The sequence below is a fragment of the Pongo abelii genome, chromosome 7 (genome assembly GCF_028885655.2).
Source record: "Pongo abelii isolate AG06213 chromosome 7, NHGRI_mPonAbe1-v2.0_pri, whole genome shotgun sequence".
Lineage (NCBI taxonomy): Eukaryota > Metazoa > Chordata > Mammalia > Primates > Hominidae > Pongo > Pongo abelii.
In genome coordinates this window covers 7151330-7212277 of record NC_071992.2, presented here as the reverse complement: position 1 = coordinate 7212277, position 60948 = coordinate 7151330, and the positions used below count along the sequence as shown (strand labels likewise).

Here is a 60948-nt window from a genome sequence, read left to right as displayed (position 1 = left end):
AGTTTTGGTTCTGCCTGGAAGTGGATGCAGCTCAAGGGAGGGTTGCATGTAAAGGGGTGTGTGTGTGTGTGTGTGTCTGTGTGTGTGTGTGGTACTTTCCAAAGATGGGTACAACTTTCTGCAAACGCTCATGCAGTGTAATTGAGCCAATCTTTCCTTTAAGAGGTAGAGTTTTTATTCCTCTACATGAATCTGGGCTGCCTATGACTTGCTTTGGCCAGTGGAATGCTGCCAAAGTGATGGTACCAACTTCTAGCCGTGAAAGGAAAATAAACCTTGGGGCCCCAAGATCACTAAGCTAGGCCAGGCTCGGCGGCTCACGCCTGTAATCCCAGCACTTTGGGAAGCTGAGGCGGGCAGATCACCTGAGGTCAGGAGTTCAAGACCAGCCTGGCCAACATGACGAAACCCCGTCTCTACTAAAAAAATGAAAATTAGCCAGCTGTGGTGGCAGAAGCCTGTAATCCCAGCTACTCGGGAGGCTGAGGCAGGGAAAATTGCTTGAACCCTGGAGTTGGAGGTTGCAGTGAGCCGAGATCGCACCACTGCACTCCAGCCTGGACAACAGAACCAGACTCTGTCCCCCCACCAAAAAAAAAAGTTGCTAAGCTAAAGAGAAAAGTCAAGCTGGGAACCGCTTAGGGCAAACGTGCCTCCCATTCTATTCAAAGTCACCCCTTTGCTCACTGAGATAAATGTGTATCTAACTGCCTCATTTGGAGAGGCTAATCAGGAACTCAAAAGAATGCAACCATTTGTCTCTTAACTACCTATGACCTGGAAGCACCCTCCCCGCTTCCAGTTGTCTCACCTTCACCTGGCGTTTTCCCACGTTTCCAGACTGGACCAGTGTACATCTTGCACATATTGGTTGATGTCTCATGTCTCTCTAAAATGTATCAAACCAAGCTGTGTCCCTACCACCTTAGGCACATGCTGTCACGACCTCCTGAGGCTGTGTCACAGGCGTGCGTCCTCAACCTTGGCAAAATAAACTTTCTGAATTAACTGAGACCTCAGATTTTTGGGATGCATATAATCTTAGGCCTTGAGAGCCCTCTCGTAGTTTCCATATTTTTGCACTCTTGGATGCTGGCACCAAGCAAACCTTGGCTATCCTGCTTAAAGGGCCATTTGGAGAGGGGCTCTGGAGGGCGAGGGTCCACATGGAGGAAAACAAGGTTCCCCGGCTGACAGCCAGCACCAACTGCCAGGCACATGCATGAGGCCGTCCTGGATGTTCCGCCCAGCTGGCCCTCCAGCTGCAGGTTGCCACACAAATGAGCCCAGGTTAAACCAGCCAGGAAGTCCCCATGCAACTCACAGGGTCATGAGAAATAATGACTTGTGGTGGTTTAAAGTTTCTAATTTTAGGTGCAATAGGTAACTGAAACAGCCCACAAGGGTGTGAGCCTGTGGAGGGTGCACTTCCCACCTGCTGAAGCTTCTCAATTCCCAGGATCCAATCCGGATAAGACTCTTGTTCTCAGTGTCCTTGATGGAAATAGCAATGAACTTTTTGCAGATTGGATCATCTCAGGGGAATCCCAAAGATCAGAAACTATTTTCTTTCTCAGAATCTTCCACACAGCATTGAGCCTTAGGAATTTCTAAGAAGGATCTGGAATGAAAAGAAATCTTTTGAAAAGGTATTTGTATAGCTTCACTTCAGCAAGATTCATGGTGGGTATTAGACTAAGTGCTGGTGTTAAGCCAAACCATGTTTCTCAAAGACTCATCTGGCCTCAAGGTTGGCAGGATCAGAGTGGCCTCCCAGGATCTATCACATCCTCAAAAGAGTTGGTTCAAATGGCATGTACCCAGATCTCTTTGAGCTAGTATGATACTCCCTTGAGTCAAAGGCTGCCACATCACATCTCCTTTGAGTCCCCCTAAGTACGACCCCAGAAGTATTGACAAAATAGTGCTATTCCTGAAGATTTCAGGAGGACATAAATGAAGAGATTAAACTGCAAGCTACCAAAACTTCCATCTTTGCTAAAGACCCGCATCCAGGCTGAGCACTCACGCCTATAATCCCAGCACTTTGGGAGGCCAAGGCAGGTGGATCGCCTGAGGTCGGGAGTTCAAGACCAGCCTGACAAACATGGAGAAACCCCATCTCTACAAAAAATACACAATTAGCTGGGCGTGGTGGCACATGCCTGTAATCCCAGCTACTAGGGAGGCTGAGGCAGTAGAATCGCTTGAACCTGGGAGGCGTAGGTTGCAGTGAGCTGAGATGTGCCATTGCACTCCAGCCTGGGCAACAAGAGTAAAACTCCATCTCAAAAACAAACAAACAAAAAGCCCTTATCCAATGGTCATGCCACTCTATCTGGCCATGTAAATTCTCCTCCTGGTTTTCTGTAGCAACAGCCTTCTGAGGAACCTCACTCTGCCTTTCAAAACCTCTTCAACTTGTACTCTTCATCAGCAAAGTACCTCAACATGTATGCCTCTGGGGGAACTCATCCACATGCCATTTAAAGATATTTCCAGCAACATCATCTTCACTAACCCAGGACGGCATTTTACAGTGGATTACGTGCCTGCTGGATGTGTTGTACTTGACTGAGTTAGAGAAAATGCCACACTTTGAGACGAATTAAGATTCTGTTTATTTAGCCAGCGGCTAAGAAACGGCTAACGCTTAAAGTTCTCTCGGCCTCGAAGAAGGGGCTAGATTTTCTTTTATACTTTGGTTTAGAAAGGGGAAGGGGGTCTAGTTAAAACAATTTTACAGAAGTAGGCAGAAAAGTTAAAAGGATAAATTGTTACAGGAAAGTAAACCGTTCTAGGTCTAGGGGCTTTAAGGCTATTACAAGCTGTTAGACCCAGGGCTTTGGGCGTTATCAATTGGACGAATTCCTGGGAACTGCAGATATTGCTCGCCACAGTATCTTATCAGTTAATTGCATTCTTTGATGTGCTGGGAGTCAGCTTGCACAAGTTAAGTCCTTGAGGAAGGGGCTGCCAGTGAAAGAGCCAAGATGGAGTCTGTCTGGCTCTCTTAGCTAAGGGAGAGTCAATACGGGTGGAAACAAGGCTAGGTGATTAAAAGAAAGGGAGAGTCTAAGAACAGGGTTACTAAAAACAATGTTGGGCATTACATTCCTCGCTTGTGTTTTTGGGGAATCAAATCGTTGATTCTTCAATTATAACAAGGGGGTGATATTGAGTCTTAAGATACATAAGTTTGACAGAAGCTATGCGTTGTTTTACAAAATTAAGAAACTAATATACAAGGTCCAAAAATTAGACTTAATAGTAGGATGGGGAGGGGGTCTGGCTACCTTCGTAATTAGAATAGTTAGCTCTGGGTTCTAGTTGAACATGCTTTGATACTAAGGGATGTTATTTTCTTGTTCTTGTTGGCGCTTATCTAGATTTTCTTGCACTTTCTGGAGTGTATCTTTTATTACTAAGAATGGTGGAGGAACAGTTAAATCAACTTTTTCAGGGGGTTTCTGGAACACAGGGTTGCTTAGATCAGTTAAAGGCCTGACTGACTTGGGTGGGATTTATGAGACTAGGGTTTTTTTGGATGGTGAACATAGTCTTAACATTAAATCCTGGGATATAAAGTCTTAATCTTCACGACATGCCATGATACTATTGAGTTGAATTAAGGTCATGGGCAGTTATAGTAAGAGGATTACATTTTTTTCTAGTACATAATTTAGGATGAGAAGCACGACTTATGGAAAGAGTTGAAGATCTAGTTGATCTTTTAGAGTAGGTGGCGAAAGTTACACATGTCTAATTCTTGACAGCTAGCATCAGGGTGATTTCTAGGAGACAGGTAAAAGTCAATATTTTGGAGTCTTTTTTCTGCACTTTTTGAGCTTCTACACTTAGTTTGGCTCTTGGAGTGTCTGAATCTTGCTGCAAGGTCGACACTTCCTGCTCCTGGGACTGGCAGATTGTGTCGCTTTTTGTGGGTATGGGCTGGCTTTGGGAACAGTACAAATAAATCAACTGCAAAGGAGACTTCCTTGGAGGTACTGGCCTTCTAAGTGGTGTTTGCAAATACACGTCCTGTTGTCAAAGAGGTGAAGAGAAAGGAGTAGGAAGGCACAGAGGATGTAACGGGCAAAAAAAATAAGTGAGGTAGATAAAAAGAATGAATCTAATGGCTTCACCTGACTTAGATGCAGTTTTAAGGGGACTGACTTAGGCCTGGGGACTTATGTTTTTAGTTGGGCTCTGTTGGCCTTTTTGATGCGGGAGTGATGAATCTAAGCAGGAATGCCATCTACTTTCAGAGCCATTGGCGTCGTGAGGATGACGGTGTGAGGTCTTTTCTAAGCAGGAGTGAGTCTTTCTTTTTGGAACATTTTAACAAACACTAGGTCTCCTGGCTGGAATGAATGGCAGGACTTTGGTCAGGAATTGGATTGGGATGGACTCCTTGAACAAGTAGCAGGATGATATCTTTTACCTGTTGGAGAGACTATAGGTACAGTAATAAATTCGTTTGTGATATTTCTGCTAATTTGGCATCTCTTAGCTTAGGCAAGATAGGCGGCGCCTTCTTATACATGATTTCCAAAGGTGAGAAATTAGCCTGGTAAGGGGTACACCTTCCTTTAAGTAGGGCTAAAGCAAGGAGACTTACTTAATTTACACTGCTTTTTAAAGATTACTTTTGTAAGAGTGTTTTTTAGGGTGTGGTTCATGCGTTCTACTTTCCTAGAGCTCTGGGGTTGATAGGCACAATGGAGCTTCTATTGAATGTTTAACGCCTTACTGACTGACTGAGCTATAGGTGAGGTGAAGGCTGGTCTATTATCAGACTTTATGGCAGCAGGCAGCCTATATTGAGGGATGATTTCATTGAGTAAAAACTTAACTACTGTGTTGGTGGTTTCGTTTTTGGTAGCAAATACGCTAGTCTATTTGGAGAAGGTGTCTACTAGTACTAGAAGGTATTTGTACTTAGCCTGGTGTGGTTTTACTTCTGTAAAGTCAATTTCTTACTTTTTTCTTGGTGACTTTTTTCAGAGACAGTGGCCTGGGCTGGGCTTAGGACTTTGTTTGGCATTTACCTGAGCGCAGGCTGTGCACTTGAGAGCTGCTTAATCTGTTAGGCTTTGAAGACGCGGGATCTAAAAATGGCTCCGGAGGAGCTGAGGTAGCTTTGCTCTTAAATGGGTGGTAGACTGTAGGTAACTGACTAAAGTTTCTTTAAGAGTTCAGGGTGTGAAGATTCTAGAGTCAGGAAGAATCTACTAACTTTCCTGATTTTTATTGGCTCTGAGATCTAAAGCCAGTTTTTTGTTGTTGTTGTTGTTGAGTATACGCGATTGTCAGGCAGATCTGGCTGTGGAAAGGAGACTGTGGGCAGCAAGTTTAGAGGCGTGACTGAAAGTCTCGCTGCGATCTGAGCTGCTGAATCAGCTTTATGGTTACTATGGGCAACGGCCGTGTTTTCTTTTTGATGTCCTTTGCAGTGGATCACAGCTACCCGCTGAGGTGAGTAGCCTGCTTTCCTGGTAGATGGCTTTATGTACATGCACAGTAGCAAAGGTGTACTTGCTGTCAGTATAAATGTTAATACGTTTATTCTTACATTATGGGAGAGCCTGAGTGAGGGCGATCAATTCAGCCTTTTGTGCTGAGGTGTTCGCTGGTAAAGCTTGAGCTTACAACACATCGGTCTCCGTGGGAACAGCTGCACTGGCTTTTCATACTTCCTGCTTGAGGAAGCTGCTACAGTCTGTGAACACGGTGGCATCTGCCTTTTCTTGGGGCACATCTTGAAGATCAGATCGGCCAGTTTCGATAGTTTCTAACAGTTCTTAACAGTCATGAACAGGAATAGTGGAGTCTGAGCCGGGAAGTAGTGTAGCTGGATTTAAACACTTTGTGGGAGGGAAAGCCAAACGAGGCTGATCTAACAGTAAACTTTGATACTGCAAGATGCGAGAATTTGACATCTATTTGCCCGAAGCATTTTGTGGTAAGGTCTTTACGGCATGAGGAGCTGTAAGGGTTAAATTTTGGCCTAGAGTTAACTTATCATCTTCTTGGGCCACGCTTGCTGTAGCCGCTATGGCTCACAGACAACTTGACCATCTAGAGGCCACAGGATCTAGTCTCTTAGATAAATAGGTCACTGGGCATCTTTAGGGTCTTAGAGTCTGAGTAAGCAAGTCTTTAGCAACTCCTTGGCTTTTATGGAGATATTAGGGAGGGCTAAAGCAGGGGCTTCATTTAATGCTAAATTAACAGACTATTTCATTCTATACTTCTTGGATAGCGGCCACCAAGATTTTTGTTTGTCTTTTGAATGCTTTCTCAGCGGCCTTTTCAGCTGCCTGTGTTGCTTGTTTTTGTTTTTTAAACTTTTGATTGTCAAAAACTTTTTGGGCTATTTCTAAAAGCTGACTGATATTTATTCTAGCAAATCTTTCTAGTTTTTGGAGTTTCTTTTTAATATCCGGGGCTGCCTGAGCCACAAATGCCAAATTAAGAGCACGGCTATTTTCGGGAGCTGCCGGGTCAAAAGGGGTGTAAATCCGATAAGCCTCGTGGAGGAGCTCTAAAAACGTTCTTGGTGACTTATCGGGCCTTTGGACAACTTCGGTCGTCTTACACAAGTTTATGGGTTTCTGAGCGGCTCTTTTAATACTTGCGAGGAGATACCGGTGAAAATCGCCTAAAGCTCCCTTTCTACTTGAGGAATTTGGGTCCCAGTTAGGCCGGGTAGAGGGAAAGTCCTTCTCAAGGAGGTCTCTAGCTTCTTCTTCCGGTCCATTGGCTGATGTGAGGAAGTACTTTTTGGCTTCTTTTCGGATACGTTCTTTCTTTTCAGAGGTGAAAAGGGTTAAAAGGAGCTGTTGGCAATCAGCTTAAGTGGGCGGGTGAGTCCTGAGTACAGACTCTCTCAGAGAGGTCAAAGCCTAGGGCTTTCCAGAGAAGGGAGGATTATGGATTTTCTAATTATATAAGTCAGAAGTAGAAAAAGGGACACAAACTAAGAAGGGTGCTGAGCGCTCGTCACCTGGAGGGACTTGTGCCTCTCTCAGTGGTAGTAGAGAGGCTACTTCTTCCTGCAACGGTCGCGACTGTGCAGGAATGAGTGGAGGAATGAGTTGAGGCAATGGGTGGCGAGCCTACAGGGGACGTCGTCGAGGAGAAATGGGATAACTTTAAGGGAGCAGGGTGGTTGTAAGGGGGTGGGACTGGGTGAGGGAGACTCTCCTCTTCTTCAGAGGGAGGCAGTAAGGGGGAGCTGAACCGGCTGAGGTTCGAGGCGGAAACGCGGCCTGGCTTAGGAGGACCTTGGAGGTGAAATTATGAGTGGCGCATGAACGAAGCCATGGAGGGGGCTCCTGACTAAACTTAGCTATTGATCAATGTAGGGAAACTGATCAGGGTGGCGAGGAGTTTTAGTAACAACCTGCCACACAGCTTGAACAACTGTGAAGTTCAATGACCCTTCAGGGGGCCACTTGACTTTAAACTTTGGCCATTTTATTTCGCAGAGTGTCTGGAGCTTGCCTTTTTTAATGCAGACTTTATAATCCTCTCAGAAACTGAGAGAAAAATTCTGCAGCATACATTGGAGAGGGCTTTAACTTTTACAAGGCTGGGAGGAAGTGTTTCTTTTTTTTGTTGTTGTTGAAGGCAATTTAATAAAATTTGAGCATCGATATTAAACTTAGCATGGACAGAGAAACTTATTTCTTGGGGGATTGGAGTACTGAAAGAACAGAATCAACATGACTAGAAAGGGCAGAAAAACTACAACAGCTACTAATACTTGCTACATTACTATAGCTATAAGATTGAGGGAGGAGGATTAGAGCCAGCCTGAGATCTTCTGTGTCAGTTTGATCTAGACATTCTTCTTCTTCTAGATCTGTACTTTAAATACTTTTGGTTTCTTTATGACTTAAAGGCAAATAGCTTAAATTTAGCTTTTTCTTTTAAGGGTTTAAGGAGTGTGAGTAGAGCCAAGTCCTGGAGACACTGAACTTGCTGTCACACCAGAAAATGAGATGGGTGGGGTAGGGGGCAGGGATAAGGCAGAAAAGGACTACTCGGATCATTTTTCAGATGGGAGAGTAGCCAAAGAGGAACAGAGTAAGAATCTAAATGAAGTAAAGCAGTAGGGGCATACGTTTCTTTACTCGGTGTTCTACTTAAGGGCACAGGAAAAGTTACAGAATGACAAAAGAGGTGAGCAAGGAAATCTGCAGGGTGGCTGTTTTGAACTTACTACTGGTTTAGTTTAGAGGAAGTCTAATCACTTGGACGTGGGGTATGACAATATAAATACTTACAACTTTCATGGTGCTAGAAATCTTAATGAGGCAAATGTTTTTCTCACTTATTCTTGTAACAACACTTGACTTGCTTCTGGCAGAAAAGACAGGACTGTGGTGGCCAGCCTAAATGACTGATGAGAAATTAAACCTCCTGTGACAAAAAATCAGCACTAAGGACTTTGAAGAAGTTTTTGCTTAGACGTCTTGGGCAATATCAACATCTTGACATGCAAAATTTTGACAACTACTAACAAGAACAATAGACACTGAACAGAACAATAAACATAAACAATTGATTTTAGGGCATGTAAACAGTTAGAAGACTTTCTTCCTTTTTTTTTTTTTTTAAGACAGACTAGGGGAGAGGGGGTCCTGTGATGGGATCAGTCAGATGCCTGCCTGGCCGCTCCCCCTGAGGGGACTTGGGTTCCTCTTAGCATTGGCAGGCCGGTATAAACTTCCGGTTCAGATCGAGCTATGCCTGATGCTGCCTTAAGCCTTATGAAGTCACCACGGAACCGAAGGTGAGGGCCCACTTGAACTCTGTAGCTTTCGCCGTGGAGCTACAAACTGGAGGACAAGGGCTTGCGCTTCATTCATTCATTATTTACACAGAGTTTATAACAGTTTTTTTTTTTTCTTTCTTGGAGATTCTTCAAGAAACTTGAACAAGAGAAAGATGAGAGATGAGAGACAGAAAAAGAGAGAGAGAGAGAGACCGGTCTGCCAGAAACCAGGACTCAGTCCTCCAGCATCCTGGGATGTGGACTGAGTCAAAGGAGGGCCCCTGTCAGGGCCACTTCCCTCCTAGACAGAGACACAGAGGTGCCTAACAGAAAACCAGGGCTCTACCTTCTAGCATCCTAGAGAAACGGACAGAGTCAAAACAGGGATGCCCTCGTCAGGGCCGCTTCCCTCTTACTAGAACTGAAGTCAAATCTGACCTACCTGACCTCGGGGTCAGAAGCTGAGGACTCAGAGGTGGAATTTTTGTTGGCACCCACATGTTAGTCGATCCGCTCTCCTCTGGAAGATGGTCAACTTTCGGGGACCTGAAAATTTTTTTCAGGTGGCACCCCCCCAGAAGCTGGCCATCCTTCCGGGGGAGACCGGAGTGAGCCTGGCTCTCACCTGGTGGCGTTTCTCGCTCGGACCTCCAAATGTCGTACTTGAGCGAGTTAGAGAAAATGCCACACTTTGACATGAATTAAGAGTCTGTTTATTTAGCCAGCAGCCAAGATACGGCTAACGCTTAAAGTTCTCTTGGCCCCGAAAAAGGGGCTAGATTTTCTTTTATACTTTAGTTTAGAAAGGGGAAAGGGGGGTCTAGTTAAAACAATTTTACAGAAGTAAAGTAGGCAAAAAGTTAAAAGGATAAATTGTTACAGGAAAGTAAACAGTTCTAGGTCTAAGGGCTTTAAGACTATCACAAAGTGATAGATGTGGGGCTTTAGACATTATCAATCGGACGAATTCCTAGGAACTGCGGATATTGCTAGCCACAGTATCTTATCAGTTAATTGCATTCTTAGATGTGCTAAGAGTCAGCTTGCACGAGTTAAGTCCTTGAGGAAGGGGCTGCCAGTGAAAAAGCCAAGATAAAGTCTGTCTAGCTCTCTTAGCTAAAAGAAAGACAATTCAGGAAGAAACAAGGCTAAGTGATTAAAAGAAAAGGAAAGTCTAAGAACAAAGTTAATAAAAACAAGGTTAGGCATTACAGATGGTGTCATCTTTATATTCAGCACAGTGTTTCTCCTGAAACTTCAATGGAGTGCTCCTACTTTGATAACTTGGGCCATGCCAAATAAATTGAATTTCTCTTTCTTAACAACAGATGTTTGAATACAGCCCCGTGTCCCTCTCTGCTCCTTCCTGCCTTCTTCCTTCCCTTCATTTTAAAGAGCACGGTTTGCAAACATTTTCTTGAAGGCATCAGATAGTAAATATTTTAGAATTCGTGGGCCATACAGTCTTTTGTAGTAGTTACTCAACTCTGCCACCCAGAGCATGAAAGCAGCTGATATAGGTTGAATATGTGTCCCCGCCCAAATCTCATGTTGCAGTGTAATCCCCAGTGTTAGAGGTGGGGCTGGTGGCAAGAGATTGGATCATGGGGGTGGATTTCTCATGAATGATTTAGCATCATCCCTTTGGTCCTGTTCTTGCAATAGTGAGTGAGTTCTTGCAAGATCTGGTTGTTTACGAGTGTGTAGGACCTCCCTCCTCACTCTCTTGCCCCCGCTTCCCCTTCTGCCATGATTGTAATTTTTCTGAGGCCTCCACAGCTCACCAGATGTCAGCATCATGCTCCCTGTACAACCTACAAAACTGTGAGCCAATTAAACCTCTTTCCTTTATACACTACCCAGCCTCAGGTATTTCTTTATAGCATGAGAGAACAGCCTAATCCAGCAGCCAGAGAGAGTATGTAGCAAATGGGCATGGCTGTGTTTCAATAAAACTTTATTGACAAAAACATGTGCAGGCAGGTCAGATTTGGCCCATGGGCCTTAGTGTTCCAACACCTGCTCTGGAATATTCTCTTCAGCCTGGATGGATGTCTCTACATTTTTTTTTTTTTTTTTTGAGACAAAGTCTCACTGTCTCCCAGGCTGGAGTGCAGTGGTGCAATCTTTGCATGCTGCAACCTGCGCCTCCTGGTTTCAAGCAATTCTCCTGCCTCAGCCTCCCAAGTAGCTGGGATTGCAGGAACCTGCCACCACAGCTGGCTAATTTTTGTATTTTTTAATAGAAATAGGGTTTTACCATGTTGGCCAGGCTGGTCTCAAATTCCTGACAAAAGGTGATCCACCCACCTCAGCCTCACAAAACACTGAGATTACAGGTGCCCACCACCACACCTGGCTAATTTTTGTATTTTTAGTAGAGATGTGATTTCACTGTGTTGCCCAGGCTGGTCTCGAACTCCTGATCTCAAGTGATCCACCTGCCTCCCAAAGTGCTGGGATTACAGGTGTGAGCCACTGCAGCTGCCACCTAGATTTTTTTTTTTTTTTTGACCATTGCTTATTTGGTTTGAGTTTCATTATCTCCCCCATTGTGGTAGTCATTTTCTGAATGCCTGTTAGTTTGCCCGTCTCCCTCCTCTGAAGTCCCTAGAGTCAGATGAACTCCTCTGCAGGTGAAATGGTGTAACACTCTCTAGTGCTGAATTTTGAGCAGGAGAAAGAGAGCAAGAGTGACCAGCACTCTTGGAAACTCTGGACTCCTTACAATTTGGTGTCTTCTCTGCAAAGGTTGCAAACCTGTTAACCCACAGGCCAGAGAGAGAGAGAAGCCAGAAGCATGATCTGTTAAGCTTGAGTTTAATATTTGATGCACAGAGATCACTGAGTTTTTTGATAAGAATTAGCGGGGAAGACACAGCCACAGAGAACAATTTCTATCCCCAGGTGAGGATTCAGGAGATAATTCTGCGAACAGAACTTCCTGAGAACTGAGATAGGGGAAATCGCTGGTATTAGAAGGGTGAAAAGGTCACTAATTAAGGCTACGACTATGCTCTGAGAGGCAAAAGAAGAAAATGAGACTGCCAGGCATGAATAATGGGAAATCTTTGATGGAATTAGCCATGCAGAACAGATACTAAATGCATCCTCATTCTTCTCATAGTCAAAAGTTTTTGCTTAAGCTGGATGGGAAAAAGAGAATCCCATTTCACTAAGTATAAAAGAAGGGATTTTAGAGAAGATCTCAGAAGAAAGAGATGTGGGGGTTTGGTGAAACTCACCAGAGGCTGAACCCTCTCCAGCATAACACAGGGATTGGGAGGAGTGGGGTGGCCTTAGGCCAGGTGGATGGCCCAGTGCTGCTCTCTCTGGACTTTCTGCTCTCTCTGGACTTGTTTGCTAGCTGAGCTCATCCATTTGCATAATTTTCAGTGCCATTTCTCAGCTGATGAGTCCTGAACTTTTGTCTTGAGGCTAGACTTCTCCTTCAAACAGCAGTCTTAAACACTCAACTTCTTTCTTCTTTTTTCCATTTGTCAACTTATGAACACCTCAGCCTTGTTACATCCAAAGCCAAACTCATGGCTTGGAGTGGTAGGTGATGGCTGTAATCCCAGTGCTATGGGAGGCTGAGGTGGGAGGATTACTTGAGGCCAGGAGTTTGAAGCCAGCCTGGAAAACACAGTGAGACTCCCTATCTACAAAAAAAAAAAAAAAAAAAAAAAAAAAATTAGCTAGGCATGGTGATGTGCATCTGTAGGATCTGTAATCTTGCTACTTGGGAGACTGAGGTGGGAGGATCACTTGAGCCCAGGAGTTTGAGGCTGTAAAGGGCTATGATTGTACCAGTGCACCCCAGCCTGGGTGACAGAGCCAGAGACCCTGTCTTAAACCCAAAGCCAAACTCTCTTTTTCCTCCTCCTTCTCCATGGGCTCTGTCCATGCCATCTCTGTACTGTAAATGGCACCACCCCCTGCTGAGCTGCTCAAGGTGGTCATAACTCATGTGTTGTGCTAACTCTGCTTTTGACCTCTTCTCCAGTCAGCAAGTTCTGTGATTCTAAACTTTATCCAACTTGTCCACTCTCTCTATCTTCACTGTCATTATCTTTGCCTAGGACAGTGCTATCCCAGCTGGACTACAGCAGCAGCCTCCTAACTGGTCTTAACTGTTCCTCTGCACTTGCTCTCCATGCTCAGCAATCCATTTCCCATCTGGCAGCTTCAGTGATCTTAAGGTGTCCATTGAGTTTCATCCCTGCCTTTCCTGCCCATGGCACATAGAATAAAATCGAGACCCCGAGTCTTCTGCCTGTTCCTGCCACGTCTCCAGCCCTCTCCTATCTCCTCCCTTTGGCCTACTCTATTTCAGCCACTCTGGCCTCCTTTTGTTTTCTTGGACTTTCAAACCTTTTTCCACAACAGGGCATTTGCACTTGCTGCTTCAGCCTGGAATGATTTTCCTCTGCACCTCCCCAAATTAGACAATCCTTTAGGCCTCAGCTAAAATGGTGCTTCCACAGAGAGCTCTTTCCTGACCCCTTTATAAAGTGGACTTCCCTGCTCTTCTCCACTTTAACCTCTTATTACTTCTTGTTGCGGGAAGTCAGGGACCTCAAATGGAGGGACTGGCTGGAGCTGCAGCAGAGGAACATAAATTGTGAAGATTTCATGGACATTTATCAGTTCCCAAATAATACTTTTATAATTTCTTATGCGTTTCTTTAATCTCTTAATCCTGTTATATTCATAAGCTGAGGATGTACATCACCTCAGGACCACTGTGATAATTGTGTTCACTGTACAAATTGATTGTAAAACATGTGTGTTTCAACAATATGAAATCAGTGCACCTTGAAAAAGAAGAGAATAAAAGTGATTTTTAGGGAACAAGGGAAGAAAACCATAAGGTCTGACTGCCTGCAGGGTCGGGCAAACAGAGCCATATGTTTCTTCTTGCAGAGAGCCTATAAATGGACGTGCAAGTAGGAGAGATACCACTAAATTATTTTCCTAGCAAGGAATATTAATATTAATACCCTGGGAAAGGAATGCATTCCTGGGTGGAGGTGTATAAGTGGCTGCTCTGGGAATGTCTGTCTTATGCAGTTGAGATAAGGACTGAGATACGCCCCGGTCTCCTGCAGTACCCAAAGGCTTACTAGGCTGGAGAAAAACTCTGCCCTGGTAAATTTGTTGTCAGACTGGTTCTCTGCTCTCAAACCCCGTTTTTTGTTGTTTAAGATGTTTATCAAGACAATACATGTGCCGATGAACATAGACCCTTATCAGTGGTTCTGTTTTTGCCCTTTGCTTTGTGATCTTTGCTGGACCGTTATCAGTAGTTCTGCTTTTGCCCTTTGTCCTGTTCCCTCAGAAGCATGTGATCTTTGTTAGACCCTTAGTAGTAGTTCTGCTTTTTGCCCTTTGAAGCATGTGATCTTTGTACCTACTCCCTGTTCTTACACCCCCTCCCCTTTTGAAAGCCTTAATAAAGACTTGCTGGTCTGAGACTCAGGGGGCATCACGGTCCTACTGATATGTAATGTCACCCCCAGCGGCCCAGCTGTAAAATTCCTCTCTTTGTAGTGTCTCTTTATTTCTCAGCTGGCTGACCCTTATGGAAAATGGAAAGAACCTATGTTGAAATATTGGGGACAGGTTCCACCAATAATTCTTTCATGGATTTACTTATTTTTTGCCCCCCTCCATATCCTAGAAACTCCTGGAGGGCAGAGCCATGCCTGCCATCTTCATCACTGCATTACCACCACCCAGCACAGTGCCTGGCACAAAAGAGTTGCCCAATACATAAATCAGGATGAATGGATAAATACACGGATAGGCACTTTGAACTACAGATGAGCTTAAATACTTTGTGTTTCTCTTAGTCAAACATGTGCAATTAAGCATGTGATAAATGGTATGACCTCACCTGTGTCTTTCCTGATGTTCTTTGCAATCACTAAATGAAGTCAATTGTGCCTGTTTTGACAGTTCTGTTTTCAACCTAATGATCTGTTTCTTTTAACTTCTGGCTGTTGGCTTTGTTTGGTTTGTTAGCCTGACAAAATGGCAGATATTGTTATTTACTCTTTTGTTTAAATGTCACGAACTTTCAAAATGCCTTTGTTTTTGGTAAGAAACCCTAGTTAGGACAGTCTAGTGGTCAGGATGATTTGGGTTCTGGTGCAGTAACAACAATATCCAAATCTCAGTGGCTCCATGCAGTGAGGTATTTGTTTGTTTGTTTTTGAGACAGGGTCTCACTCTGTCACCCAGACTAGAGTGCAGTGGTGCAATCTCAGCTCACTGCAACCTCTGCCTCCCAGACTGAAGTGATTCTCCTTCTTTCTCAGTAGCTGGGATTACAAGCCTGTGCCACTACTGTCTGGTTAATTTTTGTACTTAGTAGAGACAGGAGATCACCATGTTAGCCAGGCTGGTCTTGAACTCCTGACTTCAAATGATCCACCTGCCTTGGCCTCCCAAAATACTGGGATGACAGGCATGAGCCACCGTGCCTGGCCAAAGTGAGGCTTATTCTTGGTCACGTTGCATGTCTGGGCTGTGTTAGGGCATTGTGGGGTGGTCTATTCATTGTGTTCACTCAGGGACCCAGGCTGACAAAAGCCCCATCTCTCCAAGTGTCCTTGATCACCACTTCAGGGGAAAGGGAATGTGGTGGATCACAGAGTCTCTTAACACTTCCACCTGGAGGTGACTCAAGTTGCTCCTGCTCATGGTTCATTGGACAAAATGGATCACAGAGTCATGGGCAACTTCTCTGTCCCTGGAAGGGGAACCAAAATATGAATAGCTACATTGATTTTCACTAGCTATTATGCAGAAGGCCTCATTTAAACACAGATACTTATTTGTGTTTTGAAGCTAATTGTAGTCCATCAACCTTCACAGAAGATATGTGCACTTCCAAGATATTATTAAGCAAAATTTTTTTTTTTTTGGAGACAGAGTCTCACTGTCTTGCCCAGGCTGGAGTGCAGTGGCATGATCATGGATCACTGCAACATCTGCCCCCTGGGTTCAAGTGATTTTCATGCCTCAGCTGCCCAAAGTGCTGGGATTACAGACAGCCACCACTGTGCCTGGCTAAGTTTTGTATTTTTAGGAGAGACAGGGTTTCACCATGTTGGCCTGGCTGGTCTGGAACTCCTGACCTCAGGTGATCCACCTGCCTCAGCCTCCCAAAGTGCTGAGATGACAGGCGTGAGCCACTGCGCCTGGCCTTGAGTATGATTTTTTATTCGGAAGGTCAGAGTTAGGGTTTTAGTCTAAGGACAATATGATGTGAAGGTGAAAAGCAGAGCTTGGCTGTGAGTTTGCTGGGATTCCTGTGCTGCTTCTACAGCTCTTTGGCTGTGTGACCGTCACCTTTGGCAAGTTCCTTTACCTTTCTATGTGTCGGTTTCCTCATCAATAAAATGGAAAAACTAATCATAATCATAATATCTATTGGTGTTGGGATAGCAAAGTGGTTGACACATAAGGACTCAAAAATAGTTTTTTGTTTTTTTTTGAGACAGAGTCTTGCTCTGTTGCCAGGCTGGAGTGCAGTGGTGCAATCTCAGCTCACTGCAAACTCTGCCTCCTGGGCTCAAGCAATTCTCCTGCCTCAGCCTCCCGAGTAGCTGGGATTACAGACGTCTGCCACCACTCCCAGCTAATTTTTGTATTTTTAGTAGAGACGGGGTTTCACCATGTTGTCCAGGAGGCTCTCGATCTCTTGAACTCATGATCCACCCACCTCAGCCTCCCAAAGTGTTGGGATTACAGGCATGAACCACCGTGCCTGGCTCTAAAATACTATTATTAACTTTGGGTGGTTGTTACTATATTTTGTGAAAATCAGAGTTCAGTACCTTTTAACACTGGGTTGGGATCTATCCCTGAAGGACCAGGTTTCTAAACAGGAAGGCATGGAGAGAGGGGCAAAATTTTAGTGGATGTTGTAATGACTTTTGGTATATGGACCTGGGGCTGAGTTCTAGCTGGGGCCACCAGGTAGCAAGGTGGACTTTGCTAAATTCTATCACTTTCCTGGGCCTCAGACTCACTTGTTACAAATGGGGTTAAAGCATCCCTCTTTCGGGGCTAAGATAAAGATGATTAAGTAAGAGGGAATGAAAGGAACTTCCATCAATGGTCAAAGGTATTCGTTTAAATTTTTTTTTTTTTTTTTTTTTTTGAGATGGAGTCTCTCTCTGTTGCCCAGGTTAGAGTTCAGTGGTATGGTCCCAGGTCACTGCAACCTCCATCTCCTGGGTTGAAGTGATTCTGCTGCCTCAGCCTCCTGAGTAGCTGGGACTACAGGTGCGTGCCACCACGCCTGGCTAACTTTTGTATTTTTAGTAGAGACGTGGTTTCACTATGTTGGCCAGGATGGTCTCGATCTCTTGACCTTGTGATCCACCCACCTTAGCCTCCCAAAGTGTTGTGATTACAGGCATGAGCCACCGCGCCCGGCCTATTTAACTTCTATATTACTTTCCTATTGGTGGATTTACCTGTGCAAACTGAGCAGCTTAAAACACCACGCAGTTATTATCTGTTTTCATGAGCCAAGGGTCTGGGCAGGGTTTAACTGGGTCTTCTATTCAGGGTGACAATACTGCAATCAGACTGTCAGTTGGAGCTGTGGTCTCATCAGATGCTCAGTGTCCTCTTCCAAGCTTATTCAGTTTGTGGACTGAATTCAATTTCTTGCAATTGTTGAACGAAGTCCCTCAACTCCTAGAGCTGCCACCTCCAAAGACAGCTCACAGCATGGCCATTTGTGTCTCCTTGGAGGCTAAGGTTTGACTCTCTGAAACTTCACCTTTAAAAGGCTCACCTGATTAGGTCTGGCCCACCTAAGATCATCCTGCTTTGGATGAACTCAAAGTCAGGTGAGCAAATGTGCTTAACAAAGCAAGTGTGACCATAATCACATTTGCAAAATTCCTTCCCCTTGGCCAAATCACAAGCTCTGCACACACTCAAGAAGAGATGATGATACAAGGAGCAGATATAAAGGAGTGGGGCTGCCCTAGAAATCTGCCCATTACAACTTCCTTTCTCGAGGAACAGCAGGCCTGGGGAGAGATGATCAGGGATGAGTGTAGCCCACAGGTGGTGAGTGCATGGTGCTGGGGTAGGATGCAGAAGGCTGAAAAGCAAGTATGAAAAGCCTTCTCTGGGCCAGGTGAAGTGTCTCATACCTGTAATCCCAGCACTTTGGGAGGCTGAGGTGGGAGGATCACGAGATCAAGAGATCAAGACTATCCTGGCCATCCAACATGGTGAAACCCCGTCTCTACTAAAAATACAAAAATTAGCTGGGCATGATGGCACACGTCTCTAACAACACAGCTTCCCAAGTGAGCAATTCCTGTCACGGTTAAGGGCTCACAACTCTAAGAGGGTCCATGTGAGAGGGTCGTGATTGTGAGAGGGTCATGATCGATTGATCAAGCAGAGGGTACGTGACTTGGGGCTGCATTCAGCAAACCCCATCTCTACTAAAAATACCAAAATTCAGCAAAGTCTCTGGATACAAAATCAATGTGCAAAAATCACAACCATTCTTATACAACAATAACAGACAAACAGAGAGCCAAATCATGAGTGAACTCCCATTCACAATTGCTTCAAGGAATAAAATAGCTAGGAATCCAACTTACAAAGGACGTGAAGGACCTCTTCAAGGAGAACTACAAACCACTGCTCAACGAAATAAAAGAGGATACAAAAAAAGGAAGAACATTCCATGCTTATGGGTAGGAAGAATCAATATCGTGAAAATGACCATACTGCCCAAGGTAATTTGTAGATTCAATGCCATCCCCATCAAGTTACCAATGGCTTTCTTCACAGAATTGGAAAAAAGTACTTTAACATCCATATGGAACCAAAAAAGAGCCCGGATTACCAAGTCAATTCTAAGCCAAAAGAACAAAGCTGGAGGCATGACGCTAGCTGACTTCAAACTCTACTGCAAGGCTACAGTAACCAAAACAGCATGGTACTGGTAGAAAAACAGAGATATAGACCAATGGAACAGAACAGAGCCCTCAGAAATAATGCCACACATCTACAACTATCTGATCTTTGACAAACCTGACAAAAACAAGAAATGGGGAAAGGATTCCCTATTTAATAAATAGTGCTGGGAAAACTGGCTTAGCCTTATGGAGAAAGCTGAAACTGGATCCCTTCCTTACACCTTATACAAAAATTAATTCAAGATGGATTAAAGACTTAAATATAAGACCTAAAACCATAAAAACTAGAAGAAAACCTAGGCAATCCCATTCAGGACATAGGCATGGGCAAGGACTTCATGTCTAAAACACCAAAAGCAATGGCAACAAAAGCCAAAATTGAGAAATGGGATCTAATTAAACTCAAGAGCTTCTGCACAGCAAAAGAAACTACCATCAGAGTGAACAGGCAACCTACAGAATGGGAGAAAATTTTTGCAATCTACTCATCTGACAAAGGGACCTATGACTTTCTTATAATCAAGAGAATATGGCAGAGGTGAGGGGATGTAGTGATTATGTTAGATAGGATGTTAAGTTGTCTTGCTAAGAGGCTGTCTGTCTTGCTGGCTTTGAAGATGCCAGCTGCCATGTCATGAGTGGCCCATGTGGCAAGAAGCTGAGGGCAGCAAGAAACTGGGGCCCTGAGTCCAGCATCCTGCAAGGAACTGAATGCTGCCAACGAAGAGATGAACCGGGAAGGAGATCAATCACCAGTCAAGCCTCCAGATGAGAACCGAGCCCTGGCTGACACTATGACTACAGCCTTGCACTGAACCCAGCTGAGTCACGCCTGGATTCCTGACCCACAGAAACTGTGTAGTGATAACTATGTGCTGTCTCAAGTCACAAAGTTTGCAGTAGTATTGTTGTATAGCAATAGATAACTAATATAAAAACTTTCTTACATCGTGTACATTACTGAGGGAAATATAGAACTTGGATTTAAGCTCTGATTTTAGAGTTGTGGTCTCAGTCTCCCCAGGGAGACCTGTACTGGGAGACAGTTATGCCAAGCTGTGATGCTGTGATGACTGTTCTCTTCCTACCCAGAAGCTTTCAATAGGCATGTCAAGCATGTGACCCCAGCTACATATACCAAATGCATTTCTGACAAATGCCAGGACATCGTGAGCTTTCTTGTTTTACTTAGAGCTCCATAGAGGAAGGACCATCTCTGTCTTTTTTTTTTTTTTTTTTTAAGAGTCTCATTCGGTCACCCAGGCTGGAGTGCAATGGTGCGATCTCAGCTCACTGTAGTCTGCCTCCTGGGCTCAAGGGATTCTCCAGCCTCAGCCTCCTGAGTAGCTGGGATCAAAGGTGTACATAACCACACCTAGCTAATTTCGTATTTTTGGTAAAGATGCGGTTTTGTTATGTTGGCCAGGCAGATCTTGAACTCCTGGTCTCAAGTGATTCACCTACCTTGGCCTCCCAAAGTGCTGGGATTACAGGCAAGAGCCACTGCACTTGGCCTGTCTTTTTTATGCTATGTCCACGTGCAACAGCCCAGTGGTCAGCACACAAAGGGGTCCAAATGTGAAAGGAAAGGGCAAACACAGGGGAAACATAGGGGTGTTCAGAAATAGTTCCCAGGTCACTGCCTGTTTCAATATGTACAGTCCTGGGCCCCACCCACAAGATTCTTACTTGACAGGTCAGAGTTGGAGATGGGGAGCTATCTGGTTAAGAGGGATCCCAGTGCATCTTGAGGCAGCTGGTTGTTACACTGCATTGTAAAAATTACCCCCCAAAGATGTGAAGGGAAACAGAAAGCCATAGGCAGGCTAGAAAAGAACACAAGTAAAACATGAACAAGTTCATTACAGAAGGACATTCTCAATCACAGCTGCATGTCAGAATCAGCTGAGGAGATTTTAAAACCCTAGTATCCAGGCTCTGCAGCCCAGATCAATTATTACAGAATCTCTTAGGGATGAAACAGTATTTTGTGTGTGTGTGTGTGTGTGTTTTGAGACGGAATCTTGCTCTGTCACCTAGGCTGGAGTGCAGTGGTGAGATCTCAGCTCACTGCAACCTCCGCCTCTTGGGTTCAACCCATTTTCCTACCTCAGCCTCCTAAGTAGCTGGGATTACAGGCGTGCACCACCACGCCTGGCTAATTTTTGTATTTTTCATAGAGGTAGGGTTTCACCATGTTGGCCAGGGAGGTCTCGAACTCCCAGCCTCAGGTGATCCTCCCGCCTTGGTCTCCCAAAGCGCTGGGATTACAGGCATGAGCCATTGCTCCCAGCAGTATTTTTTTAATGAGGCAAAATTCACATAACATACAAGTGCCTCTATGAAACCATACACTTCATTATCATTAAATACATTCACAATGTTAAGCAATCATCATCTCTGTCTAGTTCCAAAACATTGTCATTAACACCCCCTGCCCCCCCAAAAAAAACCCTGTATCCATCAAGTACTCTCCATCCCCTCCCCTTTCCCCCAGCTCCTGGCAACCACTTACCTGCTTTCCGCCTCTATAGATTTGCCTATTCTGGACCTTTCACATAAATGGAATCATGTAATATATATAATAACTAAAAGGTAGCAAAAACCAAGATGGCCATTTGGTTGATGAATGAATAAACAAAATGTGCTGTATCCATACAATGGAAGTACTGGTGCCTACTACATGTGGATGGAGCTTGGAAACATCATGCTGAGTGAGAGAGAGCCTTGGTATTGTCTCATCTCCCCAGGAGATTCCAAGTTGCAGCCAAGGTTGAGACCCACTGACAAGCAATGGATATGGTTGGGTGCAGATGAAATAAGGCAGCCAGGGGCAGGAGGGCTGTCTCATTGAAGATGACTATTTGTGGATGCCTAGCAGGGGTGGGGATGAGGTGTGATAACAGCAACCCCAATCTCAACACAGCGTGACCGATTTTATCTTCAGCCAGCTGATACGCCTCATGGTGTTTGAACACAGGACATCTCTGCCTCCCAGGTTCAAGTGATAACTCCTGCCTCAGCCTCCCAAGTAGCTGGGATTACAGGCATGTACCACCATGCCTGGCTAATTTTTGTATTTTTAGAAGAAACGAGGTCTCGTCATGTTGCCCAGGTTGGTCTCGAATCTCTGGCCTCAAATGATCCACCCACCTCAGCCTCCCAAAGTACTGGGATTACAGGCATGAGCCACAGTGCCCAGCCTCCAAATTCTATTTAAAGTTTGACCTTCCACCTCCAGAAAATGCAAACCTTTGCCCAAGTCACAGTGGGACACCCCGGAGTTAATTTGAGAGAAATGTGCTTTTAAAAACAACTCCGGGCCAGGCGCAGTGGCTCACGCCTATAATCCTAGCACTTTGGGAGGCCGAGACGGATGGATCACGAGGTCAGGAGATCAAGACCATCCTGGCTAACACAGTGAAACCCCGTCTGTACTAAAAATACAAAAAATTAACCGGGCGTGGTGGCACATGCCTGTAAGCCCAGCTACTCGGGAGGCTGAGGCAGGAGAATCGCTTGAAACAGGGAGTCAGAGGTTGGAGGGAGCCGAGATCGCGCCACTGCACTCCAGCCTGGTGACACAGAGGGATTCCGTCTCAAAATAAATAAATAAATAAAACCCTCCGATATGAACACCAAACTGGAATCACTCCATTGACTTCCCTCCGCCATTCAGGGGGAGTGATCGTGATGGTGCATGAGTGTCTATTTGCATTGAGTCTTAATGGAAAATAAGGTTGTGTCAGTCAAAGGAAAAACAAATCACAGCCCAGACTGGAGCTGTGGATTAATAAGATGGCTGATTGTTGGTACAGGCTTTCCACAGCAATATTAAAACTGAAAAAATCAGCAGTGAAGCTCCCAGCCACATTTCTGCCAAATGATTTGGGGGAAAACAACAGAGGCACTCCTCATCTTTTCCTTCGCTGCACAAAGTGGGTTTGGCTGGAAATGCCAAATGTGCTTGTTGCTGGGATCTTTCCAATGAAAGCAAGCTGGGAGTCAACCTCCTGCAGCCGCAGGCCAGAAATGGGTTTAGACCAAACTATTAAATTAACGCTGGTGCACATCTAAACATTTAACTCCCTCACAGCAATCCAGATTAATTTAATATGCTTTCTTAATGGCATTCTGCATTTCTCATTAAAGCCAATGAATGTCCATCCCTCTGTGATAAATTAGGGCAAAGAAAATTCATATGTTTAGGGCATAGGGAAGGAGGAGTTTTTGGCTGTTAAAAAAAAAAAATGTACTACAAATTGCCTTTGAAAGTTTAGACATCTTCATCATAAACACAAACATTCCTCTACAAAAAGGGACCTCAAGTAACCTTAAGCTGGAGGGCCCACTTGAGTATGTTTTTCTTCTCATTCTTTCTTACCTTCCCTCCAGCCCACCCAACCCACATTCAGTGACCAAGTCACGTGGGTTTTACCTCCTAAATCTTTCTCAGATCCGTTCACTGCTCAGCCACTCTCCTGACACCACCATAAACCAAGCCACCATCACCTCCAGCTGTTTGCAAATGCCTCCTGACTGGCCTCTGTCTTCCCCTGGCCTTCTGACAATCTGCACTCCTCACAGGGACCAAAGCAATCACTTCAGAAGGTGCATCCAAACTGATCACTCACTTTCAATGGCTCCCACTGCTCTGTGGGTTAACAACGATAAAAGCTCGGCCGGGCGTGGTGGCACACACCTGTAATCCCAGCACTTTGGGAGGCCGAGGCGGGTGGATCACGACGTTAGGAGATCCAGACAATTCTCGCTAACACGGTGAAACCCCGTCTCTACTAAAAATATAAAAAAATTAGCCAGGTGTGGTGGCGGGCGCCTGTAGTCCCAGCTACTCAGGAGGCTGAGGCAGGAGAATGGCGTGAACCCGGGAGGCGGAGGTTGCAGTGAGCCGAGATCGCGCCACTGTACTCCAGCCCGGGAGACAGAGTGAGACTCCATCTGAAAACAACAAGCAAACAAGCAAAAACAATGATAAAATCTCACCTTTACTGAGCACACACTATCTCAGTCCATCCCTACATTAGCCCTTGATTTCACCAGTAGGGAAGCTGGGACACAGAGTAGTTACGTGGGATGCCCAAGGTGGGACCACTCGTGTGAAGTTTCCACACCCTAATGTGAGACCCTCCATGACCTAGCCCCTCTCTTTCTCCAGCCTCATTTCCCGATTCTCTCGCTTGCCCTGCTGGCTTCAGCCACACAAACTTCTAGAAAGTCCCTTAAATCTGGCTGAGCACAGTGGCTCACACCTGTAATCCCAGTACTTTGGGATGCTGAGGCGGGTGGATCACGTGAGATCAGGAGTTCGAGACCAGCCTGGTCAACATGGTGAAACCTTATCTCTACTAAATATCCAAAAATTAGCCAGGTGTGGTGGAGGGCACCTGTAATCCCAGCTACTCCGGAGACTGAGGCAGGAAAATCGCTTGAACTCAGGAGGCAGAGGTTGCAGTGAGCCAAGATCACACCACTCCACTCCAGCCTGGGCGTCAAGAGTGAAAGTCTGCCTCAAAAAAAAAAGTCCCTTAAATCTGCTGTATGCCCATCAACCTCAGGGACTTCACTATGTTGTTCCTCACCCCGAAATGCTGTTCGTCATTTCTCCACCTAGCGAACTCATCCCACCCCCTAGGCCTCTCCTGAAGTGTCATCTCTTCAAGGAAGATTTTACCTTTTTAATGTAACTATTAAAATATAATTCAGGTACCATATGATTTGCCCATTTAAAGTGAACAAATCAATGGTTTCAGTGCATTCACAGAGCTCGGCAACCACCATTATCAATTTTAAACATTTTCATCACCCCAAGAAGAAACCCTGTATCCATTAGCAGGTACCTGCCACTTCCTCTTCCAACTAAGCCGTGACAATCTACTTTTTTGAGATAGAGTCTCTGTCACAGGCTGGAGTGCAGTGGTACAATCTCGGCTCACAGCAACCTCCACCTCACGGGTTCAAGCAATTCTCCTGCCTCCTGAGTAGCTGGGATTACAGGCATGTGCCACCACGCCCATCTAATTTTGTATTTTTAGTAGAGACACGGTTTCTGTCTTCATAGATTTGTGTGTTCTGGACATTTCATATAAATGAAATCTTATGTGACCTTTTTTGACTGGTTTCTTCCACTTAGCATAATATTCTCATGATTCATCCATGTTGTAGCATGTGTTAGTACTTCATTCCTTTTGATGACTGAATAATAATCCATTGCATGGTCAAACCATGTTCTATTTCTCCACTCATCAGTAGACAAGCATTTGTGTTGTTTGCACTTTGGCGCTATTATGAAAATGCTGCTATGAGCATTTGTGTGCAAGTTTCTGCACGGACATATATTTTCATTTCTTTCATAAACTGGAGTGGAAGTGCTGGGTCATAGAACTCTGCATTTAAGCTTTTGAAGAAGTGCCAGACTGGGTAAGAAAGAATGCCTTTCCTCACCAAGTGAGACTGAGCTCCCTCTCTCCATTTATACATTCTCTTTATGCTCTTTGCTTCTCTTTCAGAGCAATTCACGCTGACCTGGGTCACCCTCAACTTAAGGCTCACAAATCCCCTAGACCCTCAGGGTCTACACTAAATGTGATGAAATATGATGCCAGCCACATATTTACTTTTGCATTTTGTAATAACCGCATTTTAAAAGGTAAAACAAAAGAAGTGAAGGTAATTGGAATAATATCACAGATTTAAACAAATCTATCCAAAATACCAGGTCTACATGTACAAAATATTCTAACATTAACAAAATACTTTGCTGTCTTTTTATATTAACACTTCACAATCTAATGTGTATTTGACACTTCTCATACATCTCAGTATGATGGTAGCATGCCATATGGGGGACCTTCCCATGATGCCAATGATAGGCCCTCCTTCTCCTGGGATGATGCCAGTGGGACCTGCTCCTGGAATGAGGCCGCCAATGGGAGGCCACATGCCCATGATGCCTGGGTGCCCAATGAAGAGACTTCCTGCCCGTCTCATGATGGTGCCCAGTCAGCCCAGAATGACTCGATGAGACAGATAAGGATAGAGTGGAGGCCTCATTACATCAGTGTTGTTTTTTGTTGTTGTTATTGTTGTGTTTTTTTGTTTTGTTTTGTTTTTGAGACAGAGTCTTCCTCTGTTGCCCAGGCTGGAGGGCAGTGGCACGATCTCAGCTCACTGAAACCTCCACTTCCTGGGTTCAAGTGATTCCCCTGCCTCAGCCTCCTGAGTAGCTGGGACTACAGGCGTGCGCACCATGCCTGGCTAATTTTTTTTTTAATTTTAGTAGAGACAGGGTTTCACCATGTTAGCCGGGATGGTCTCAATCTCCTAACCTCGTGACCCGCTTGCCTCAGCCTCCCAAAGTGCTGGGATTACAGGCGTGAGTCATGCGCCCGGCCTGTATGAGTTTTATATTTACCTGCTCCCTTCACCAGGAGATCATGCTGCTGTGATGCTGGCTTTTCTTAACAGCATAATGAAGACTTGCCCCCTTGCCCTATCAAAGAGAATAGTTTTGGAGGGGAGAAGTGGGACCAAAAAGATGCAGTTTTCATTTGTATTGGGAAATGTGAAAATAAAATTGTCAACTCTTTTAGTTAAAAACAAAAAAGAAAAGGAAACAAGATGTGGGGCTGCCATATGCAATACCGTGGATTACAAGGATCTTCTACTCTGGAGGAAAATATTGTCTTTGCTGAAGCCAGACCAACCTGACACAAAGACCTTTTGTTTTTTTAATGTGACTGTGTTTTATTTTACAATGTGTAATTCACTTTAGAAGGGCAAAGTACCTGTCTGGGGAAGACTATTTAATTTCCTGCATTTATTTAGAATGTTGGCTGATGTTATTATGAAGGGAAACAGCTGTAACAAGTGAGTGCCCCCCACATAGACACAGCTCATGAATTCACAGGGCAAAGGAATTTAACAGCAGCCTCCTAATAGCTGGCCTTCTTTGTGGTATGGAAATAATTATCAGCATGTAAAAGACTATATATATATATTCAACAATTCTGACCCCTGCAAAATTCAAATCTACAATTGATTTGCTTCCTGGGCTCCTGAAAACAACTTAGTCAAAATTGTTCAGAAATAAAATCAGCCAATCGTTGCCCCTTGGGGACGCAGGACAAAGCAAGTCAGCCATGACCAATGTGGAGTCGGCCATACACAATTACATGCAGACATGCAGGACATCGAGTTCCTGCTATGGTCCCTCCCCAGTCAGGCCCCCATTGCCTGGGCTGCAGCCAGAAGCATTCAGGCACAAGTGCATTCAACAAATACTTATTTAATTGTATTGGAGGTTAGAGGGTTGCGGTTGATGAAGGTATATTAATGGATCCATGTCCTCCCTGTATCCAAGATTCTGCCATTTGTCTCTGCAGTTCCTCCCACTGAAGAATCGGAGTATATTTCTCCAGCCCCTAATGTTGGGTTTAGTCATGTGTCTAGCTTTGGCCACTGGAATTTTAATCTGCATGACCAAAAACTTGGAAAGTGTGCATTCATTTGTGCTCGCTCACTCCTGCTATCACCATGAGAACAAGCCCAGGCCAGACTACTGCTTCCATCAGAAGGTAAGAGACACCAACAGCAAAGTCAAGCTTCCCAGACATGCTCATGTCAGATTAACCAATCCTCAGCTGACCCATAGATCCATGAAAATAAACGATTGTTGTATTAAGCCACTGAGATTTGGAGTGATTTGTTATGCAACATTTTTTGACAACAACTAACTGATAAAATGGTCACCGTCCTTTATCTCTGTAGAATTTAACCAATTTTTAATAGCTAGATGGAGATCTGCTAGTTGCCTTTATTTATAATGAATAAGACTGTAGGGCTAGTTTGGCCTGACACTACCAGTTACCTACCCAGAAATTCAGAAATATTTTCTTCTCCAACGTGCCCCAACCAACTTTTGTTTCTGTTTTTTTTGTTTGTTTGTTTTTGGGGTCTCCCTCTTTGCCTAGGGTAGAATACAAGTGGTACAGTCAGAGCTCACTGTAACCTCAAAATCCTGGGCTCATGTGATCTTCCCCTTCAGCCTCCTATGTAGCTAAGACTACAGACATGTGCCAGCATGCCTGGTTAATTTTTATATTCTTTGCAGGACAGTGTCTCACTATATTGCCCACGTTGGTTTCAAGCTCCTGACCTCAAGCAGTCCTCCTGCCTCATCCTCCCAAAGGGCTAGGATTATAGGCATGAGCCACCACACCCAGCCTCTTCTTCTTTTTAAATAGAAACCCTATTTTATTCTAACAGTGGGTTGCTTTCTTTGTTTTTTTTTTTTTAAGAAAAATTGGCCCAGCCCCAGGGAATAAATTGTGACTCTTCTAAACAGGGTTGGCAAACTATAGACCAAGGGCCAAATTTGGCCCTCTGACTGTTTGTATAAATTAAGTTTTATTGGAATAAAAACAGGTCCATTGATTTATGCATTGTCTACATATGCTTTTAGGCTACAATGGCACCACTGCGTCACTGCAACAGAGGTTATGTAGACCAACAGCCTAAAATATTACCGTTTGCCTCTTTATGGAAAAAGTTTGCCATTCCCTAGTCTAAGGTTTAGATTCTGAGCTCATCATTTTAGCCTACCCCCCCTTACCAGTGACTGACTCAAAACAAGTCTGTGATTCTATTTTGACTGTTCTACTGAGGGAATTCCCCCTTCTTCTCATGCAGAGCTGATGAGGGTAAGTTGTATTAATAGGACATATGCTCAGGTTTTCTGAAAAATACTTTCTTCTAGAAATGCGTAGGAGTATGCTGGTGCCTGAATGTACCATCTGGGGGCCTGCAGATTGACTCATCCTGCCTCCAGGGCTAGTGTTCACACTTACTACTGAGAGGCCTGAGGAAACGCCTGCCTACCCACCACCAGAACCTGCACACATCACCTGGAGAACTAGAGATCAGACTGCCACACACACCACCCAGGAGCCCAGTGGTGCACCTGGCCACCTGGCCCAGTGCTGCCACTGCCAGCAACCAAAGAAGCCACCTGGAGGCCCAGGGATTGGTCCACACAGACAGGCTATCATCAGTGCCCACATACACTGCCCATGGTCCTTAGTATTGACACACCTGGTCCACCACCACAACCACTGATGCTGAAGGACAAGACTTTCTGGCATCCCCATCCTCAGTAAAGCCTCACCACAGCCTCCAATAACAACTGCAGTCTGGCCAGGCGTGGTGGCTCATGCCTGTAATCACAGCACTTTGAGAGGCCGAGGCAGGTAGATCATGAAGTCAGGAGTTCAAGACCAGCCTGACCAACATAGTGAAACCTCATCTCTACTAAAAATACAAAAATTAGCTGGGCATGGTTGCACATGCCTATAGTCCCAGCTACTCAGGAGGCTGAGGCAGGAGAATTGCTTGAACCTGGGAAGCAGAGGTTGAAGTGAGCTGTGATTGTGTCACTACACTCCAGCCTGGTGACAGAGCTAGACTCCATCTCAACAACCACACACACACACAAAAAAAAAAAACAAAAAAAACCCACTGCAGTCTAAGCCACTGAATGACTCACAGATACCACTCATGCCAATTACAGCTGAAGGAATCATATGCAGAATATACCACTGTACCCACCCAGAATCAAAGCCAAAGTGTGATATCCAATGAACATTGTAGATACAGCTATAAGAAAAGGTCTTTCCAATATAAAAGCCAATCCATATAATTGAAAGAAATGACTGTTATGTCAGAGGCACAGATAGTCACATAACGATGCAAGAAATATGAAAAAGGAAACATGACATCTCCAAAGAAACACAATAATTCTCCAGCAACAGATTCCAATGAAAAGAAAATCTGTGAAATGCCTGAAAAACATGCAGAATAATGTTATTAAAGAAACTCAGGGAGATACAAGAGAACACAGATAATGAATACAAAAAAATCAGGAAAACAATTCATGATCTGAATGAGAAATTCAACAGAGAGAGACAGCATAACAAACAACCAAACACAAATCCTGGAAGAGAATAAATCATTGAAAGAAATACAAAAGATAATTGACAGCTTTAACAATAGACTAGATCAAGCAAAACAAAGAATTTCTGAACCTGAAGACTAGTCTTTTAAGATAATCCAGTCAGACAAAAAGAAAGAAAAAAGAATGAAACAAGGCTACATGACATAGCCTTGTTTCATGTAGCCTTGTTTCATTCTTTTTTTATGAAGCTTGTTTCAAGCCTTCATAGCCTTGTTTCACCTATGGGACACATAGGTGACCAAAAACTGAAATTCTGGGAGTTCTGGATTGAGGTGAGATGGATAAAGGCATAGAAAACCTATTTAATGAAATAATAACCGAAAACTTCCTGAAAGCTTCCAAATACAGGAAGCTCAAAGATTACCAAATTAATACAACTCAAAAAGGTCTTCTCCAAGGCACATTATGGTAAAATTGTCAAAAGAGAAGGAGAAAATGCTAAAAATAGCAAGAGAAAAGCATCAAGTCACTTATAAGAGAATCTCCATCAGGCTAACAGGGGATTTCTCAGCAGAAACCTTACAGGCTAGGAGAAAAGGGGATGTATACTACAAGTAAAAAAAAAAAAAAAAAATCCAAAAATACTATACCCAGCAAAGCTATCCTTCACACATGAAGGAGCCTGGTACAGTGGCTCACATCTGCAATTCCAGAGACTCAGAAGGCTGAGGCAGGAGGTTCATTTGAGCCCAGGAGTTCAAGGCTGCAGTGAGCTATGATCATGCCACTGTACTCCAGCCTGGGTGAGAGAGTGAGACTCCATTGCTAAAAAAATAAAATAAAAATAAAAGAGAAAAAAGTATTTCCCAGATAAGCAAAAGACTGTTTGTTTGTGTCTTGTTTGTTGTGGTCCTACAAGAAATGCTTAAGGGAGTCCTACACTGGGAAGCAAAAGAACAATATCTACCATCATGAAAATACATGAAAGTATAAAACTCATGGTAGCGCAGACACACAAAGAAGAAAAGATGCAAACATCACCACTAAAGAAAACCACCAAACTGCAACCATAAATAATGAGAGAAAAAAGGAACAAAGGTGTATTAGTCTGTTTTCACACTGCTGATAAAGACATACTTGACTGAGACTGGGCAATTTACAAAAGAAAGAGGTTTAATGGACTTACACTTCCACATAGCTGAGGAAGCCTCACAATCACGTTGGAAGGCAAGAAGAAGCAAGTCATGTCACACATGGATGGCAGCAGGCAAAGAGAGAACTTCTGCAGAGAAACTACCCTTTTTAAAACCATCAGACCCTGTGAGACGTATTCACTATCATGAGAACAGCATGGGAAAGACCCACCCCCATGACTCAATTACTTCCCACCAGGTCCCTCCCACAACATATGGGAATTCAAGATGAGATTTGGGTGGGGACATAACCAAACCATATCATTCTGCCCCTGTCCCTTCCCAAATCTCATATCCTCACATTTCAAAACCAATCATGCCTTCCCAACAGTCCCCCAAAGTCTTAACTAAGTTCAGCATTAACTCAAAAGTCCACAGTCCAAAGTCTCATGTGAGACAAGGTAAATCCCTTCTGTCTATGAGCATGTAAAATCAAAAACAAGTTAGTTACTTCCTAGATACAATGGGGGTATAGGCATTAGGTAAACACAGTCATTCCAAATGGCAGAAAATTGCCAAAACAAAGGGGCTGCAGGCCCCATGCAAGCCCAAAATCCAGTGGGACAGTCAAATCTCAAAGCTCCAAAATGATCTCCTTTGACTCCATGTCTCACATGAAGGTCATGCTGATATAAGTGGTGGGCTCCCGTGGCCTTGGGAGAAAAAAGGCCACAGCTCCACTCCTGTGGCTTTGTAGGGTATAACCCCCCTCCTGGCTCCTTTCATTGGCTGGCATTGAGTGTCTGCAGGTTTTCCAGGCACACAGTGCAAGCTGTCAGTGAATCCACCATTCTGGGGTCTGGAGGATGGTGGCCCTCTTCTCACAGCTCCACTAGTTGGCGCTGCAGTAGGGACTCTGTATGGGGTTTCCCGACCCCACATTTCCCTTCCACACTGCCCTAGTAGAGGTTCTCCATGAGTGCCCTGCCCCTGCAGCAAACTCCTGCCTGGACATCGAGGCATTTCAATACATCTTCTGAAATCTAGGCAGCAGTTCCCAAACCTCAATTTTTGACTTCTGTGCACCTATAGGCTCAACACTATGTGGAAGCTGCTAAGGCTTGGGGCTTGCAACCTCTGAAGCTACAGCCCACGTTGTACCTTGGTTCCTTTTAGCTGCAGCTGGAGTGACTAGGACTCAGGGACCCTCGGCTGCTCACAGCAGAAGGGCCCTGGGTGCAGCCCACAAAACCATCTTTTCTTCCTAGGCCTCTGGGCCTTTGATGGGAGAGGCTGCCATGAAGACCTGTGACATGCCCTGGAGACATTTTCCCCATTGTCTTGGGGATTCACATTTGACTCCTTGTTACTTAAACTTCTGCAGCCAGATCGAATATTTCTTGAGAAAATGGGATTTTCTTTTCTATTGCATTGTCAGGCTGTGAATTTTCCAAACTTTCATGCTCTGCTTCCTTTATAAAACTGAGGGCCTTTAACAGCACCCAAGTCATCTCTTGAATGCTTTGTTGCTTAGAAATTTCTTCTACCAGATACCCTAAATGATCTCAAGTTCAAAATTCCACAAATCTCTACAGCAGGGGCAAAAAGCCACGAGTCTCTTTACTAAAACATAACAGGAGTCACCATTGTGCCAGTTCCCAACAAGTTCCTCATTTCCATCTGAGACAACCTAAGCCTAGACTTTATTGTCCATATAACCATCAGCATTTTGTGCAAGTCTCTAGGAAATCTCTTCCAAATTTTCCCACATTTTCCTGTCTCCTTCTGAGCCCTCCAAACTGTTCCAACCTCTGCCTGTTTCCCAGTTCCAAAGTCACTTCCACATATTCAGCTATCTTTTAGCAACACCCCACTTCTGGTACCAATTTACTGTATTGGTCTGTTTTCACACAGCTGATAAAGACACATTCAAGACTGGGAAATTTACAAAAGAAAGAGGTCTAATGTTCTTACAGTTCTACATTTCTGGGGAGGCTTCAAAATCATTGCAGAAGTCAAGGAGAGACAAGTCACATCTTACAGGGATGGCAGCAGGCAAAGAGAGAGCTTGAGCAGGGAAACTCCTTCTTCTAAAACCATCAGATCTCACGAGACTTACTCACTATCAAAAGAATAGCATGGGAAATACCTGCCTCCATGATTCAACTATTTCCCACTGGGTCCCTCCCACAACACATGGGAATTCAAGATGAGATCTGAGTGGGGACACAGCCAAACCATATCAAAAGGATATACAAAATAACCAGAAAACAATGAATAAAATGACAGGAATAAGTCCTCACCTATCAATAATAACTTCGAATATGGGTTAAATTACCTGCCTAAAAGATAGAGACAGGCTTAATGGATAAAAAATGACCCAACAACGTCTACAAGAAACTGACTTCACTTTTAAAGACACACACACAGACTGAAAGTGAAGGGATTGAAAAAGATATACCACACAAACAGAAATCAAAAGTAATCAGGAGTAGCTAAACTTACATCAGATAAAACAGACTTTAAGCAAAAAACTGTAAGAAGGTCATTATATGGTAATAAAGGGATCAATTCACAACAAAGTATAACAATTCTAAATATGCATGCAACCAACACAAGCTCATCCAGACACACATAGCAAATATTATTAAATCTACAGGGAGAGATAGAGTCCAATACAATGATAGTTGAGAACTTCAATATCCTACTCTCAGCATTGGACAGTTCATCTAGACATAAAATCAACAAAGAAACATTAGATTTAAGCTGCACTTTAGGCCAAATGGACCTAACAGATATTTTCAGAATATTTCATCCAGCAGCAGCAGAATATGCAATCATCTCATCAACACATGGAACATTCTCCAGGATAGACCATATGTTAGGACACAGAACAAGGCTCAACAAAATTTTAAAAATTAAAATCATATCAAGTATCTTCTCAGACCCCAATGGAATAAAACTTAAAATCAATAAGAAGAAGAAATTTGGAAACTGTACAAATACATGGACATTAAACATGCTATTGAATGATCATTGGGTCAATGAAGAAATTAAGATGGACCTCAAAAATGTTTTTTAAACAGAAAATGGAAACACATCTTGCAAAACCTATGGGATACAGCAAAAGCAGTACTAAGAAGAAAGTTTATAGCAATAAATTCCTACACCAAAAAGTAGAAAGATTTCAAATAAACAACCTAATGATGCACCTCAAGGAACTCAGAAAGCAAGAACAAACCAAACACAAAATTAGTAGAAAGAAAAAATAAATAACATAGCAGAAACAAATGCAACAGGGATAAAAAAGAAATGCAAAGAATCAACAAGATAAAAGTTGGTTTTTTGAAAAGTTAAGCAAAATTGATAAACCACTAGTGAGGCTAACCAAAAAAAAAAAAAAAAAGGAGATCCAAATAAATACAATCAGAAATGAAAAAGGAGACATTACAACTGTTACCAAAGAAATAAAAAGGATCATTAGAGGCTACTATGAACAACCATATGCTAACAAATTGGAAAACCTAGAGGAAAGGGATAAATTCCCAGACATACACAGCCTACAAAGATTGAACTAGGAAGAAACAGAAAACCTGAACTGACCCAAAATGAATAGCAGATTTGAATCAGTAACAAAAAGTCTCCCAAAAGAGAAAGGCCCTAGACTAGAGTTTTATGCTGATTTCTACCAAATTTATAAAGAAAAACGAACACCAATTCTTCTCAAACTATTCCCAAAAATTGAAGAGGGGGGAATTCTTCCTAACTCATTGTATAAGGCCAGCATTACCCTGATATACAATCAAGACAAGGTCACAACAAAAAGAGGAAACTACAGGCCAATATTCCTAATGAACATAGATGGAAAAATTCTCAGCATAATACTACCAAGCTAAATCTAATGATGAATGAAAAAGATAATATACCATGATTAAGAGGGATTTATCCCAGCAATGCAAAGATGGCTCAACATACACAAATCAATACATGTGATACATCACATCAACAAGATGAATGGCAAAAACTATCTGATCATCTCAGCAGATGCAGAAAAATCCCTCAGTAAATCTTACCATTCCTTCATGATGAAAACTCTCAACAAATTATGTATAGAAGGAACACTTCAACATAAGAAAAGGCATATATGACAAATCTACAGCTAACATCCTACTCACTGGGAAAAATTGAAAAGCCTTTCCTCTAAGAACTGGAACAAGACAAGGATGCCCACTTTCACTACTCTTATTCAACACAGTATGGGACATCCAAGCCAGAGTAATCAGACAAGATAAAGAAATAAAAGGCATCCAAAATGGACAAGAGGAAGTCAAATTGTCTCACTTTGCAGATGACATAGTCTTATACTTGTAAACAGAAAAACCTAAAGACTCCACCAAAAAACTCTTAAAATGGATAAATTAGGCTGGGCGTGGTAGCTCATGCCTGTAATCCCACCACTTTTGGAGGCCAAGGTGGGTGGATCACATGAGGTTGGGTGTTTGAGACCAGCCAGGCCAACAAGGTGAAACCCTGTCTCTACTAAAAATACAATTAGCCAGGCATGGTGGTAGGTGCCTGTAATCCCAGCTACTTGGGAGGTTGAAGCAGGAGAATCCCTTGAACCCGAGAGGTGGAGGTTGCAGTGAGCCAAGATTGCACCATTGCACTCCAGCCTGGGCAACAGAGTGAGACTCTATCTCAAAAAATAAAAAATAAAAAATAAAAAATAAAAAATAAATTAAAAAACGGATGTATAATTCAGTAAAGCTTCAGGACACAAAACCAAAAGACAAAAATCAGTAATGTTTCTATATACCAGTAACAAACCAGCTAAAATAGAAATCAAGGAAGAAATTCTATTTAAAATAGCTACAGAAATAAAATACCTAGGAATAAACTTAACCAAGGATGGGGGGAAAAAAACCCAAAAAACCTCTACAATGAAAACCACAAAACACTGATAAAATAAATTGAGAAAGACACAAACAAATGGAAAGGCATCTCATGTTCATGGGTTTGAATAACTAATACTGTTAAAATGACCATACTACCCGAAGCAATCTAGAGATTCAGTATAATCCCTATCAATTATATTCTTCACAGAAACAGGAAAAAAAAAACCCTGAAATTCACATGGAACCACAGAAGACCCCAAATAGCCAAAGCAATACTGAGCAAAAAGAACAAAGCTAGAAGCCTCACACTACCTGATTTAAAAATATAATGCAAAGAGACCGGGCGCGGTGGCTCAAGCCTATAATCGCATCACTTTGGGAGGCCGATGTGGGCAGATCACAAGGTGAGGATTTCGAGACCAGCCTGGCTAACATGGTGAAACCCTGTCTCTAATAAAAAAATACAAAAATTAGCCAGGCCTGGGTGCAGGTGCATATAATCCCAGCTACTCGGGAGGCTGAGGCAGGAGAGTAATTTGAACCTGGGAGGCAGAGGTTGCAGTGAGCCAAGATTGTGCCACTGCACTCCAGCTTGGGTGACAGAGCAAGACTTCATCTCAAAAACAAAAAAAAAATACTATGGGTACTTGGCAAGAACAAAGAGGGAGAGAGGCAGAAATGCTGCCATGAGGACACATTGATTGGTCTTTAGTACACAGGCCTCCTAATGCAAACGGTCTCTAAATGACTTCATCAGTTGCTCAAAAAAAAATCCCCCTCTGCTCCACTCGTAGCAGAAGAAATGTGGATTGGACTTGGAGAGCCACGGCAAGACTGACTGCTAAACTTTATGAATGATGAGGAGAGTTGCACGTATAATCTTGACTGTACTAGATTTTTTTATTTTATCCACTGTCTTTGAAAACCTAAATCTTGACTAAGAACTCACTTTCCTGTACTTGTTGTTGACTCTAAGTAAATTTCCAATTCCACATAGTCCAAAGATGATGTGCTGAAAAATCTCTCAAAAGAAAAATGCTAAGAATACAGGGGCATACTTATATGGCAAATTTTGCAGAATTAACACAAATTGCACTTGTAGGTATGAAGCACAAAACATTTTCATGGGTAAAGAAAAAAGTGTTCTTCATTCTAGTAGAGGCTGCAGGATGAAGCCGATCAAGGTGCTTGCCCAGCCAGACCTTGGGCTCTTACCAACTTTGTGTTAGAGTCAACTCGGATGGAGTCTGTATCTCAGTCATCTTTTTTTTTTTTGACATGGAATCTCGATCTGTCTCCCAGGCTGGAATGCAGCGGTGTGATCTCAGCTCACTGCAACATCTGCCTCCTGGGTTCAAGCGATTCTCCTGCCTCAGCTTCACAAGTAGCTGGGACTACATGTGCGTGCCACCATGCCCGGTTAATTTTTGTATTTTTAGTAGAGATGTTTCATCATGTTGGCCAGGCTGTGCTCAAATTCCTGACCTCAAGTGATCCGCCTGTCTTGGCCTCCCAAAGTGCTGGGATTACAGGAATGAGTCACCTTGTCCGACCTCAGTCATCTTTTCATCCTCCACACCTGGCAATTTCTAGACACACTGTGGTTCCATACAAGTTTGGTGAATAAATAGGAGACAGATAGAAAGTGGGAACTCTGGAAGTAGAGAAGATTCCAGAAATTGTGCATACTTCCCAGAGACTGTGGCCAAATTCCTCAGTCCTGCCAGAGATTCTCTATCTCAACTCAAACCTTATGTGGGGGCCCAGGCGCAGTGGCTCACACCTGTAATCCCAGCACTTTAGGAGGCTGAGGTGGGCAGATCACTTGAGGCCAGGAGTTTGAGACCAGCCTGGCCAACATGGTGAAACCCTGTCTCCACTAAAAATACAAAAATTAGCCAGGCATGGTGGTATGCACCTGTAGTCCCAGCTACTCAGGGGGCTGAGGCACAAGCATTGCTTGAAACCAGGAGGCGGAGGTTGCAGTGAGTCAAGATTATGCCACTGTAATCTAGCCTGGGCAATGAAGCAAGACTGTCTCAAAAGAAAAAAAAAAAAACCCTTATGTGTGGACCTTGTTACAGAATTAATGTTTATATGGACAATATGTACATGGGTGTATGTTAAGAGCATGAGTCATCCACAAGATTTTAGCAAAGTCCATTTAGAAAGCTCAATGCTTTGGGCTTCCACTTGCCTTGCTGCCTCTGTCCTCAGAAAGAGGCTTCATCCTTCCATGTAATCAGCAAATTCTTTATGCAGAGATGTACACAACACACTCCTATCCTTGGCTAAGATGCCTTGAAGGGCTACTCTTGGTGGCCCCTGGTGCTCATTTCAGAGTAGTTCAAATTAAGTTGATCAGCTTTCATGCCAATCACTCTACAAATCACTCCTATTATGACCGATTTTCTAAATGCTCTATTGAATTATTACTTAAAGAAGTGTGCACATAGAAGAGGTCAACACGGTACTTTTCTTACAAACTGAACACACTGGCCAGGCGCAGTGGCTCATGCCTGTCATCCTGGCACTTTGGGAGGCTGAGGTGAGCAGATTGCTTGAGCCCAGGAGGTCGAGACCAGCCTGAGCAACATAGTGAGAAGCCCCTCTCTACACAAAATAAATAAATACAAAAATTAGGCAACAGTGGTGGCACATGCCCATAGTTCCAGCTACTCTGGAGGGCTGAGGTGCGAGGACTGCTTGAGCCCAGGAGGCAGAGGCTGCAGTGAGCCATGATGGTGCCACTGTGCTCCAGCCTGGGTGACAGAGCAAGATCCTGCCTCAAAAACAAACAAACAAAAAAACAAAAACAAAAAAAAACACATCTCCATTTTACCGACATACGATTCAAGAAACAAAATATTACAGCCCCTTCCAGGATATTCCTGGGGTCTCTTCCATCTCTACTAATCCCTGACTACCAAAAGCCTCCATCTATTTCACATGACATTGTACTTTATGAGAGCAGCAGTTCTCAGATGGGGGTTATTTTGCCCCCTAGGGACATTAGGCCATATCTGGAGACACTGGGGGTTGTCTCTACTTGGGGGGAGTTGTGTTACTGCATCCAGTGAGTCCTGGGATTCAGGGATGCCCCTCAACATCCTAAAATGCACAGGGAACCCCCACACATACAACAGAGAAATTGCTGAGCCGAAATGTCAGCAGCGTCACAGCTGAAACCCTGACATACACAGAATCACACAGTATCTGCTCTTTCTTGCTCAGGATCTCTTTCATTCTAAACATTTCATGGGAAACAGAAATGTCATTTGGAGGCAGGTAGAGTCCAAAACAAAGAAAATCCAGGGTTTTTTTTTTAATCAGCCTGGTGCCTTTAGAGCTAGGATTTGGTTTCCATTCTTTCTGTCTCATTTTCAAGTGATTTTTCTTCAAATGGCATCTGCTGGGCTCAAGACCTGGAGATCCCCACAAAGTTGAGATTCACATGGGAATTTTGTGCACACCCACACAGGTATACACTGCCATTTATATGCAGACATCCACCCACAGGTACACACATCTGGAGACCAAGACAGAAAGCAAACTCCATCATAAAAGCACAGTCCCCCAAACAGGAGAAATGCACCATTCACTCCAGGGAGATACCTATTTGTTTAATTCAACCTCTGATAGTCAGGCTGTTGCCAAGCCCAGCTCTGAAAGTCTTCACCTCTAGGAAAGAGAGATGGATTTTTTCTTTACTCAAGAATATAGATCTAAAAAAAAAACAAACAAACACTTCTGCAACTCAAAGCAGACTCTACCTCCTGAGCTACACATATTGATCAGCATTTTACTGTGAATTTTCTTTTATTTGAACTGGAGAAAAATATAACCTAATTATGTTCTTAGTGACAGCTTGGAATAAGTCACACTAAATCCAATTCTCTGGGTTCTCGTGATTAAGGTGTTTAATTTGGAGGAAAGCAAAGCAAAAGCATTGGTCGTGTTTTAAGATAATTAGTAAAGAATATATCTAAGGGGTTCAAGTATCACTGTAGCAAGAAGCTCATTCTGCAGTAAAAGGGGGATTCTGCCACTAGGATTGAGTTAGGGTGGTTCATGGCTGCACTGTTTTATCAATGTCTCTTCAAGAGTCCATGGAATGTTGAATGGGAAAGACTGAAATAGTCCAAGTCTTGGCTAAGCTTCTATGAGAGGGTGTTAGGAGCTGATAAAATAATCTGGTCTTTACAGACATCCCACACTGTAGTTCTCTAAGCTACAGATTCTCAGATTTTTCTATTTTATAAACCAGTAAAAATATATTTTTAATTTGTGAACCAACATAAGGTTGCTATTTTTTTTCTTTTTGGGAAGAAGGAATTTATTAAACTACCAGTTACACACACACACACACACACACACACACACACACACACACACACACACAGAAATTCCACCATGATTGGTCAGAATATGTTAGGTTTTGCTGCAATAACAAACAACTCCTAAATCTTAGTAACTTCAAACATCAGAAGTTGTTTTTCTCACTCATGCTACATCTGCAGAGAGGTGTGGGGTGCTCTGTTTTCCATCAAACTTGCCCTAAGACTAAGGCTAATGGGGGTTGCATTACCTCAAGTATCACCAACCAGGGAACAGAGGCAGAAGAAAGCTAGAGAGCCTTGTACTAAGAATTAAATGCTCCAGGCTAGAAGTCTCACACTGCACCTCTGACCCCAGCCTCTTGGCCAGTACTAGCTACATCCCCTCCCCTACCACAGGGCAATGCATGAAGACAGGAGAACTGGATACATTACAAATTTCTACCCCATGGCATTTCATAAAAGAGAAAAAAATGCAAATAGAAAAATGTTTTAATAGAATAGAATATATACATTTTTAGAATAAAGAATGATCCTCCCAAAAGGACAGCTAGTGGTCTTTCACCAATGGGCACATTTCTATGACATTTTCTCTCTTTTTCCATTTTATCCTCGACCTATGAACATTTTATACAGATGGTCCAAAGAACACCATTTGGGGACTACTGCTCTAATCAGGTGATGAAAACGGCTCCAAGAACAGAGCACAGTCTCCTTAGTAAAGACCCAGCAGGGCCAGGGTGACCATGTTCTCACCGTCAATGTGCAGACATCCCCCTGCAGCATCCTCACATCCCAACATCAAACAGTGGCTCTTTGAGGATTGATTCTAATGCCCTTTGATCTTCATAATCACTGTAAAGCTCTCTGGCCCCAAGATCTAACATCACCACTCTAGCTACATCCTGCAACTGTTCACTCCTCCTGCCTCCTCATCTCTCTAAACTTCTCTTCACAACCTCAGGTTTCCTTCTTGCTTTACCTTCCTGCTCAGCCTGGACCTTACAGTCACCTTCTTCTTGTAATGTGCTCCTAAACTCGTTCTTCCCTGCCTTCAACCACACCCACCTGGAAAGTCTCCATACCCCATTGATCACTTGCCTTGCAACTGCCCAAGGGCTGCTGAATGATACTGGAAAGAATCACAACATGGATCTGGTAGTTCCACTAAATAATCTCACCATCCAACTCTAGGGTAGACTTCACTTCTGTTCAGCAATATTTTTAAGCATCAAAAATAAATTCCAAACCATATTTGCCAGAACAATTGACTTTAAACCTCTTCTGTATCTCAAAGCCCCCCAAACCCATCCCTACGGGTTTCAGAGCCCAGAGTTGAGTTCTCTCAACTCACTTCCATCTCACCCCTAGATCACTGTGTCTTGAACCTCTTCCTCTGCCTTTCCCATCTTATAAGGAGAAGCATCCTTCTCCTTTCCCAAGCTACCTTCTCCACTTGTGCCTCATTTGAGACCTCCCTTTATCACCCGTTCCCTTGGAACTCCCCTGACTCACCACCTTCACTTGTCATTTCACTCATAAATATTTTGCACCATGTATGTGCCAGGCATTTAACATATAATCATGCTTAAGTCTCCATACACTAACAAGAAAAACCTTGATTATCCCTGCTATGCCCTCAAGTCATTACCCTCCCTGCTCCCTTCCTGTGTTCCCAAACTTCGTTGATCTTCATCAATCCCTCTGGTGCAGATGACTCCGAAGTTTGCATCCTATTAGTTTGGTGCAAAAGTAATTACGGATTTTGCTATTAAAAGTAATGGCAAAAAGAGCAATTATTTTTGTACCAGCCTAGTATCTTTTCTCCTTCTACCAAACTTTGTCCCTGAGCCATCTCATCACCTATAACTACCTCCTCCATGCAGTTGATTCCCAGATCTGTATTATTCTACTGAAAGTCCACTCCCCAACTTCCTTGGCTAGAATAGCAGAAGGCCAATTAGAATTCGTGCTACCACTTTACCACCACCACCACCACCACCACCACCACCACCGTCGCCCTGCCATTGTTAGCAAAACCATCTCTTGTGTGGAGCTCAAAGGTTTGTAATCCCCCACTCCCCAGAAAGATAACTTTAGACTCAGCCTACAAGTAAAGATCCTCCGGATATGGCCTCTACTACCCTCCAACCCATGTCCCCAGTGCATCCCTTTGATGCCCCCTTCAGTGGAGTTAAAATGGAGTGAGTGTTTTTCTTTTCACATACTCCTGGTGTTCTTCCACAAATACAATTTTCACCTCTTGAATATTTTCAAGGATTCTCCTTGCCACACACAGTGAAATCCAAACTCCCCATCAGGACGCCAGTCTTCCCAAACCCTCTTTGCACTTTTCTGCCTCCATGCTTTTCCTTGGGTCGTCCTCTTCTCTAATATAACCTTGTACATTACTCTAGCTTCTCCGGAAAAAGAGCAGAGAGATAGAGGTAGAGCTATACACATAGAGAGAGACAGATTGGTTAGTTGTAAGGGATGGCTCACATTGTTATGGAGGCTAAGGAGTCCTGGAGTCTGCAGCCAGCAAGCTGGAGACCCAGGACAGCCATTGATATAGTTCCAACTCGAGTCCACATCTAAAGTCAGGAGAAGATTGATGTCCCAGCTCAAATATAATCAGGTAAAGACAGCAAATTCTCTGTGACTACCTTTTTGTTTTGTTCAGGCCTTCAGTGGATTGGATGAGGCTCACCCACATTGGGGAGGACAATCTGCTTTATTTGGTCTACCAATTAAATGTTATCCTCATCCAGAATACCTCAGAGACACACCCAGAATAATGTGTATTCAAATACCTGGGCACCCCACAACCCAGTCAAATTGATAGATAACATCAACCATCATGTCTTGCTTCTACTCTCTCCCCATTACTGCATATCCAAATCCTTCCCTTATTTTAAGGCTTAGTTCAAATGTTACCTCTTAACTAAGCCTTCCCTGCCAACCCCAAATATTAATAGAATTGCTTTTTCCCTTCTCTGATGTCTCAAACTACGTTGTGTGTTTCTCTTTTACTGTATTTATTACAAACTCCCTTATAAATCAAGACAGTGATTCCCAGACAAATTATCAAAAGAGTATAAAAGCAGTCTTCTTTGAGTGTGAAATATCTCATGGAATATAGCACATGGCCTCTTCATGAAGAAACTACTGGGAGAGAAGAAGAGAAGATGGAAGAGGCCAGGGAAAGGGGGTTAGTAGAAAGCACAATGAGGCTGGGCTCATACGGTGGCTCACACCTCTAATCCCAGCACTTTGGGAGGCTAAAGCCGGTGGATCATGAGGTCAGGAGATCGAGACCATTCTGGCTAACACGGTGAAACCCTGTCTCTACTAAAAGTACAAAAAAGTTAGCCAGGCATGGAGGTGGGTGTCTGTAGTCCCAGCTACTCGGGAGGCTGAGGTAGGAGAATGTTGTGAACCCGGGAGGCAGAACTTGCAGTGAGCCGAGATCGCACCACTGCACTCAAGCCTGGGTGACACAGCAAGACTCCAACTCAAAAAAAAAAAAAAAGATAGCACAATGAAATAAGTCAGTAGATGGGTTCCTATAATTTCTAAGGGAAATAGAGTATAATCCAAGAATTTTATAGCCAGCTAAATTATTGCCCAATCAAAATAGGCAAAAGACACTATCACATGTTCAAGAACTTACAGAATACAGTATTTCTGAGCTCTTTAAAAAAAAAATACTTCATAATAAAATTTAGTCAGCCAAGAAATTAAAAAACAAGCAGCTTGTGAATTGAATGACCATGACAAAAGGCTAGTGATGAGAGGTGAATCCATTTAAAAATAGGACTATGATTGCAGAACAGAATGAAAAGGTGGTCAACCTTAACAACATAAAACAACCTAAAAATAACTAATTTCCAGGGGTAAAGGGAGGGACTGCAGGAAATAGGAGTGGTAATGCCCTTTATTAAGTCAATTAATCAGCTCTAAAATTGAAACGTGGTTTTAAATATATAACTTCTTGTTTATTTTCCTCCCTAACTACCTGAGGATCAACCAGCATGATGAATGACACAGTAACTATCTGGATCAGGAATTTCATGACAAATGGACCGCTCCAGAGGAAACAAATGGTCACCAATGTCCTTCACCCCGGGAAGGCAACAAAATGTACAAGACCACAGTGGATGTCATCTTCATATTAATACTTGGACTCAGAACCCATTTTGGTGGTGGTTAAACAATGGGCTTTGGCATGCTATCGGGTTCTTTGAATTATGCAAAGAAAAATGAACTCAAACATAGACTTGCAAGACACGGCTGGCATGAGAAGACGGCGACCTCAAGAAAACAGCAAAGGGAATGCAAGGGCAGAATGAAGTCAAGAGACTGCAAAGCCCAATGTCAGTTCTGGCAAAAAGCAAAAGGAGTAAAGATTTTGCAATGCCTTTATTTGCAGTGACTGTACAAATTTTTCATGAGATGGTCAATCAACTGTAAAGACTTCTACATATATATAAATCATCTTAATGTTTTTCATCATCTTTGATTTCTTAGATGTTCTAGAAACTGATTTTCGGTAAGAAAAAAACTACGTTTATCTGAGTTGACCAGTTCCTTCAGTTTCACTTCCATTTCTTTTTCTTCTGATAAATTTACACAGCATTCAATTTGCTACTTCTTGTTTTTAAGATCTCATTTTGTGTGATCAGAAGTGTCTGTTCATGTCTCTAGCCATCTTTGTGCATAGCGAGGAATGCTGTTCACTTAATATTAAGTAGGTTTATTTCTTGAGGTCGTGAGATTTGACGTGACTTCTCTCCCTTTTTGTACTTTTCAGTATCCATTAATTTTTTTGAGGCAATGTCACCAATGTCCTTCATATTAATATTTGGACTCAGAACCCATTTTGGTGGTGGTTAAACAATCATCACCCACATTGGAGTGCACTGGTACGATCTCAGCTCACCAAACCTCCGCCTCCCAGGCTTAAGCGATTCTCCTGCCTCAGCCTTCCCCGGAGCTGGGATTACAGGCACGCACCACTACCGCCTGGCTAATTTTTGTATTTTTAGTAGAGATGGGGTTTCACCTTGTTGGCCAGGCTGGTCTTGAACTCCTGACCTCAAATGATTCACCCGCCTTGGCCTCCCAAAGTGCTAGGATTACAGGCGTGGGCCACCGCGCCCAGGCTTTTCTGTATTAAATTTTTTAAAACACAACATTTAAAATAATCAAGTCATTCTTTTTGAATCTACTTTGTATTATAGGTATCCAAATACTCACCTATTCTCTCTTATGTGATGACAAACTTGTTGAAATGTCATTTCATTTTGTGGCTCCAGCCCCAGGGATTCTGACTCTGATTCTAAAGGGTCTGCAAGCAGAGCGAGCAAGCCGCCTCGATGATTTTCTCACAGGTGTGTTAAGGGCAGGAGTTTGAGACACCCTGATGCAAAAGAACGAACCCTCAAGGAAGTTGGCCGTACATGTATTATCCTTCCTAGCACTGGAAATGACAGAAAGATTATCCAATCACTAACACTCATAGCACCTGATTATATGTGTATGAGGAATTCAGAAATGGTTTGATCAAGGCTGAAGACCTACAAAGAGGCTCTTCTCTCGGACGCCAAGTACCCATCTCATGCGTGGTTGAGTTAGTAGAAACTGAGGATGATGCTTCTTCCTCCAGCATTGGTATCCCATGGATTTTGTTCAGTAGATGAAGTACCTCCATCCCCCAACATCCCCAAGCTCAATCCCAGTTCCCTCACATACACTTTTTTTTTTTTTTTTTGAGATGGAGTCTCGCTCTGTCACCCAGGCTGGAGTGCAGTGCAGTGGTGCAACCTCAGCTCACTGCAACCTACACCTCCCAGGTTCAAGTGAATCTCCTGCCTCAGCCTCCCGAGTAACTTGGATTATAGGCATGCACCATCATGCCTGGCTAATTTTTGTATTTTTAGTACAGACAGGGTTTCACCATGTTGGCCAGGCTGGTCTTAAACTCCTGGCCTCAAGTGATCGCACCATCTCAGCCTTCCAAATACTAAGATTACAGGTGTGAGCCACCGTGCCCAGCTTCCTCACTTACACTTTTACAGAAGATCTGATCATACCCACTCCGCAGAAGTAAGAATGACCCCCACGTGGTGTTAAACGGGAGTGAAAACTTGAGTTCAATCAACTGAGGGTGACAAAGAAACATTTCCCCCAAAATGCTTTTGGCAGCTCTGCTGATCCATAACATGGCTCCATTTCAGGGCAACACCTCCACTTAAGCTGCACTGGCTTCCACTAGAGTAAATCACATTAACTCACGGTAAACATAACTGAAGTGCAAAAAGATTCGTTTTAAAATGATTTTTGTCTCTCACTTACCAACACACGCTGACCTCCCTACAGCCTGACTCCATTCAGCACCTGTTACACTAAGCACCCACTGAAAGCTCAGCTCATGAGCTGAGATGACCCAGACATGAAGGAGTTTACAATCCAGGGGAAGAACAGACCTGAATACAAGTGATGACAATACAAGATGGAGTCAAAGAGCCCAACAAGAAGTTTCAGCAGAATAGCACCAAAGACTAGTTCCCAACCCAGCTCCCAAAGCCAGAGCCAGAGTCTGGCTGGCTGCATGAGATCAGCTGGGAGATTTGCAAACATAGGTCCTAGCTGAGCCCCTAATCATCAGACTGGGAGTCACTGGGAGTGAGTTCCAGGAATTGGTTTAATAAGCACCCACACACATGATTCTGATGTTCCTAAGGGTTGTAGAGACATGGAACTATGAAAAACATTTTTAAAAAAGGCACTAAATAAATCTATAAAGATTCACTACCATCCCAGGCATCACGAGGATGCTCCACGTGCACTATTTACAATACTTAGAATAACCTGCAAGGGAAGCATTCATTCATGACGATGGGCTTTATCGGGATCAGAGCCAGCCCTGGGAATGCTTGAACCTGTGCTGAAGGTCACCCCCTCCTCCCCACAGGAGGGGGCTCACATTAAGGAGCAGGGGCCAGATGGAAAATGGAGTGTGGTTTTATTATGAGACCACAGTGAGAGACTTTTTTTTTCCAGAGTCTCATTCTTGCCACCCAGGCTGGTGTGCAGTGGTGCAATCTCAGCTCACTGCAACTTCCACTTCCCGGGTTCAAGCGATTCTCCTGCCTCAGCCTCCCGAGTAGCTGGGACTATAGGTGACCGCCACCACACCTGGCTAATTTTTATATTTTTAATAGAGACACGGTTTCACCATGTTGGTCAGGATGGTCTTGAGCTCTTGACTTCACGATCCACCAACCTTGGCCTCCCAAAGTGCTGGGACTACAGGTGTGAGCCACCACGCCTAGCCTGAGACTTTCAAGTAAAGCCACAATGGACCACAGAGCTTAGACATCAGGGCTAATATGGAATCTCTGTCATTAAATCTTGAGATCTTATTATCTTTGCTCAAAGAAAAAATAATCACAATTGACATTTTGAGGACAAGACATCTGAGTGTAAACTTGATCTTAGAGGATATTAAGGAATTACTGGTAATTTGATTCGGTATGATAATGGTCATATAAAGAATGCCCTCATGTTTTTAGAGAGAAAGTAAATTACGTAGGGGTGAATATCATGATGCAATGACATAACTACTGTAAACTATTTTTTAAATACTTCAGAAAAACAAATGGAGTAAGTATTGGAAACGTTAATAGTTTTTAAACCTATGTGATGGGTATATGATAGCTCATTAAACCAGTCTCTCTATTTTTATGTATATTGAAAATTTTTCATAATAATAATAAAAAAAAAAAACCTTGGCCAGGCACAGCATCTCATGCCTGTAATCCCAGCACTTTGGAAGGCCGAGGTGGATGGAGGACTGCTTGAGCCCAGGAGTTTGAGACCGGCCTAGGCAACATGGTGAAACCTCATCTCCACAAAAAATAGACAAATTAGTCAGGCATGGTGGTGTGCACCTGCAGTCCCAGCTACTCAGGAGGCTGAGGTGGGAAGATCACCTGAGCCCAGAAGGTCAAGGCTGCAGTGAGCCAAGGTCATGCCACTGCACTCCAGCCTGGGTGACAGACCCTGTCTCAAACAAACAAACCAGCAAACAAAAACCCTCTTGATCCCATTTCCCCGAAAAATGATTTTTTTGAGATCTTACCATCTCCTGGCTTGGTGCACAGTACAGGAAATCAAGACAAAGTACAGCACACAAGGAATAAGGAGGGAGGGAAGCGTGGGGGAGGCTGACACTGTGGACTCTCCCAGCTCAGTCGACCCATGCACCTTTCTTCATGGAAGAAAGGAAAGAAGATGAGTCATGCCTTTAACACACAGTGATCTTCCTCACTAGTAAATATGCCTCCAGAAGTGTCCAAGAACTCAGTGCCAGAGCCAGCCTGGCTGCATGAGAATCACCAGGGAACTTTTGCAAACATAGGCCCCTACTGGGTCCAAATGTATTCAACTCTTTAAGAGGAGGAGAGAGGCAGAACAAGGAAAATGATGGGAAGAAACCAGGCTTGTGCACAGGAGGATGCTGGGACTCCTCCTGAACGTTTAGTGCAATGCATCCTATTTTACAAGGTCACAGAAGCTCAGAGAGGTAAACCTGCCCAAGTTCTCATAGTTTGTAACTGGCAAAACCTGCCCAAATCTCTGTCTCTAGAGATATTTCCACTTGCTTCAACTCTGGAGCTGTCTTGGTTGTAAAGATGACAGATTCCACTCACCACTCACTTTTGTTTGCAGATATTGCCTAAGGTCCCTTGTGAATATTTAGATCAGGGCTTTTTTTTGAGTTTTTTGTTTGTTTGTTTCTTGTTTTTTTTACAAAGCAATCTTGTGGAAAGAACCCAAAATGGCTCCCCCATTTAAGACCCTGTAAACAGGGAGACCAGGGTCTGGAGTCCCAGTCTGGTTTCCACACCTTCCTTAGATTTCCCTGTGTGTAAAATCCAACAACAATCTTTGACAAATTGCCTCCCCTAGAGGAGAGATGGAGGAAGTGTTAACTTTGTTTTTTTTTTTTTTTTTCTTTTTTCAGACAGAGCCTCGCTCTGTCACTCAGGCTGGAGTGCAGTGGTGCCATCTTGGCTCACTGCCACCTCTGCCTCCTCAGCTCAAATGATTCTTGTGCCTCGGCCTCCCGAGTAGCTGGGAATACAGGCAGACGCCACCACACCTGGCTAATTTTTGTATTTTTAGTAGAGATGGGGTTTCACATATTGGCCAGGCTGCTATCGAACACCTGACATCAAGTGATCCACCCTCCTCAGCCTCTCAAAGTGCTAGGACTATGGGCATGAGCCACCATGCCCAGCCACTTTGCTATTTTTTTAATAGACAGCTTCGAGGCCCAGTATGATTCACAGATTAGGAAACATCACAGGCAGAAGAACACTTTGCTTTCAAATAGTAGAATGTTTTCATTTTCCAAGAGCTCTCACCTGCCATCTAATCTTGTCTCCCTAGCAGTCCTGGGGGAAAAGCAGATGTGGTTTCCAATCCCACTTTCCAGAAGAGGAGACTGAGGTAGAGGCTTTGCAGATACACAGAGGACATGTGAGGACAGGTGAAGGTCATGATCATTGTCAGTCTCCTCCCCCAACTTGATATTCCCAGATCTGGTGGACTTCCATCCAGAGGAGATAGAAGGACTGGATCACTCAATTCTGCCATGGGTGCCAGGACCAAATTTTTCCCTGGCTAACTCGGTCACATCCTGTCTGAGATCTCCAACTACTACTCATCCCACAAGTCTCAGCTAAAACAGCAATTCAATGGAGAACTCTTTTCTGAGGCTCCAGTATTGGGCCAGGCCCTCTCCATTGCTCTCTGCCCTTCCCCTACTGCAGAATTTAGCACCCATATGTCACTACTTGTTCAAACATGTGTCTTCTGTATGCTCTCCAGGTTATCTGCAGCATCTGCCAAGAATAATAATGAATGGTAAAACCTAATCTCTATTGAGTGTCGATGATGCACTTTTAATGTGACATCTTATTTAATCCTCACTATATCTGCAAGAATAGAAGCTATTAATAGCCAATTTTCAGATAAGAAAATCAAAGTACAGTTTCTATAACTTACCCAAGCAGCTAGCTAGGAGGCAGCTCAGTTTGAGCCCAGGGAATCAGATTCCAGAAACCATGGTTCTCCATTACTAAAGCAGATACCTCCCCAGAATCTAGTAGGTGGTTAATGAGTCTTTGTGGAATAAATGAACAGAAGGACAAGCAGATGGATGGATACACAGGTGGGTGGGTGGATAGATGGGTAGATGGAAAGATGGGTGGGTGGGCAGGTGGATGAATGAATGGATGGTTGAGTCGGTGAAGGGATGGCTGAGTGGGTGGAGAAATGGATGAGTGGGTGAATGGGTGGAGGGATAGATAAATGGATGGACGGGTTGGTGGACAGATGGGTAGATGAGTGAATGGTTGGGTAGATGCATGGGTGAGTGGATGGATAGATGGGTTGGTGGGTCGGTAGGTGGATGATAGCTGGGTGCATAAGAGAGTGGGTTGGACGGATACACGGGTGGGTGGGTGGATAGATGGGTAGGTGGGTGGATGGATGGATGGAAGGGTGGATGGATGGACAGGCAGATGAACAGATGGACTTGAGCATTTATTTGGGGTCCTCCAAAGAATTGAGTGATTTCCCTACGGTGTGTCATCACCTGCAGATGGGTGGGCAAGGGGGCTTACCTCTGTAATACTCATGATTATGGGTAGTGCTCAGCCTTAGTCGCCACTCTCAGAACACTTTATTGACTAGGAAAGTCAAAACTGGCATTGATAACTAATGCAAGTTACAGCTATAACTAACAGAAGATGTTGAGTGATGACAGCTGGGCAACCAATAATCAATAACTTGGCTGTGTCATGTTACTGCCATGCTGGGCAGGCAGAGCCAGGGGTTCCTTAGTCCCTCCATCACATTAAGAATGCTTATCAAGATTTCCCCAACCATGGGGACAGGGATCTTATCAAATACTTGCAGTTCACCCCAAAAAGCTCACCCTCTTCATTCCACCTGCACATGACCTTCGGCTCAAAGACATTTCCAGTCCTCCAGGTCAGCCCTTCTTCTAGCCTTTGAATTAACCCTGATGACTGCCTGCCCATTGGGTATCTTCACCTTTCATCACACGGCCTTTTCCAAGGCTTTCCTTCAATCCAGCCCTCACTAAACGCTGGAACTGTTGTTGACAAAACCCAGAACAAGCTGGGTGGGGGATGCAGGTGGGAAGTAGGCTGTAGTAATGGGGAAAATTTCTAAGCAATCTTGAACACAGAAAAGAAACTGAACAGGTAAGAGAGAGGCAGTCAAGACAAGAAGTGTTAATTTTGCATAACTGAAGCTGAAGAAGATCGGGGGGCATGGCAGACCACAAGATAAATATGATATAGACTCCTTTTTAAAAAAGTATAAACATCCACCCTTGGTAGGAGGAGCCAAGATGGCCGAATAGGAACAGCTCCGGTCTACAGCTCCCAGCGCGAGCGACGCAGAAGACGGGTGATTTCTGCATTTCCATCTGAGGTACCGTGTTCATCTCACTAGGGAGTGCCAGACAGTGGGCGCAGGTCAGTGGGTGAGTGCACCGTGCGCCAGCCGAAGCAGGGGCGAGGCATTGCCTCACTCGGGAAGCGCAAGGGGTCAGGGAGTTCCCTTTCCAGGGGTGACAGACGGCACCTGGAAAGTCGGGCCACTCCCACCCGAATACTATGTTTTTCCGACGGGCTTAGGAAACGGTGCCCCAGGAGAGTATAGCCCGCACCTGGCTCAGAGGGTCCTACGCCCACGGAGTCTCGCTGATTGCTAGCACAGCAGTCAGAGACCAAACAGCAAGTCGGCAGCGAGGCTGGGGGAGGGGCGCCCGCCATTGCCCAGGCTCGCTTAGGTAAACAAAGCAGCCTGGAAGCTTGAACTGGGTGGAGCCCACCACAGCTCAAGGAGGCCTGCCTGCCTCTGTAGGCTCCACCTCTGGGGGCAGGGCACAGACAAACAAAAAGACAGCAGTAACCTCTGCAGACTTAAATGTCCCTGTCTGACAGCTTTGAGGAGAGCAGTGGTTCTCCCAGCACGCAGCTGGAGATCTGAGAACGGGCTGACTGCCTCCTCAAGTGGGTCCCTGACCCCTGACCCCCGAGCAGCCTAACTGGGAGGCACCCCCCAGCAGGGGCAGACTGACACCTCACACGGCCGGCCAGGTACTCCAACAGACCTGCAGCTGAGGGTCCTGTCTGTTAGAAGGAAAACTAACAGAAAGGACATCCACACCAAAAACCCATCTGTACATCACCATCATCAAAGACCAAAAGTAGATAAAACCACAAAGATGGGGAAAAAACAGAGCAGAAAAACTGGAAACTCTAAAATGCAGAGCACCTCTCCTCCTCCAAAGGAACGCAGTTCCTCACCAGCAACGGAACAAAGCTGGACGGAGAATGACTTTGACGAGCTGAGAGAAGAAGGCTTCAGACGATCAAATTACTCCGAGCTACGGGAGGATATTCAAACCAAAGGCAAAGAAGTTGAAAACTTTGAAAAAAATTTAGAAGAATGTATAACTAGAATAACCAATACAGAGAAGTGCTTAAAGGAGCTGATGGAGCTGAAAACCAAGGCTCGAGAACTACGTGAAGAATGCAGAAGCCTCAGGAGCCGATGCGATCAAATGGAAGAAAGGGTATCAGCCCTGGAAGATGAAATGAATGAAATGAAGCGAGAAGGGAAGTTTAAAGAAAAAAGAATAAAAAGAAATGAGCAAAGCCTCCAAGAAATGTGGGACTATGTGAAAAGACCAAATCTACGTCTGATTGGTGTACCTGAAAGTGATGGGGAGAATGGAAACAAGTTGGAAAACACTCTGCAGGATATTATCCAGGAGAACTTCCCCAATCTAGCAAGGCAGGCCAACATTCAGATTCAGGAAATACAGAGAACACCACAGAGATACTCCTCGAGAAGAGCAACTCCAAGACACATAATTGTCAGATTCACCAAAGTTGAAATGAAGGAAAAAATGTTAAGGGCAGCCAGAGAGAAAGGTCGGGTTACCATCAAAGGGAAGCCCATCAGACTAACAGCGGATCTCTCGGCAGAAACCCTACAAGCCAGAAGAGAGTGGGGGCCAATATTCAACATTCTTAAAGAAAAGAATTTTCAACCCAGAATTTCATATCCTGCCAAACTAAGCTTCATAAGTGAAGGAGAAATAAAATACTTTACAGACAAGCAAATGCTAAGAGATTTTGTCACCACCAGGCCTGCCCTAAAAGAGCTCCTGAAGGAAGCGCTAAACATGGAAAGGCACAACCGGTACCAGCCACTGCAAAATCATACCGAATTGTAAAGACCATCGAGACTAGGAAGGGACTGCATCAACTAACGAGCAAAATAACCAGCTAACGTCATAATGACAGGATCAGATTCACACATAACAATATTAACTTTAAATGTAAATGGACTAAATGCTCCAATTAAAAGACACAGACTGGCAAATTGGATAAAGACTCAAGACCCATCAGTGTGCTGTATTCAGGAAACCCATCTCACGTGCAGAGACACACATAGGCTCAAAATAAAAGGATGGAGGAAGATCTACCAAGCAAATGGAAAACAAAAAAAGGCAGGGGTTGCAATCCTAGTCTCTGATAAAACAGACTTTAAACCAACAAAGATCAAAAGAGACAAAGAAGGCCATTACATAATGGTAAAGGGATTAATTCAACAAGAAGAGCTAACTATCCTAAATATATATGCACCCAATACAGGAGCACCCAGATTCATAAAGCAAGTCCTGAGTGACCTACAAAGAGACTTAGACTCCCAAACATTAATAATGGGAGACTTTAACACCCCACTGTCAACATTAGACAGATCAACGAGACAGAAAATCAACAAGGATACCCAGGAATTGAACTCAGCTCTGCACCAAGCAGACCTAATAGACATCTACAGAACTCTCCACCCCAAATCAACAGAATATACATTTTTTTCAGCACCACACCACACCTATTCCAAAATTGACCATATACTTGGAAGTAAAGCTCTCCTCAATAAATGTAAAAGAACAGAAATTATAACAAACTATCTCTCAGATCACAGTGCAATCAAGCTAGAACTCAGGATTAAGAATCTCACTCAAAACCGCTCAACTACGTGGAAACTGAACAACCTGCTCCTGAATGACTACTGGGTACATAACGAAATGAAGGCAGAAATAAAGATGTTCTTTGAAACCAACGAGAACCAAGACACAACATACCAGAATCTCTGGGATGCATTCAAAGCAGTATGTAGAGGGAAATTTATAGCACTAAATGCCCACAAGAGAAAGCAGGAAAGATCCAAAATTGACACCCTAACATCACAATTAAAAGAACTAGAAAAGCAAGAGCAAACACATTCAAAAGCTAGCAGAAGGCAAGAAATAACTAAAATCAGAGCAGAACTGAAGGAAATAGAGACACAAAAAACCCTTCAAAAAATAAATGAATCCAGGAGCTGGTTTTTTGAGAGGATCAATAAAATTGATAGACCACTAGCAAGATTAATAAAGAAAAAAAGAGAGAAGAATCAAATAGATGCAATAAAAAATGATAAAGGGGATATCACCACTGATCCCACAGAAATACAAACTACCATCAGAGAATATTACAAACACCTCTACGCAAATAAACTAGAAAATCTAGAAGAAATGGATAAATTCCTCAACACATACACCCTCCCAAGACTAAACCAGGAAGAAGTTGAATCTCTGAATAGACCAATAACAGGATCTGAAATTGTGGCAATAATCAATAGCTTACCAACCAAAAAAAGTCCAGGACCAGATGGGTTCACAGCCGAATTCTACCAGAGGTACAAGGAGGAGCTGGTACCATTCCTTCTGAAACTATTCCAATCAATAGAAAAAGAGGGAATCCTCCCTAACTCATTTTATGAGGCCAGCATCATCCTGATACCAAAGCCTGGCAGAGACACAACAAAAAAAGAGAATTTTAGACCAATATCCTTGATGAACATTGATGCAAAAATCCTCAATAAAATACTGGCAAACAGAATCCAGCAGCACATCAAAAAGCTTATCCACCATGATCAAGTGGGCTTCATCCCTGGGATGCAAGGCTGGTTCAATATACGCAAATCAATAAATGTAATCCAGCATATAAACAGAACCAAAGTCAAAAACCACATGATTATCTCAATAGATGCAGAAAAGGCCTTTGACAAAATTCAACAACCCTTCATGCTAAAAACTCTCAATAAATTAGGTATTGATGGGACGTATCTCAAAATAATAAGAGCTATTTATGACAAACCCACAGCCAATATCATACTGAATGGGCAAAAACTGGAAGCATTCCCTTTGAAAACTGGCACAAGACAGGGATGCCCTCTCTCACCACTTCTATTCAACATAGTGTTGGAAGTTCTGGCCAGGGCAATTAGGCAAGAGAAGGAAATCAAGGGTATTCAATTAGGAAAAGAGGAAGTCAAATTGTCCCTGTTTGCAGATGACATGATAGTATATCTAGAAAACCCCATTGTCTCAGCCCAAAATCTCCTTGAGCTGATAAGCAACTTCAGCAAAGTCTCAGGATACAAAATCAATGTACAAAAATCACAAGCATTCTTATACATCAATAACAGACAAACAGAGAGCCAAATCATGAGTGAACTCCCATTCACAATTGCTTCAAAGAGAATAAAATACCTAGGAATCCAACTTACAAGGGATGTGAAGGACCTCTTCAAGGAGAACTACAAACCACTGCTCAAGGAAATAAAAGAGGATACAAACAAATGGAAGAACATTCCATGCTCATGGGTAGGAAGAATCAATATCATGAAAATGGCCATCCTTCCCAAGGTAATTTACAGATTCAATGCCATCCCCATCAAGTTACCAATGACTTTCTTCACAGAATTGGAAAAAACTACTTTAAAGTTCATATGGAACCAAAAAAGAGCCCGCATCGCCAAGTCAATCCTAAGCCAAAAGAACAAAGCTGGAGGCATCACGCTACCTGACTTCAAACTATACTACAAGGCTACAATAACCAAAACAGCATGGTACTGGTACCAAAACAGAGATATAGATCAATGGAACAGAACAGAGCCCTCAGAAATAACGCCACATATCTACAACTATCTGATCTTTGACAAACCTGACAAAAACAAGAAATGGGGAAAGGATTCCCTATTTAATAAATGGTGCTGGGAAAACTGGCTAGCCATATGTAGAAAGCTGAAACTGGATCCCTTCCTTACACCTTATACAAAAATTAATTCAAGATGGATTAAAGACTTAAATGTTAGACCTAAAACCATAAAAACCCTAGAAGAAAACCTAGGCAATACCATTCAGGACATAGGCATGGGCAAGGACTTCATGTCTAAAACTCCAAAAGCAATGGCAACAAAAGCCAAAATTGACAAATGGGATCTAATTAAACTAAAGAGCTTCTGCACAGCAAAGGAAACTACCATCAGAGTGAACAGGCAACCTACAAAATGGGAGAAAATTTTCGCAACCTACTCATCTGACAAAGGGCTAATATCCAGAATCTACAATGAACTCCAACAAATTTACAAGAAAAAAACAAACAACCCCATCAAAAAGTGGGCAAAGGACATGAACAGACACTTCTCAAAAGAAGACATTTATGCAGCCAAAAAACACATGAAAAAATGCTCACCATCACTGGCCATCAGAGAAATGCAAATCAAAACCACAATGAGATACCATCTCACACCAGTTAGAATGGCAATCATTAAAAAGTCAGGAAACAACAGGTGCTGGAGAGGATGTGGAGAAATAGGAACACTTTTACACTGTTGGTGGGACTGTAAACTAGTTCAACCCTTGTGGAAGTCAGTGTGGCGATTCCTCAGGGATCTAGAACTAGAAATTCCATTTGACCCAGCCATCCCATTACTGGGTATATACCCAAAGGACTATAAATCATGCTGCTATAAAGACACATGCACACGTATGTTTATTGCGGCATTATTCACAATAGCAAAGACTTGGAACCAACCCAAATGTCCAACAATGATAGACTGGATTAAGAAAATGTGGCACATATACACCATGGAATACTATGCAGCCATAAAAAATGATGAGTTCACGTCCTTCGTAGGGACATGGATGAAATTGGAAATCATCATTCTCAGTAAACTATCGCAAGAACAAAAAACCAAACACCGCATATTCTCACTCATAGGTGAGAATTGAACAATGAGAACACATGGACACAGGAAGGGGAACATCACACTTCGGGGACTGTTGTGGGGTGGGGGGAGGAGGGAGGGATAGCATTGGGAGATATACCTAATGCTAGATGACGAGTTGGTGGGTGCAGCGCACCAGCATGGCACATGTATACATATGTAACTTACCTGCACGTTGCGCACATGTACCATAGAGCCTAAAGTATAATAATAATAATAATAATAATAATAATAATAAAAAAAAGAAAAAAAAAAAAAAAAAAAAAAAAAAAAATCCACCCTTTCTTACTGACAACTGTGCTTCAAATATTGCTAAGGTCTTTACTAAAGGTGAGTCAGAAAAACTGGGTATTTTATGCAATACAGTAAGAAGGCCCATAGGCAAGTATGTTCCTGACACCACCTTCCAGGATAACCCCTGTGATTCTGGTTACACCTGTCCTAAAGTTGTCTCTCACTCCTGCTGTTGGAGAACTACCATGAGAGAAGAACCATAGTGAAGTGGTTAAGAGTGTGCACCCAGGGACCAGCCAGATGGCTTCAAACCATCACTATCTAATACCGAGCAAGTTACATAATGTTCTTGAGCCTCAACTTTCTCATCTGTAAAATGGGTATGACGTCATTCATTCATCAAATTCTAGGTGAGAATATACTAAACACCAGAGACACAAATGAGAATCAGGAACAGACATGGCCCTGGCCCTCATGGTGACCACGGTCTTGAAGGGGAAGAATGACACACACAGAAATAGGAAGCCATAGCTGAGCTAGTGTCTACCACAGAGAGGCACCTGGTGTCATGAAAGCAGATAACAGGAGGTTGCTGTGACTGAGTCAGTGTGGCCAGGCGTCCCTGAGGATGTAGTGACTCCACTGTCAGATGAGACTATGACCAGGTGAAGAGGCAGAGAGGGAAAATCTTTCCAGGCAGAAAGAGCAGGATGTGCAAAGGCCCTGTGGCAGGAAAATAGCAAAGGAAGTGCAAGAGCCTGAAAGAGGCCAGAGAGAGCAAGTGAACACGTGGATAATCACAGCCCACTTCATACAGGACTTCCAAGAAATTGAGACCCTGTCTGTAACAGATTCAGCAATGACTAAATGGAAACTATCTCCTAAAAGCACAGGATGAGGCTCCTTGGTGGTATTTCCCATGTGAGGCTGCCATGGACTCGGAGGCCAAGTTCAACCTGCCTGTAGACAACCTCCAAGCCAGCTGGACACACATACACCTTCAGGCTCAGAATACCCAGGACAGAGTCCTGGATGCTTGAAGTCATGATAAGTATTCAGAATGACACAGAATTCCAGCCAGGCGTGGTGGCTCATGCCTGTAATCCCAGCACTTTGGGAGGCCAAGGTGGATCATCTGAGGTCAGGAGTTTGAGACCAGCCTGGCCAACATGGTGAAACTCCCTCTCTACTAAAAATACAAAAAAATTAGCTGGGTGTGGTGGTGGGTGCCTCTAGTCCCAGCTATTCAGGAGGCTGAGGCATGAGAATCGCTTGAATCCAGGAGACAGAGACTGCAGTGAACCAAGATTGCACCATTGCACTCCAGCCCGGGCAACAAAAGTGAAACTCAACAAAAGTGAAACTCCGTCTCAAAAAGTAAGAAAAAAAAACAAAGAATGACACAGAATTTGCTAAAGAGGGAGAAAAGGCTTTCTTCCAAAGCTGGGCCTGGTTTCTACAGAGAGTCTTTCAGATGAAAATTAAGCAGCTCTTTGCATGCACCTCAGAGGAGAACCCCTCACCCTGATGAATCAGGCCCATGGGCAGATCCAAGACAATTGGCTGCGTGCATGTGAACAAGCTTATTGTGGAAATGCAGTGCTTTATTTGTTTGGGGTGGTTTAATCACCAGGAGGGAGAAGCTTCTAAAGCAGCATTCAGAGGTGGCTATTGCCTGGGTTTTCTGGAAGGGGGAGGCAGTGAGGATGAGGGCTTCCATTTCATCTACAGGCCCCTTGCAGAAGGAACTGAGGAAAGCTTTGCAACTATCTGCACACTGCCATCTTGTCAGGCTGGGCAGCCGAGCTCCCGATGGGGGCGGATGGGATAGCTCTTGCCACCGTATTTGGAGAGAGATGGCAGGGAAGCCAGGCTCCGTGGAGAAGACAGGAGCATGCAGGTGCTGGACAGTGCTACCCAGGCCCCTGGAGCTGAAATGCCCAACCCGACAGCCTCTAGGTGCCACTAAAGCAGCCCAAGAGGATCTTCTTTGTCCATCTCCATCCTGGCATCTACAGAGACTTGAAGAGGTCCTTCACATGGGAACTCACAAATGCACACTGATAACCCCAACACGGAACTCTCATACGTAGCAAGCTAAAAGACAGGATGCCAGTTAAATGAATTTCAGATAAACAACAAATCATTTTATAGGGTAAGTAGGTCCCAAATATTGCATGGGATATATTTGCACCAAAAAAAAAAAAAAAAAAAAAAGGTTAATGAGAAATTCAGGTTTAATTGGACCTCCTGTATTTTACCTGGCAAGCCTAACCCTGCATAAACACAACCTCGAGCTTGAAACTCACAGAGAAGCCACGGCCGTGCTCACACACGTGCACAAACCCATATGCCTTACAGAGTCAAGGGCTGTGATGAGAGTCCCCACCCTTGCACAATTCCCTGTCCTCTGTCTGGGCTCAGAGTAAACAGGGGGTCACCTGACATCCACGTCTAAGCTGGGCTTGGAGGTGTCCTAATCAAGCAGGATGCTGACCTGCACTTTCCCAGCTCAGCCAGGGCTGCAGCCAGGCCTAGCTTCCAGTCTCGGGCCTAGAACATACAGCACAGCCCCAGACCTTGGCAAGAAGGCTTCATCTCAAGGGCCATTGTTTCAGGACCTATTAGAAGCCCCAGTTCTTTCCTGTTTCTGCTGCCATTGCCCCAGTCTCTGACCCTGCCACTCAATCACTCTATAAACACAGCAGGTACTAGGGATGGCTCTGGGCTCGGCACTCAAGACAATGCCCCTGGGAAAGCCACATTCTAGCAATGACAGTCAACCACGTATCAGCAACAGCCCTGCCCCACAGGTGCTGACTGCGCACAAGGCCGGCGCTGTGAACGTGCTCTCAACAGTGATCTCACTGAACCCTCATGGCAGCTCTAGGATGCAGACAGTAGCATCACATTACCCCATTTTACTTATGAGAAAACTGAGGCCTGAAGAAGGCAAACACATGTGAGCCCTTGGGGAGCCGGAATACTGGATGGAATTTTGCACAGGATGCCAATTAAGCACAGATCCCCCTCTGACCTAGACAGCCCACCTCCAGGAATATCTCACAGAAATGCAGGCACACAGCACCAAGTGATGTGTGCGAGGAAATTCATCAGAACACCGTCTGTGATTCGGAAAAGGCAGAAACCATCCAAAGACGAATCGGTACAGGGCTGGTTAAATGAAGCATTGTGCATCCACACGTCAGAATAACTGCTGGGAGAAGAAGGTGGTACCCAGGTTCCAACGTGAGACAATGCCAAAGACATGCTGCCTGAAAAGCAGGCTTTCCAAAGAATAAATATAGCATTGTTCCATTTTTATTTTTTAAAAAAGGTTACAATAAACACTTATGTGCAAATACATGTGCTTGTGTGCACAGAGGAAA

General features: G+C 43.7%; 1 long non-coding RNA gene and 1 pseudogene across 1 annotated transcript; one reads left to right on the top strand and one right to left on the bottom strand.

Moving 5' to 3' along the window:
- Positions 1 to 1036: 1036 nt before the first annotated feature.
- LOC134761826 (uncharacterized) lies at positions 1037 to 51514 on the bottom strand. The gene is made up of 2 exons (XR_010140971.1): positions 45347 to 51514; positions 1037 to 1621 (listed from the first exon to the last, which is right to left on the bottom strand). It is a non-coding gene; the product is annotated as an uncharacterized LOC134761826 (long non-coding RNA).
- Positions 44125 to 44585, top strand: LOC134761822 (small ribosomal subunit protein eS24-like; annotated as a pseudogene).
- Positions 51515 to 60948: the final 9434 nt, after the last annotated feature.